Here is a 72,089-nt window from a genome sequence, read left to right on the forward strand (position 1 = left end):
AGATTTCCAATAGAAACACATAACTGTTCCCTGGAGTCTTTTCAAAACTGGTTTTGGATTTGGGACAAATTAGGTCAATCAATTCCTTATTTTATTCAACATTTTATGGGGCTTATTGGTGCCCTAAATATGTGGTTTTCCAATTAGCTGCCTTGATACAAGCACATAAAGGAGAAATGGACATTCATATGGACTTTGCAGTCTGTAGACATGATCATCATTAGAGAAAAATGCTGGCCAATAAGAGTTAGAATAAAATTACTTTCAATTAGATGAAAACAATTCATTGAAGTAATTATCAGCCAGCGCTTAGAACAGTGCTTTGCACATAGTAAGTGCCTAACAAATACCTTCATTATTATTATTATTATTATTATTATTATTATTCGCTTAATAAATGCTAAAATAATTATTATCCATATTGTACTCTGAGCTCAGCATCATTTTTTTGTTGCATTTGTTATGTGCTTCCTATGTGCTAGGCACTATACTAAGTGCCGGGGTAGATACATGCTAATCAGGTTCAACACAATTCATGTCCCACAGTGGGCTCACAATCTTAATCCCCTTTTTACAGATGAGGTAACAGAGGTACAAAGAACTGAAGTGACTTGCCCAAGGTCACACAGCAAGCTAAGGGCAGGTCAGGGATTAGAGCCCGGGTCGTTTTGACTTCCAGATCCATTCTCTTCTATCCATTAGGCCACACTGGTTCTCTAAAATGTTGATGTCTCTAATATGTTGTTGGCCACATCTGTCCACTCCTCTAAAACCTCCAATGGTTTTCCAGTCCTCTCCACATCAAGTAGGAACCCCTAATCACTGGCTTTAAAACACTCAATAAACTCTGTCCTTCCTACTTATCCATTATCTTTTCCTGCTTAACCCAACTAGCCCTGTTTGTTCCTCCCGGATGGTGCTTCATTTCTTGTCTCTTCTGCTAGGGATGGCTTTCTCATGTTTTTCTCTCTGCACGGAACTCCCCCCTCCCCCCACCTCTGAAAATCCTAAAGAACCGCTTTCCCCACTTCCTCAAACTTCCCAATTTCAAAGTGTTTCTGAAATCATATCTCCAACAAAGATCTATTCTAATTAAGTATTTCCTCTACTCAGGCAATATTTCCTTCAATTGCCATCCCAGCAATTCCATGCCATCTGAGTAGCTACAAACTCAAGCTTCCATACCACGTATGTCTATATCTTATATAATTAATTATTCAAGCATTAATTCATGTATATACCCCCTTTTGCTCTTTCCTCCTTTCTCTATATTATTTCAGTATCTGTTTCCCCTGTTAAAATGCAGGCTCCTAAAGGGCAAGGACTATGTCTACTAATTTGATTGTACTCTCCCAAGTGTTTAGTACAGTTCTCTGCATACAGCTGGTTCTCAGTAAATTGATCAATTTACAGGATCCTAATTTGTCAAAGATGAAAACAAAGTGTGACTTTCTTTTCACTTGGAGGAGTGATTAAAGACCCATCCAAACACTCATATTCTGTGCCTTCATAGATGTTGTTTTCTTCCTCTGTTCCCCGTTCCCCCAACTCCAGCAATGACTTGCTCCAGTTACAGTCTACTTGAGGTAGAACAGAAAAAAGCCTAACACAGTTAAGTGAAAGGAACTGCTGGCTACTCCATTCCAGCCACAATAATGTTTCCCAGCTTCGTTTCCTTACCCCTGCCAAAGATACAAAACCCTAAAAAGTAGAAGAACATCAGGTCTGAGATTCCATAAGTTCCCAAATGGCTTCTGGTTAATCCTAAAGTTGACCTGAGATCTCGTTTCTTGGAGTAAAGTCCGGGTTTAGAGCAGCAACATATTTTAGTCCAATTTCCTTTGGTTGCCAATCTTTCTCTGCAATATTAGATCAAGATCCTCCTCTCAGAAAATCTGGATCCTTTATGAAGGAGGATTTCTAAGTGCACTAAAAACTTGGTGACTTCTCCAGGCCAGTCAGAAAGAATATATTTTGCCAAGACTGTGACAAACATCTCTGACTCGATATGTCCATCCTTGCTCTAGGTCTGCCCTGAAGCAGATTCATTAGGTGCACTGTTTCTCCTCTCACAATTAAACTGGATTCTACAGATACTCAGGAATCTCATAACATTCTGTTCAAACAGCCTCATGGGAATATGACCAGTCTCCCCTTGTGGAAGGTTTGCCCAAGATGATGCCAAACTGAATTTTGCTATAGAAAAATGAGTGTAGATGCAGGGAAGGAATAACATATTGTCACTGCATTTTAATCCCAAAAGAGAAATCATATCTGCTTCTCTTATGACCATTGTCAAATTGCCAGTCACCAGAACCTTTCAGGCAAATGTCCCCTGGTGATTTGGAGAATATAGCTGAGAAAAATTTTCGGACAATTTTGGAGGGAAATTTTCCAGCTCATTTTTCCATGAAATTCAAGCAAAAGAGATTGCTCACTTCCTTGCCCGACTTTTCCATCTCTGACCTCACACATTTGTCAAGTGGAGACAGCATCAGTGGGCACTTAAGGTTGATAACGTTGTTAATAGACAAAATCAATCAATGACATTTATTGAGCACTTCCTCTGAACAGAGCATTGTACTAAGTGCTCGGTATAGTAAAATATATCAGAGCTGGTAGGCATATTGACTGCTCACAATGTAGAGGACAAAATAATTGAATATGACAAATAGAATGCTCCCTTAGGAAAATAGCCAGTGTTACATCTTGGCAACAGGAAGCAAAATTATCAGTTCAGAAAGCAAAAACAAAGCTGAAGAGAGCACAAGTCCTACTAAAACTAATCCATTCCAGGTTTATTTAACATTTGGTCTTATTATGTATGGTAAGTCCACTTGGTTTTACTGAATGTTCTATTTTTTTCTCAGTTTAACAGATTTCTCTTTGAATTTAGGCAAAAGTTGGGCTTGCATTACAACCTTGCCTTCCTGTTTGCCTGATTGGCAAGAGTCTTTTGGATGGACAGTTTTGTCCCGATTCACGAGTCTTATTCTTGGATGTTCTCTGTTCCATTCCCAAACCTACCTAAACCTTGGCACCCAGTGACCACATTTTGTGGGGAAGGAATATTTCACACCCACAAAGAACCGTTCTTCAAGAGTATTTCATGGACATAGCCAAAATTAATATACTAATTCTGACAGACTGCATGGGTGAAAATATTATCCACAAATGCCAGCTCATCTACACTGAAGGTCTAGGTACGTAACATCCACCTAAGAATGGGAATCAGTCGGCATTAGAAATGGTGTCCATTCAAGTGGCCTTTTAAAACACACAAGGCTCCAGCTCACTTGGAATCTTCCTGAAAACTTGATTCTCCTAATACTAATGCCAACTTTCTCACTGTACCTTCATCTCATCTATCTCGCCTTCGACCTCTCACGCACATCTCACCTCTGGCCTGGAATGTTCTTCCTCTTCATATCCAACAGGCAACTACTCTCCCCCTCTTTGAAGTCTCATTGAAATTACATCTCTTCCAAACTGCCTTCCCTGACTAAGCCCTCCTTTCCTCTTCCACTCCATTTTGTGTCACCTTGACTTGCTCTTTTATTCATCCTCCCTTCCAGTCCCACAGAACTTATATACACATCTTTAATTTCATTTTTTAATGTCCATCTCCCCCTTTAGACTGTAGGCTCATTGTACACAGGGAATGTGTCTGTAATAATGTTATATTGTATTCTCCCAAGTGCTAAGTATAGAACTCTGCACACAGTAAACACTTGACAAATACGATTTACCTACTGACTGATACCACATCCCATATGCTCCACTATGTCTTGGTGAAAAGAGGAAAGAAGCTGAAGAGTTTGTTTTTTCTTTTGTTTTTTAATGTTTTAGTTTTTAATGTTATTTGTTAGGTGCTTACTGTATGCCAGGCATTCATTCATTCATTTAATTGTATTTATTGAGTGCTTATTGTGTGTAAAGCACTATATAAAACTAAGCATGTGGGAGCGTACAATATAACAATGAACAGACACATTCCTTTCCCACAATGAGCTCACAGTCCAGAGGGGGAGACAGACATTAATATGCATAAATAAACAAATATATAGATAAATAAATCACAGTATATACAGGCACTGTAATAAATTCTGGGGTAAGTACAAGCTAATCAGGTTGGATACAGTCCATGTGACACATGGGGCTCACAAACCTAATTCCCATTTTATAAATGAGGTAACTGAGACATGGAGAAGTGACTCGCCCAAGGTCCCAAAGCAGACAACTGGCAGGGCTAGGTTTAGAACCAAAGCCCTCCCAGGTTGCTTCAGATTGCATTCTAGAACTGGGAAATCTTCCAAAGGAATCATTAACTCATTAGCAAGTTGTAAATCACCCCCTTTAACAAGATGGTGGTCAATCAGATACAGGATCCCAGACGCATCCATAATGCGGTCAAATACCTCTTAGGCAAATAGTACCACCACCCCTTACCCCCTCCTCTGTCCATCATGTACCTGCTGCTGGTCGTTTCAACACATTTCATCACTTCTCTGCTGTGATACTTTGGGCAAATCACTTCACTTCTCTGAGCCTCAGTTACCTCATCTGTAAAATGGGGATTGAGACTGTGAGCCCCACATGGGACAGGGACAGGAACCAACCCGATATGCTTATATGCATCCAAGCACTTAGTACAGTGCCTGGCACATAGTAAGCACTTAACAAATATCAAAAGTATCATTAGTACTATTTCATATATATCCTGCTGAGGATGCCGTGGAGGCCACAGCCTTTTTGGGACTTTTTGGTAGTGAGTGCAGGAACTGACAAGTATGATCTGGCACCAGGATCAGCAGGAAGGAAGAATTGGGCTCTTGAGATATTGATGGCAACATCAAACGGTAGCTACAAATAACAAGAGGGAGCATGTCCAGCAGGATCTAAAATTTGGAAAACCCATTTGTAAGCAAATTTTGAAATCAAAGTTGAAAAAGTTTGATTCTTCTCTTGCTTGAAAGAACATCTCAACTCTTCATTCTATCCCTCTCCATCTCTATAGGAGGTTTGCACTCGGTGACTTCAGAGAATTGATTGACTACTTCACAACCAACAGTCCTGGCTGCTTGCTGTACAAAGTAAGGCCTCTTGAAACACTGAAACATCAGGGAGGTGAAATGCTAAATCTGGGGCATTTTGGGGGAGCTGAGGACAGCTGCAGCAAATCACCACAGCTCTAACCCTCCCTATCTATTTCCCAGGCCAAATTGTTTCCCAAAGGGAGGTAGAGGGACTTAAAAGCATCTCAGTATCTCTAAGTCCAGGTTTAGAGGCAGGGGAGGTGTTCTTCCCTACTCCCTTATGACAGCTACTGAACATGGAGACTTGACTTCCTTGACTTGACTCTTGGATCACCCATTCACTCGAACAATCAGTCAATCAATCAAACAATGGTATCTATTGAGTGCTTACTATATGCAGGGCACTTTTCTAAGTCCTTGGGAGAGTGTAATAAAAGACTTTTATCAGGCACATTCCCAGCCCATAATGTGCTTACAGTCTAGATGGGGAGGCTGACATAAATATGAACATGAAACGTGGAAGAGAAGGGTTACATTGTGCTTGTCAACATGTATGATCTAGTTATTTCAGTGTCCAGCATCCTCTTGAACAACAGTGGGGAAATTTCTCCTCAAAAAATCTACAGAAAATCTCTTTTAACAAATTTCTCCATATACCAATAAATTAATTTGTTACTGAGGCATTTATGGATGATTACCGGTCACTTCCCTGCACTGTACCTCTTCCATGAAACTTTTCACTTCTGAGATTCTTGTAATGTAGATTTAGGGGTTTAGCATGGGGCTTATAATAGAATAAAATACTGATGTCACCTCATCGATGGGCAGGGTGGATGTAGGTCACACACACACAGAGATGAAATGTACAAAAAATAAGATATAGTGATGTGGGTAGCACAAGTAGAGAGAGCTTTGCATCTCCCCTCAGAGCTGAGAGATTTAAGGGAAGCTAAAATGACAACAGGAGAGACAAGAAGTATTGTAAAGATTAAGATTCACTGTAGTGACAACTAAAAGGCCAAACATTTGCGTGAATCCCAAGTGGGACAAGGGACTGTGTTCAATCTTATTTGCTTCTATCCATCTCAGCACTTAGTACTGTGTCTGGCACAGAGAAAGAGCTTAACAAATGCCATAATTATTATTATTATCTATCCAGGTGTTCTGTCAGTTGCCTCTCTTTCCTGGTCCAGCCTGCGGATAGAGGTTCCTCATTGCTGGGAATTTCTAGATTGAGAGGGAAGACTTGGGGGACTTCTCATTAACAGCTGTCAATCACCTGAGGTGGCCCTGCCATTCAGAATGGAGGAGATAGGAAGGCCCTCTGTTGTATGAAAAGCTCTCAAGGGAAGTGCACCAGTCAATGAAACCCTTTTGTGAACTTCCATGTTGGATGAACTGCTGGCAGGTGTTTTGTCCACAGTAGGAATTCACCCTGTTGGTGTTTTCATCCCCAAGAGTCTCTTCAGAGCCTGAAGCCCAATTAGGCTCACAAGGAAGGTGATAAATTCATTGGGAGACTGCAGAAATCCTCTTTGAATTCACAGAATAGAAAGCATGAGGGAAATTCCATTCAAATGATGCAACCTTGTACGTTATTATTGTTCAACACATATCCACAGTGTGCTCAGCCCTCTCACTGTCTCCCATAATGGGAGCTAATGTCAGTCTGCACAATAATCGGTGTCGCTTTTAAGGATGTAGTCAAGAACCTGTTACAAGACAAGACTTGTAATGAAAAGAACCAATTAGTAAAGCACACAGGCATTTTCCCAAAAAACTAGCTAAATTCATATACGGTTTAACCACTGATTTTGGCATAAATACCCTACCAGAAAGGGAGGTAAGAGATTCTACAGAGACTCAGAGCCCTAGGTATTACAATAGGTCCCCAACAGTCCTGTAGAGGCAACTTTAAATGTTATTCTGTAACACAAAGAAAAATCTGAGTAAGAGCAATGTGAGAGTGGGGCTGGAGGGAGAGCTATTAACTTCAATTCTTTCCCTTTTTTGTGGCTATAGATTTGAAAAGGGGAAGTTCAGAATGTCATCCCTGGTCTATTCATTGTCCTGTCTCCTTAATGAGCAAAGAGGTTCGGTGAACAGGATATGAATTGCTACCACTAAATGTATTTCCCTGAGAAGATTTACTAAAATGAATTACTGACTGCTGACTTTGTGGCTAGACAATCTGAATTTTCTGCTTTAAGGGCATAATTTGCCTTTAATATATGAAGGACTTTATCATGTGAAGAGGTAAGCAGAGAGATAGGATAAAGCCCCAATTCTTCAGACCTTTTCATCATCAACACATCCGACTAATGTAAGTTCTCCATCCCTCCTGATTTTTACTTTGCATACACATTCAAAAATACAAATTTTCATAATTACTCTTTAATATATTTGGTGATGTATACAAATAGATTATCTTCATATAGCTCACAAAAAGACCACAAGGCCTGGTGGAAAGAGTATGGGATTGAGAGTCAAAGGACCTAAGTTCTAACCTAACTCTGCCACTTGTCTGTTGGGTGACTTTGGGCAAGTCACTTCAGTTTTCTGGGCCTCAGTTAGCTAACCTGGAAAATGAGTGTTGAGACTGTGAGCCTCACATGGGACAGGGACTGTGTCCAACCTGATTTGCTTGTATCCACTCCAGCACTTAGTGCATTGCCTTGCACAGAATAAGTGCTTAACAAACACCACTATTACTACTACTACTACTACTGCTATTATTATTATTATTATTATTATTATTATTGTTATTAATCTTGGTGGTGTCTCTTTGCTGAGCGCACAATCTTGATAGCTTCCTAAATCCATTCTTATCTACTCACTGTGCACATTGAGACCTATCTGAGTTTCCTTGTTCCAACAGGGCTGCTGTGCATTTCCCACCAAGAATCCAGGAAGCAACATAGCCTCTTGGATAGAGCACAAGCTGAGAATCAGTAGGACTGGGGTTCTAATCCTAGCTGCAACGCTTACCTGCTGTGGAACCTTGGACAGGACATTTAACTTCTCTGTGTCTGAGTTACCTCACCTGTAAAATGCATATTAAGACTAAGAGCCTTATGTGGGACAGGGCCTGAGTCCAGCCTGATCAACTTGTATCTACCACAGCACTTAGTACAGTGCTGGCACATCAAAAGTACTTAACAAATACCTTTTAAAAAAGGAATATCAATCAATAAATCTTATTTATTGAGCCCTTATTGTGTTCAAAACACTGTACTAACCACTTGAGAGAGTACAGTTTAACAATAAGCGGACACATTTCCTGACCACAACCACTATTCAGGTCTTTTCTCAGAGCTTGATAGTTTTTGAAAGCTTGGATACCAGCTTCCAATGTTTTATTTGTACCAATACCCACGCATTAAAATCATAACAAAGACTTTAAGCTAGGTCCCACCACCAGTAGAAGTTGGAGAGGTAGCAATTATCACTCATCAATGGGAAGAGAGACTGCTAGTTTACATTACATTCTGAGTTTATTCTGTGTTTTATGTTTCTATGTGAGATTCCTGGGTTACCTACAATCTGTTTCCTTGCCAGAACGTCTTTTCTTCTTTCTCTGGAAAATAAATGACCATAGGTCCCATAAGAAGGAGGAAAAAACCTAAAGCTGACAGGAGGAGAAATAATCTCAGAAGAGCATCAGGGGAATACAAAAGCTATAGGTTTCTTGTCTGCTAAACATTTGGTTTATTATTCTCTGCCCAGTAGGATTTTAAAAGGTCCTAAACCATCAACCTAATGCATTTTTCTGCGAGGGGAAATGTGAAAGTGATTATAAGTTGGCATGAGACTGGAATAGTCAGAATTACTGAGCTTCTTGTCTATTGAAAAGGGCATGGAAATCACAGTGTACTCCAGGGATGACTGCATCGAAAAGGCTCTGACGATATTGACTATGTTCCCACCTCCACTACTGACCATTTAGGACACCTCTGGGAATGTTCATTCATTCATTCAATCATATTTATTGAGTGCTTACTGTGTACCGAGCACTGCACAAAGCACTTGGGAAAGTACAGTATAACAATAGTAAGCTTACAGTCTAGATAGGGAGACAGATATTAATAGAAATAAGTAAATAACAGAAATGTACATAAGTGCTGTGGGGCTGGGGGGTAGGGGTACGAATAAAGAGAGCAAGTCAGGATGATGCCGAAGGGAGTGGGAGAAGAGAAAAGGGGGACTTAGGGAAGGCCCCTTAAAGGAGATGTACCTTTAATAAATCTTTGAACCGGTGGAGAGTAATTGTCCTTTGAACTTGAGGAGTTAAGTTAACCTGATTTGCTTCAATTTCCCACTGTGTGAATTGAGTACAATAAATACTTTCCCATCCCACCCTGGGGTTTGGGTAAAATTGACAATATGATATGGTGCGTTGAGTTTTGTTACTTGATTGTTTCAAAGCAAAACTAAATGAGGATCATCATTCTCTATACAGAATCTGCAGCTCTCACCCGTGCCTTCATTGCCTACCCCGAGCTGATGGGTAATAAAAACAGTGTGACAGAATTCATTCTATTGGGACTTATGCCGAATCCAAGGATGCAGAAAGTCATCTTTGTTGTCTTTTTAATCATCTACCTCATCACCATGGTGGGAAATCTAATCATTGTTGAAACCATAACTGCCAGTAAGGCTCTGGACTACTCCATGTATTTCTTTCTGGCCTATTTGTCTTTTATCAATGCCTGCTATTCTTCTGTCAACACACCGAAACTGATCAGTGACTCTCTCTATGAGAAGAAAATCATCTATTTCAAAGGCTGTATGACTCAGGTCTTTGGAGAGAATTATTTTAGGAGGGCCAAAATTATTCTCCTTACAGTCATGGCCTGTGACCATTGCATGGCAATATGTAAGCCGCTGCATTACACGACCATCATGAACTGGCATGTGTATGGTGTGCTGGTGGGGGTTGTCTGGATAGGATGCCTTGTGTATGCGACCATCCAGATTCTGTTCATGGTCGATTTACCCTTCTGTGACCCCAACATCCGCGATCATTTCCTGTGTGATTTGCACCCTTTGCTGAACCTTGCCTGCACAAACACCCACACCCTTGGCCTCTTTCTAGCCACCAGCAGTGGGTTGATCTATTAAACTTTGTCATGATGATGATTTCCTACATCATGATCTTGCACTCCCTGAAAACACACAGTAAAGAAGGTAGTCACAAACACTCTTCACCTGTGTCTCCCACATCACCATCATCGTCCTGTTCTTTGTAACGTGTATATTTGTGTATATGAGGCCCGCCTCCACCTTCCCCATGGATTTTCAGCATTCTGAAAATAGCTGAAAATGCTATTCAGCATTTTACACGATTATAACCCCTATGCCAAACCCCCTCATCTACACCCTGAGGAATGACCAGTTGAAAAATGCCCTCTGGAAACTATGGAGCAGAAACGTGACTTCTGAAGATAAATAGGTATTACCCTATGAAAATGGTGATATTTGTACAAGTGAGGGAAGTGGCAAATATGGATTTCAGGTACCTTTTTCAGGAAAAATGTGTAGGGCCTTCAAAGCTCAGTGAAGCACAAGTCTCATATGTCTGTTGCATTTCCCAAGAGCTTTTTATAGTGTATTGCATTCAGTAGGTGCTCAGGAAATACCACTACATGAACTACTAAAGAGTTTCTTAGCTGAAGAGTTATTCATCTTCACTTCAGCTTATTTAGTAACCTTTACATGATAAGAGGCTGATTTTGCTCCTGCTACAGCTGCCTTAATTTATCTTTTTATCCTTCTCTCATCTCGATTAAGGAGAAATGAGAGGAGTCTGCTCACTAGCACACTGTCAGACCTATTCTAGTTTAAAGAATAAAGTAAATGTTTCTTTAGCAACAATGTTGTCTTATTCCTATTGTCTTTTTCCTAAAGCTCAATTGAATATCACATTGTACCGGACATATCATAGTCATTAGCAGTAGAATGCGGTGTTTCTTGATTTGATTCCTGCAAAGCAGGTCATAGAAGATGGGAACTCCTTTTGAATTTCAAAACAAACCACTGCTAACTCTTTTTCCAATCAATATTCGGGAGAGGGACATTATTAGGAAGAATGACTCGTGGGTAGCATGCCACATCCATATCATGATGCTTAGCTATGAAGATAGTCAAAGTGTGCGTTCATTAATTGATTCTGCACTAGTTTAAGCAAATCAGAAAACAAAAACAACCTGGAGGAGCCCAAGATCAAATCAGAGTCTGGGACTGTTTGTCAAATTATTCCAGCCAAAAGAAAGCTGCTTAACTAGATCAGTGTCCAATTTAAGGGCTTAATTTTTGCATACTGATCCCTCCCCCTCATCCCCCTCTCCATCCCCCCATCTTACCTCCTTCCCTTCCCCACAGCACCTGTATATATGAATATATGTTTGTACATATTTATTACTCTATTTATTTATTTATTTATTTATGTTACTTGTACATGTCTATTCTATTTATTTTATTTTGTTAGTATGTTTAGTTTTGTTCTCTGTCTCCCCCTTTTAGATTGTGAGCCCACTATTGGGTAGGGACTGTCTCTATATGTTGCCTACTTGTACTTCCCAAGCGCTTAGTACAGTGCTCTGCACACAGTAAGCACTCAATAAATACGATTGATGATGATGATGATAAGTCTACATCTGCTCCTGAAACTGAGAGCCGATATGGACCAGTCTGTATCCACTGTGAGAAGCAGCACGACTCCTTGGAAAGAACACAGACCTGGTAATCAGAGGACCTGGGCTCTAATCCCTCCTCCTCCACTTATCGGCTGTGTGATCTGGGTAAAGTCACATCATTTCTCTGTGCCTCAGTTCCCTCATTTGTAAAATGAGGATTAAGGCTTTGGGGCCCCATGAGGGACAGGGACTGTGTCCAACTTGATTATGTTGTATCCACTTCAGCGCTTACTACAGTGCCTGACACATAGTAAGCACTTAAAAAACACCACTTACAAATAAAGAGAGAAAAGGAAAAGGCAGAGGTGCTTATGGTAGCAAGGGAAGAGCAAGGAAAGGGACGAATTTGTCAGTTGGTTTTTACCTTTCTCTAAGTGACACAAGCTATTACCTGATAGAGAATGTATTGGTTCCAAGTGCCGTCACAGAGGAAGACCCAAGAAGTTATTAAGCATTTGATTAATCAGGCCTAGAAGCTCTTCAGAGGGACGTTGTGGCTCTATATGGAGGTGATGACCAAGGCATTGAGGCTTCAAATCATACTTCCCCGCCTTGCTCAATAATGTAGAATGCCTCTCCTGGTGCAAAGTCTCCTCCTAGACGAAAGAGTAGTCTACATAACTGAGAATTGGGTGACAATTAATTACATCATCTGACACCGTGGAACTCTGCGGAGGTGGAATGAACTAATAATGGCCCAGGCTGGTATCATCAGCCAATCTTTTTGCAGACTTGGAATGGCTCAGAAACAGCATGGCCTACTGCTTGGGCATCTTGGGCATCAGAGTATCTGGGTTCTAATCTCAGCTCTGTCATTTCCCTGCTGTGTGACCCTGGGCAAGTCACTGCTTTGAGCTTCAGTTACCTCGTTGGCTAAATGTGGATTTAGGCCGTGAGTTCCTTGAGGGACACAGACTATGTCCAGCCTGATTAGCTTGTATCTTCCCCAGCACTTAGTACAATGCCTGGTACACAGTCAGCGGTTAGCAAATACCATTAAAAAAAACCAGGAGGGTGCAAGAGGCAGATTCTTTGCCTCTAATTCCAGGGGAAACCATTACACTGGGGAGACAGTTCTGGGTCGCTTGCAGGATGGAGGTGCAATGGAACCCTGAGTTCTGCTAAGTGATCCCGGGTGTGAGGATGGATTTCTGGGGTGCCATCAAAATGGACCTCCTCTTTGGAGGAATCAACTATTGGAGAAGAGACTTCCAAACTGTAAGCTTATTGTGGGCAGGGAACGTTACTGTTTACTGTGACACTGTAGTCTCTCAAAAATTTAGTACAGTGCTCTCCACACAGTAAGCACTCAATAAATACCATTGACTATGAAAGCATTCTCCCTAGGCAGAGAGGGCTCCATCGTCTAATGTGTATCTGTTGAATTCTTTTTAGGCACGGCAGACCTGGGACCATAAGGCACTCTATCCTTCTTTCCAGGCTCTACTCAGGTTAAGAACTGACCATCTCCAGGTTTTTAAAAGTGATGGGTAGTGGTTAGAAAGACCCAGGCCCAATCAACACAAATAATGCACTAATTGCTTCAACTGAGGCTGTGACAAGAACAGAAGCACAATACTGGAAATGGATTTGCAAGACCCGTCTTGAGGAATTTTTGGATAAACTGGGCGGCAGAGGCACTTATGTGAAAGTGTTGGTCTGCTCTATCTCTAGCCCCGCCTTCAGAATAGATTAAAGTCTTCCTTCTCTCCTCTTTCTTACACCTCTCATTCCCCCAAAAACAAAATGCAGCCTCTTGAAATGAATGGTAAATGTTTGGTTTGAGTCACAAGAGTCTCATCTCCTACCCGCTTTCTCACTATTCCTACTTTTTCCACAGACCATCGCCGGGGAAAAGCACACAAGGAGGTGCTGAAACAAGAAAAGGGACAGGTAGGGGAAGAAAGGGCAAGAGACATGCTGTTTCAGACTGTAAGCTCACTGTGGGCAGGGAATGTGGCTAACAACTCTGTAATAGTCTACTCTCCCAAACGCTTAGTACAGTTCTCTCACATAGTAAGAACTCAATAAATACCACTGATTGACTGGAGGAAAGATGAGAGGGGAGGGTAGTTGGGGTCTTGGAGCTGGAGGGAAAGGAGGAAAGAGATGGAGGGAAGGGAAAAGAACTTAGGGACGAGCAACCCAAGGAGACAGAGATAGATGGGAGCAGGGGTGAAAGTGAAAAAAAAGGTTTCTTACCATAACCACCTGGCGCTTACCATTGTCACCAGCCTGAGAGATACAAACAGAAAGTGGCCACATCAGGCCTCCATATTTTTGACCTCTGGGGTCGAGAAAACCCTGCTTCCCTTTCAGATCTGGAGGGGGTCAGTAAAGTTCACGAGGCATATGCCCAGAGATGGACTCTCAGATACTCAAGCACAAGGGATTGGACAAGGAAGATTGAGCCAAAAGACCATTAAGAGCTTCAGTTCAGACAACCCACAGACAGGGTCAACTGGAGGCCTGAGAGACTTCTCAGGGCTCCCTATCTCAGCCCATAACAATAGTAGTAGCCCTGTAGAGTTGGGGCTGGTCACATGGTGCCAAAAAAGGCCCGGGCATGAGTCATTCATTCATTCAGACATATTTATTGAGCACTTACTGTGTGCAGAGGACTGTACTGAGGGCTTGTGAAGTACAGTCAGCAACATATAGAGACAGTCCCTACCCAACACAGGCTAGAAAGGGGAGACAGACAACAAAACACGTGGACAGGTGTCAAAACTGTCAGAGTAAATAGAATTATAGGTATATGAACATCTTTAATTGAATAAATAGAGTAGTAAATATGTACAAGTAAAATACATAGAGTAATAAATCTGTAGAAATATATACAAGTACTGTGGGGAGGGGAAGGATGTAGGGTGGGGGGGAAGGAATGGGGAGGGGAGGAGGAGAGGAAAAAGGGGGCCCAGTCTGGGAAGGCCCCCTGGAGGAGGTGAGCTCTCATTAGGGCTTTGAAGGGAGGAAGAGAGCTAATTTGGCAGATGTGTGGAGGGAGGGCATTCCAGGCCAGGGAAAGGACATGGGCCGGGGATCGACCGTAGGACAGGCAAGAACGAGGCACAGTGAGGAGGTTAGTGGCAGAGGAGTGGAGGGTGCGGGCTGGGCTGTGGAAGGAGAGATGGGAGGTGAGGTGGGAGGGGACGAGGTGATGGAGAGCCTTGAAACGGAGAGTGAGGAGTTTTGCTTGATTCGTAGGTTGACAGACAACCACTGGACATTTTTGAGGAGGGGAGGGACATTCCCAGAGCATTTCTATACAAAGGAAATCTGGGCAGCAAAGTGAAGTATAGACTGAAGAGGGGAGAGACAGGAGGATTGGAGATAAGAGAAGAGGCTGATGCAGTAATCCAGTAGGGATAGGATGAGAGATTGAACCAGCAAGGTAGCAGTTCATATGGAGAGGAAAGGGCAGATCTTGGCGATGTTATGGAGGTGAGACCGGCAGGTTTTGGTGACGGATTGGATGTGTGAGGTGAATGAGAGAACGGAGTCAAGGATGATACCAAGGTTGCGGGATTGTGATATGGGAAGGATGGTAGCACCGTCTACAGTGATGGGAAAGTCAAGGAGAGGACTGGAAAGTTTGGGAGGGAAGATAAGGAGCTCAGTCTTGAACATATTGAGTTTGAGATGGCGGGCAGACACCCAGATGGAGATGTCCTGAAGGCAAGAGGAGATACAAGCCTGAAGGGAGGAAGACAGAGCAGGTGTGGAGATGTACATTTGGGAGTCGTCAGCATAGAGATGGTAGGTGAAGCTGTGGGAGCGAATGAGTTCACCAAGGGAGTGAGTATAGATAGAGAACAGAAGGGGTCCAAGAACTGATCCTTGAGGAACTCCTACAGTAAAGTGATGGGACGAGGGGAGGAGCCCGCGAAAGAGACTGAGAATGAATGGCCAGAGAGATGAGGAGAACCAGGAGAGGATGGAGTCTGTGAAGCCAAGGTTGGATAGCGTGTTGAGGAGAAGGGGGTGGTCCGCAGTGTCTAAGGCAGCTGAGAGGTCGAGGAGGATTGGGATAGAGTAGGTGCCTTTGGATGTGGCAAGAAGGAGGTCATTGGTGACCAGTGAGAGGGCAGTTTTGGTGGAGTGTACGGAATGGAAGCCAGATTGGAGGCTGTCTAGGAGAGAGTTGTGGTTGAGGAATTCAAGGCAGCGAGTGTAGATGGCTCATTTAAGGAGTTTGGAAAGGAAAGGTAGGAGGGAGATAGGGCGATATCCCAAGGGGCATTGGGTTCAAGAGAGGTTTTTTTGGGGGGGATGGGGAAGACGTGGGCATGTTTGAAGGCAAAGGGGAAGGAACCAGTAGAAAGTGAGCAGTTGAAGATGAAAGTTAAGGAGGGGAGGAGGGAAGGGGCGAAAGTTTTCAGAAAATGAGATCCACAGGTGGATGGAGTAGCACTTGAGAGTAGGGAGATCTCATCTGAAGATACTGCTGGGAAGAATGGGAGAGTAGTGGAGAGGGTTGAGAGCGGGGGATGGAGAAGGGGGAAGGTTGACTTTGGGGAGCTCAGGCCTGATGGTGTTAATTTTCCTAATGAAGTAGGAGTCACTGGAATGAGTCAAGGAAGGCAGCAACATCAGGACATCTTGTTCCATCAGGTTGGTGGTGATGGTGGGAATTCTACTTCCACCTCTGTGACAAATGACTTTCAGTGTGGGGAAGGAAAGAGAGAAAAGAGACTCAAAAGAATCCTCTCCCCCAGGACACCAGAACTAGAGGCTACAATCTCCATTCTCCACCTCCTCATTTTTACAGTTTCCCAGACCCTACCACAGTTTCCGCTGTGATCACTCTTGCGCATGGACTCTTGCCTAACTGAAAGCTTCAAACTCAATAATTGCCCATAGAGTTGAACAGGGGAAGTAGGTAAGCCGTGTGCCCTCTCGTAAAGAGCATAGGCCTTGGAGTCAGAGGTCCCGAGTTTTGAATCTGACCATTGTTTGCTGTGTGATGTTGGGCAGTCACTTGACTTCTCTGTACCTCAGTTGCCTCAACTGCAAAATGTGGATTCAGTACCTCCTCTCCCTCTTACTTAGACTGTGAGCCCCATGAGAGACAGGGAATGGGTCTGACCTAATTGGCTTTTATCTACTCCAGCGCTTAGAACAATATTTGACATGAAGTAAGCCCTTAACAAATGCCATTGAAAAACGGTAGAGATGATGTCTACCGAAGTTGTCCTCTTTGGTTGGGCTGCCCTGACTCCAAACTCATCATCTTCCAAGGACACGCTCCACTAGTACTGGATGTTGGGCCCTGGCCAGGCCTAGATCAGCTTCACAGTGGCTGGTCCAGTCCAAATCATGTCGAGTTTTTAAAAAAATCTTAGGCTATAAGGTGCATCCATCCACCCTGATCAAAGCTTCTATGACATCAGTGATCAAGAGAAGGCAGGTGCGGTGGAGGCCCCAATTTTCACTTCTTAGCCTTGTGCCTGGCTCCTAGTAGGAGCCATGTGGAACATTGGCTGAAGTTATCAGGTAGGCTGGGGGGAGCTAGTTGAATGGAATGTGTGTAGAATGAGTGGTGGGCATGGAGAGATACTGACTTCCCTTTTAGGTCCTCCTCTAGCAGGTGTAGGATGAGGTCACATTTCTGGGCATGGGCTCTAGTTTGGCTGTATAGTGCATCAGACAGAGACGGGCTCAACAAATACAATTATTACTACTGCCTACAACTACTACTATTATTGTATCTGTTAAGTGGTTACTATATGTAAAACACTGTTTGACATATAGTAACTATGTAAAACAGTGTTTGACACAAAGCACTGGCATAGATACAAGTTAATCAGATCAGAAATAGTTTCTGTCCCACGTGGAGTTAACAGTCTAACTACTACTACTACTACTACTACTACTACTACTACTACTACTACTACTACTACTACTACTACTACTAATACTACTACAAGCGCAAAAGAAGTAGTAGTAGTAAAGTAGGGCAAAAAGTGTCTGAGAAGACTGTGACCAGAACAGGAAGAAAAAAATTGTCTTCTTACATGGCAGAGGTATAATGGGACAGAGAACAGAGGGAGAGTGAGGCAGCAAAGGTTTGGGTCATAGTGGTGGTTTGGGACAGTTGGATCTGAGAAGAGCTCAGCCTTGCAGACTCAGGGAGAGCTTTATGAAATGCCCGGGTGAGAGGATCAAATTTTATAGGGGAGAGGAACTGATGACAATGGAGTCACCGAAACTGAAAATATGAAGGGGGCAAGGGGAGATGGATGACTTTTTACTCCACTTGGGAAGACTGTAAACCCATTGTAGGTACGAGAGAGTTTCCATCAGTGTCATTCTATTGTGTTCTCCCAAGGGCTTAGCACAATGCTCTGTATACAGTAAGTGGTCAATAAATATGCACTTAGGACAGTGTTTTGCACACAGTAAGTGCTCAATAAATACAATTGAATGAATGAATACCATTGACTGATTGATTGAAAGCAGGGAGAACTGTAACCAACAGCCCAATCCTTGCACCCAGAAATTCCCCCAGCCCTCTGTATCACTGTTTCACTCAGGGTACTAATAATAATGACAATAATAATAATAATAATAATAATAATAATAACAAATAATGTATTTTGTAACCACTTACTAGGTGGCAGGCACTGTACTAAGTGTTGGGGGGAATACAAGCAAATTGGGTTGGACACTGTCCCTGACCCACATGGAGCTCACAGACTTAATCCCCATTTTACAGATGAAGTAACCAAGGTCCAGAGAAGTGAGGTGACTTGCCCAACGCCCACAGCAAACAAGTAGCACAGCCAGGATTAGAACCTATGACCTTTGGACTTCCATGCCTATACTCTACCCACCACGCCATTTTGCTTCTCCAAGGTTCAGGGGTTGTTACCTGTCTAGTTCAGATGCATGGCACACAGGCATGTGTGTGCCTTTTGGCACACCCATATGCCTCTTCCATGAACACACATCTAGAATACAACTCACCATCACTGGCCCCAAGGCTGCTCCTAAATTAAAGGAGTTGAATAGGCAGAGACACAGATAATCTCCCAAATAGCCCAGGGCATAACTGCTTTGGCACATGCTTCAAGGAAAAAAAAAGTAATTCCTCTGAGAGAAAGAGAGAGAATCCTAAGCATTATAATAGAGCTGTGAACTTGTATGGGATGCCCTTTAAATGTCTGTCTGCAACTTAAAGAGAAACCTGTGAAGTTGTAGACAGGAAGGAGGGATGGAGAGGCATTAATAAAAGGGTCTCGTCCTAGTGGTCTTTCCTATTTTCTGCAGCTACAGGTCTGCAAAGAGGAAGGTCAGTGAGCTGTCCTCCAGGCATTAAGTTTTCAGTCCTCTTCCAGAGCACACGGTCACACGGTCTTTGTGAACTGAACGTGGTAGGCCAGCTGCCAGCTGAGCTTGATTACCCTGAGAAGTTTTACCTAAATGATTCACTTGTTTTGTGGCCACATATCCAACCTGTCTACCGCAAGAGTACACAATGTCCTTTATCTCTAAAGCAACTTTATCATGTGAAGATCTAAGACCTGGGATGATAAAACCCTAAATTTACCAAAGAGCATCGAGATCCACAACGGCAACTCAAGGTAAGGATTCCCACCTAACTGGTTTTTACAGTTTATTTCTAAATTTCTGTTTTTATTTCATCTGAAGCCATTTAACTAAAAATAATACTTTTTACTATTTTCACTGATATTTTGGCAATGTCCCTGATTCTCAAAAATATGCTTACCAATTCTACAGATAATGCCATGACTCTGCACAAATTTTATAGTCTCATTGTAAAGACCATATAAGTATGGGGCATCACAAAAAAACTGATTGTGGAGAGATAGTCACTAGGTCACCTAAATTTTGTTTGATTGTTTTTATGATATTTGTTAAGTGCTTAGAATGCACCTATGCACTGTTCTAAAGGCTGGGGTAGATGTTCACCATGTTTCACACGGAGCTCACAATCCCCACTTTTCAGATGGGGTAACTGAGGCCCAGAGAAGTTAAGTGACTTGTCCGTGGTCACAACAGTGGAGAAGTGGCAGAGCTCAAATTAAAACTCAAGTCCTTCTGACTCTCAGGCTGTGCTTTATCCAGGAGTAAACACTGTTTCACAGAATTTCAAAGATATCTTATGGCATCTCCTTGAGCTGTGAGAATAATAGTTTGGCTGGAAATCCTGTGGTGAGAGATGTACATTTGTGTTCACTGATACACACTGATAAAGAGAGAATATTTGGAAACCAATATTGAGTACAGGACTGAAGTGATGTAAGCATCAGTCCAGTATGCTAAAATGATCCATTAACCAAGATGTGATATAGAAAGCTGGGTGAAAGTAAATAAGTGAAAACAAAGAGATAGAATTCATTCTACTTGTTGAAATCTCACACCACCCAAACTCTGATTGTGAGAGTTAGTCATGTTAGGCTATCAAGATCTGACATTCATTTAAATGAGAAGCATCATGGCTCAGTGGAAAGAGAACAAGTTTTGGAGTCAGAGGTCATGGGTTCAAATTCCGACCCCACCAATTGTCAGCTGTGTGACTTTGGGCACATCACTTCATTTCTCTGTGCATCAGTTCCCTCATCTGTAAAATGGGGATTAAGACTGTGAGCCCAACGTGGGACAACCTGATCTCCTTGTATCCCCCAGCGCTTAGAACAGTGCTTTTCACATAGTAAGCACTTAACAAATACCATTATTATAATAATAATAATTATTATTATTATTTACATCGAAACTTTCCTACTTGAGTTATGTTTCACTGATGGTCTGGCTGCCGACTAGTGACACAAACTCCCCTTCCCTCAAATAAAGTCATATTGAAGGCACATCTCCAAGAGGCCCTGCCCAACTAAGCTCTCATTTCCTAATACTAATGGGAGGAAGAGGAGGAGGAGGGGAGGAAGAGGGGAGGAGGATAAAGGGGAGAAGGAGGAGTAGTAGTAATATTTATTGAGTACCCACTTGGAATAAAGGATTGTATTTAGCACCTGGAAAACAGAAAATAAAGACATGATACTTCTGTACATATCTTTAAATGGTATATTATAAATTATTTATTTATACTGATTTATTTATACTAATGTCTGTCTCTCCTTCTAGACTGTAATCTCATTGTGGACAGGGAACATGTCTGCCAACTGTTGAATTGTACTCTCCCAAGCGCTAAGTGCAATGCTCTGCACATAGTAAGCGCTCAATAAATGCCATTGATGATTATGGTGATTGAGGGGCCAGTGGCATATCCAAGTGGAGATGTCTTGGAGGCAAGGAGGATTTGGGATTGCAGGTTAAATATGAGGGGTAGGGCTAGGTAAATAGATTTGTGAGTTCATTCATTCATTCACTTGCATTTATTGAGCGCTTACTGTGTGCAAAGCACTGTACTAATCACTTGGGAGAGTACAATATAACAACAAACATATTACCTGCACACAGTGAGCTCACAGTCTAAAGGGCAAGACAGGCATTAATATATATATATATATATATATATATATATATATATATATATATATATATGGGTGTATGTCTCTGTGTGTGTGTGTGTGTGTGCTGTGGAGAGTTTTCCATATGGAGGTGGTTGGTAGCTGTAACTATGAAGGTGGGTAAGTACCAAGACACTTTGTGTGTAGAAGCAGAAGGGACTCATAACAGAGTTTTATAAAGCACGCATAGCTGAGAGAGGAGAGGTGAAAGAGTCTGACATAGAATACCAGAAATTGGACCGACTCTGGCTAGGAGAGGTGTTAAGAATTTCTTGTCTGATGAATTTTCCTCATGATGGTGAAATCGATTAGCCTCAGAAAGTAAATCTATGAACCCGAAGCTAAAGGTAGATTATTGACAACATAACAAATTTTGTTGAGCTTTTAGCTTTATTGGTCTTAAAATCTTCAAAGGCTTTGTAAAACATACTGCATTTAATTATACTGTTTTCTCTGTTCTTTCTGAACGTCTGTCCATGTCTTTGAATTCTGGTACTTTACGGCTCTGTGGTTTTGACCCCATCTCTGCTCATCCGAGATTCTGTTTTTGCCTTCTGAATCCCTCTGTTTCTCCATTTATGACTCTCTCTCCCTTTGCTTCCCTGTTTGTGTGTGTTTTAAGTGGCTGTGTGAGGCTCTTGGGAGGTTTCCTCTCACTTCCTTAGTAATCCTAAATCCATCAACCCCTTATTTCTGCCCAGGGCTGTCCCGGTGTAGTAGATAGAACATGGACGTGGGACCCAGAAGGCACCACCACTTGTCTGCTGTGCCACTTTGGACAAGCCACTTAGCTTCTCTGTGCCTCAGTCACCTCATCTGATCTTAATGTTTAGGGACTTTGTAAAATTCCTTTCTTTTCCCTATTATAACCATAACTTTCCCTCTAGTGCAACCAATTATGAATGACCTGTTCACTAACTAGTTCAAATCCTTCGTAAAGCTCCCAACACTCCATGTCTGCACAACTTCCTTTGTTCACCAGGTGCTCACCAACTGCTGCATGAAGAAGCATTTCCTTTCAGTTATTTTGAACACAGCACCTTCATGCTTTTATGGTTCTCCCCACATCCTGGGGTTGGGGGATTTAGTGAACCCCAAGGAGAAGAGCAATGAGAAGCAATGTGACCTAATGGAAAGAGAGTGGGAGTCAGGAGATGTGTTTTAATTCTGACTTTCTCCTATTTTCTTATGGTATTTATTAAACGCTTACTCTGTGTCAGGCACTGTACTGAGTGTTGGAGTATTTGCAAGCTAATCGGGCTGGACACAGTTCTTGTCCCACCTGGGCCTCACAGTCTTAATCCCCATTTTACAGATGAGGTAACTGAGGCACAGAGCAGTGCAGTGTCATTCAACCCGAGGTCATTCATCAGACAAGCGGCAAAACAGGGATTAGAACTCAGGTCCTTTTGACTCCAAGGCCCATGTTGTATCCACTAAGTCACAATGCTTCTCATGTCTGCTGTTCTTCCTTCCCCTTAGGCTGTGAGACCCATCTGGAATAGAGACTGTGTCCCGTATAATTATCCTATATTTACTCCAGGGCTCAGCACAGTGTGAGGCACATAGCTATTATAATTATTATTATTATCATTATCATTATTTTTAAGTCATGCAGGTTTCCCGTTTGGTTGGTGTTAGATTTACACCTCAAGGTAAATCTTCACAAGTCTTTCTAAAGGTCTGGGAAATATTAGTCATAGAGTCCATTTATGGAGTCGTAAACGCATTAATCAACTAGCTGTTAAGAGAACAGACAATTGAGAAGTTTGTTATCTATTGAAAGGATGCTGATGTGAAGGCTACTGTATATTGTGCAGTTGACTGTATTTCACAGTTCGTCCAGTAAGGTCCTGATTTTGGATGCTTCTTAGCTGCCCCCTTTAGTTGTTGAAGGGTATCAACAAATCCTAGAAGTAACTGCAAGTCTTCAAGGTTGAGTGGGTTATTTTCCAACAGCATTCAGATCCAAACTGCACGTTTCTGGGAGAAAGAGACCCAGGAGTTCCTTCCCTACTGCCTTGATTCAGAGAGGAAGGCAGAATAAAAATGGATGTTCTCCAACTCTAAATCCCGTGATTCTGGGAGGGACTGGCATAAGGCCACACTTTGTTGAAGTCACAGTTCCTGAGACTTTGAAAAGAAACTAAATTCAAGGGCGTGAGCATTGAGCTGGGTTCTAGTGAGTTGAAGTTAATCCCCACTTTCAGTAGTGGCCCACTGGACAGTGGCAAAAGAACCCTGAGCAGAGAAACAATTATCTCAATATTCCTATGTGAAAATGACACTAGCCCTAACAACAGTACGTGGCATATAGGGAACCCTTAATAAATACCATAATTGACAAGCTGGGAATAGTAAAACCACTCTTGAGGAGAGTTTATGGAAAACTGAGCTGCAGTGGTTGAAATAAAAACTCCTCACAACTGGCCTCAAAGCTCTGCATTACCTTGCCTCCTCTTACCTCACCTCCCTTCTCTCCTTCTACATCCCAGCCCTCACACTCTGCTCCTCTGTTGCTAACGTTCTCACTGTGATTCCATCTCACCTGTCCCTCCATCGACACCTTGTCCTGGTCCTACCTCTGGCCTGGAGCACCCTCCCTCCTCAAATCCACCAATCACTCTTCCTCCCTTCAAAGCCCTACTGAAGACTCACCTCCTCCAAGCGGCCTTTACAGACTAAGCCCCCTTTTTCCTCAGTGCCCACTCATTTCTACATCACCTTGACTTGCTCCCTTTGCCCTTCCCCCCTCCCCACCCTGCAGCACTTATGTACATATGTATATATTTGTACATCTATAATTCTATTTATTTAAATTGAAGCATGCTTTATTCTTTTGATATGTATATAGCTATAATTCTATTTATTCATAATTGATGTCTGTTCACTTGTTTTGACGTCTGCCTCCCCCCTTCTAGACTGTAAGCCTGATGTGGGCAGGGACCTGTCTACTTGTTTTGTCACCTGTCTACTTGTTTTGTCACCTGTCTACTTGTTTTGCTTTGTTGTCTCTCTCCCTCTTCTAGACTGTGAGCCCGTTGTTGGGTAGGGACCATCACTATATGTTGCCGACTTGTACTTCCAAGCACTTTGTACAGTGCTCTGCACAGAGTAAGCGCTTAATAAATACGATTGAATGAATGGATGAATTGTCTCATTACTGCTGAATTGTACTCTCCATGAGTTTAGTACAGTGCTCTGCACACAGTAAGAGCTCAAGAAATTTGATTGACTGAAAGAAAGAATGTGTTTTGAGCTCATTTATGAAGCATTATTTAATCATCTCAAGACAAACCTAAAAAGGGTCATCGTTCTCTTTACCGAATCTGCAGCTCTCACATGTGTACTTATTGCCTACCTTACACTGATGGAGAATGAAAGCAGTGTGACAGAATTCATTCTGTTGGGACTTACACAGGATCCAAGGATGCAGACAATCCTCTCTGTTGTGTTTTTATTCCTCTACATCATCACCGTGGTGGGAAATCTGATCATTGTGGTAACCGTAGCTTCCAGTCAGACTCTGGATTCCTCCATGTATTTCCTTCTGGCTCACTTGTCGTTTATCGAAGTCTGCTATTCCTCAGTCAACACACCTAAATTAATTGTCGACTCCCTCTCTGATAAGAAAATCATCTACTTCAAAGGCTGTATGGCCCAGGTCTTTGGAGAGCATTTTCTTGGCGGGGCTGAGATCATTCTCCTCATGGTGATGGCCTATGACCGCTACGTGGCGATATGCAAGCCGCTGCACTACACAGCCATCGTGAGTAGACATCTCTGTAGCTCACTGGTGGCCGTGGCCTGGGCTGGAGGTTTCCTTCATGCCACAGTACAGATTCTCTTCATGGCACACTTACCATTCTGTGGCCCCAATGTCATCGACCACTTCATGTGCGATTTATACCCCTTGCTGAAACTGGTCTGCTCGGATAATCACACCTTGCACCTGCTGGTTGCTGTTAACAGTGGTGGCATGTGCGTGTTAATCTTTGTCCTGTTGATGATTTCCTATGCCTTCATCTTGCACTCCCTGAAGACCCACAGTGCTGTGGGTAGGCTCAAAGCTCTCTCCACCTGTGCATCCCACCTCACCGTTGTCATCTTCTTCTTTATTCCATGCATCTTTGAATATGTGCAGCACACAACAACCTCATCCATTGATAAGGCTGTTGCAGCATTTTATACTATGATAACCCCCATGCTAAATCCCTCCATCTACACATTGAGAAATGCAGAGATGATAAATGCCATTAGAAAGTCAGTGAGCAAAACAGTGACTTTTGCCCTTGAATAAGTGGAAACTTACGATAAGGGTTATTAATTTAAATGAGGAAATCAGCTGCAGAATGTTCTTGCTCCCTACTTTGGAGACCACACACTGTATTGATCCAGGGAAAATTGGTCGATGGTTTTCATAGATTTTAGGTCAGAGGTCAAATGAACATCATTTCTCCATTAATTTGGAAATCTTCCAGTTTTAGAAGCTGTTTTACCACCATCCTCTGGCTACTTGTCATTCATTCATAGCCATTCCTAATGCAAGTAGAAAGAATAAAGGAGAGGGGTGTCATTAAAGAATGAGGAGGAGCATAGTCTAATGGAAAGAGCATAGGCCTGGGACTCAGATGAAGTGGATTCTAATCCCAGCTCTGCCAGTGGCCTGTTGTGTGACCTTGGGCAAGTCACAAGTCTCTGTTGCCTCATCTGTAAATTGGGGGTGAAATATCCGTTCTCCCTCCAAATTAGGTTGTGAACCCCATGTGATGCAGGGACCGTGTTCTAGCTGATTAGCTTGTGCCTACCCCAGCACTTAGTACAATAGCTGACTCAGAGTAAGCACTTTAATAATAATAATAATAATAATAATAATAATAATGGACATTGTGTGAACAATGTGAAAATAATGACAAAGTATTTATTGAGCACCTACTGAGTGCACTCCACTAAACGCAGTTCCCTTTACTAAGTTTTTGGGATAGGAAAATGTAAAGAAGCCATGTCTTCCCTGGTAGCATACATTCTAATTCAATGAGAGATGCTTATTAATTTGGGGTTGGTTTTGCCCTGTTGTCTTGTCTTATGCTGTTGAGTTGTCTCCACCCTACAGAGACTCTATGGACACCTCTCTCCCAGATTGCCCCTTCTCCATCTGCAATCGTTCTGGCAATATATCCATAGAGTTTTCTTGATAAAAATTTGGAAGTGGTCTGCCATTGCCTTCTTCCTCACAGTAAATGAGTCTCTGCTCTCGACTCTCGCCCATGAGCCACTGCTGTCCCGCACAGGTGAGTTTTGACCTGCAGCAGGTTGCTTTCCACTGGCTAGCCACTGCTCAAGCTAGGAATAGAATGGGTATGTCTCTATTTGATTCTCCCTCCCAAAGCCGAGATTAGTAGAGTACTGGAAATTCTCCAGGTGCAATCCTGAGAGGATGCTTTAACCTACAGCCCTACTGAATAATGGGTCAGAGAAGGTTCTGAGATAAATCAATAGTATTTACTGAATGCTTACTGTGTGCAGAACACTGAATTAAGAACATAGAAAAGAACAATACAACAGAATCAGTATACATGATCCCTGCCCACAAGGACCTCATATTCTATGAGGGGAGACAGACATTACATTTATAGATGAGGTCACTGAGACCTAGAGAAGTTAAGTGACTTGCCCAGGGTCACACAGGAGACAATGACAGAGCCAAGATTATAACTCAGATCCTCTGATTTTCAGGCTTGAGCTATTACTGGGGACCACTTTTCTAGGAACCACTTGTCAGAAAAGTGCTGTGGACTAGCAATTCATTTGAAAATCAAGGTTATTTACCACTCTATACACAACCAAGAATCTCCAACAGTGACACAGACCTAAATACTGACACTCATTTCCTCACATGCTTATACGATGCAAAAATAGAAAAAGAAATAGAAAACAGTATCAAGACCATTAATGCTTCCTTTTAGAGAGTGAGAGCCTACATGACACAGATCCAAATCAATCTGAAAGTGGATGAAGAAATTAAAATGGAGCAATTATATTACACAAAAGAGAGAAACCGCATGGTCTATTGGAAAGAAACCATAGGTCTGGCAGTCAGGGGATCTGGATTCTAATCCCGGCTTTGCCTCTTGCCTGCTGTGTGACCTTGGTCAAAGCACTTAATTTTTCTGTGCCTCAGTTCCCTCAAGTTTTATTTGGGATTCAATGCCTGTTTTCCCACGTACTTTGACTGTGAACCCCATTTAGGACAGAGACTGTGTAATCTGATAAAGGTCTACACCAGTGCTTAGAACAGCATAAGACACATAATACATGCTTAACAAATACTGTAACAAACAGATGTCACATCTGACCTCTAGAGAAATTACAACTACCCTGCCTATAAACAATACTTAGTATCCAGTGACTGGAGAGGACCAAAACCAACATGGTCCTGGGAAACAGGTAATCCTTCAGCATCAAAGTATCACCCCCCCCCCAAAGCTTCCTACATTGCTTCTTATGTAAACACTCGATAAATACCACTGAGTGAGTGAGTGACTTGGGTAAGTCACTTGACTCCTCTGTGCCTCAGTTACCTCTCCTGTAAAATGGGGATTAATGCTGTGGGCCCCATGTAGAACATGGACTGTGTCCAACCTGACCACCTTGTATCTACCCCAGTGCTTAGAACAGTGCCTGACTCATAGTAAGCACTTTACAAATATCCAAAAAGGGAGATAGGAAGCATCTTTATATGCCAACAGTGTGGAAGGAATTGTTAGTCACATTTATGTAGCCCAATAAAAAATCTCAATATTGGCATCCTTAAATACAAAAGACAAGTAGATATAAATTCTTTATGTCTTCACCCATTCTGCAGCATATCCTTGAACTTCTTGCTTTTTTTCTTGACATTCTATCTCTACTAAATGTCCCCTTCTTCACCCAATTCACCTCCAAATTAATTCGAAATGTAGCTATGACTTGCTTCCAGAAAGAAACCTCTGGTCGTGATTGATCCTATTGCCAAACATGGTGTTAATTTCCTAAAGCGAAATGGAACTCTCTCCTAAATGTTTAGCTTTGACAAATAGTCATTTTTTATTATTTTGCCCCTTTTTCTGATAAATCTATACCTAGGAATTATCCTAGACAGGCAGTGATACATTGGAAATTTAAATCCAATTCATTTTTAGTACAATGCTATAACAATGATAATGGTCTACTAAAATAGTCTTAATTCTAGCTCCTACGTAATCCTACTCAGCATTTCATGTTTAGGAAATTGGAATTTTAATAACTAAAGCATACATTTCCCTTGTATTAAAAGAGATTTCTTACCACTTTTAACCAGGGTCTCCATATTTCCTAATCCGCAGTCATTGTTGATATTTTGGATACATTTCACAAATAATAATTACGACAATGGTATTTGTTAAGAGCTTACTATGATCCAGGCACTGTACTATGTGCTGGGGTAGATACAAGCAAACCATGTTGGATGCAATCCCTGTCCCACAAAGGACTCACATTCTCAATCCTCATTTTACAATTGAGGTAACAGGCACAGAGAAGTTAACAGAGTTGCCCAAGGTCACACAGCAAACAAGCATTGGAGCTGGGATTAGAACCCATGATCTTCTGACTCCGGGGCCTTGCTTTATCCACTATGCCAGTCTGCTAGAAAATATCATATACCTATATCTGAAAATTTAACATTTGTAATTGTGGAGTGATGTTACAGTTTCAAACAATCATTATTACTAATTTTTGACCAATTGTAAATAAGAGGAGCTCAGTTTTCATTTGAGCTTGGTTATTGTCTCAACTTTAGGTTCGGTTGTATTGTACTCTCCCAAGGTCTTAGTACAGTGCTCTGCAAATAGTAAGTGCTCAGTAAATACTATTGACTGATTTAGGTTCTTATGCTCCTAATACCTTTCTGCACCACATGATTACATGGACATTGTTGTACTGTGTCTTCGCATTTGGCCAAGAATCAATATTTTGGTTTCTCTCATAGTATACTGTAGTGGCAATGCTCTTTTACTCAATACCTTTTGACTCTTGTGGCATTTACCCTCTTTGAAAGGTCTTAAATGTCTTGCTTCTTGTGTCAGATAGGAAATGTACTTGCCAGAAAAGCCAAATATTTAATCATTACCTGTTAGTCTTACTTCTCTTCTGTGAAACTTGCTCACCTATATTCCATTTTGATTAATTTTAATACCAAAACTCAGCAGATTGAAGTTCCCTTTGAGCTAAAATACATTTATTTTTATTCAGTTTTGCATCTATATGATGAGTTTTAATCAGTGCTTTTCAGAATTCAATTCTGGGGACATGGAGGTCTCTAAAGAAATATAAAGCTTTTGGACCAACATGAAAAACAAACTTTTGACATTGTCCTTAGGTAATCCTGCCAAGTGACTCATTTTTCAATAAATCCCCAACTGTTACACGAACAATATTAAATATCTCTGTCTGCTGAGGGAGCTGAGTTATTTCAAAAAATCTCTTGACAAGCAATATTTGAAGAACAGACAGAATTAGTCATTTAGGGGTTTTATCACTCATTGAAGAATATGCTTTATATGAATGCCTGTTTCTCTGGAGACAGGAGGAAAGGTTCTTGTTGTTTTCTTGAATTCACCATCCTCCATGGCAGGTAAAGATCTTCTGAGGCTCAGACTTGGAGCATCTAGCTGAAGGTTGAATTTCAGTCATGAACGCCAAGAGTGCCACAGCTAGTGCCTAACAGGAATATGACTGAATGATTGAACTCCAGAACAATGACCTCTGTCTCCTAGGCCATAATTTTGAGGAGAAAATTCATAAGAATCTGTTCATACAATAATAGTTCTACACGATTCTACTGTCTCCCCCTCTAGAACATAAGCTTGTCATGAACGGGAAATGTGTCTACCATCTCTGTGATATTGTACTCTTCTAAGTTATTTGTACAGGGCTGTGCACATACTAAGTGCTCAATAAATATGATTCATTGATTCTTTGTCTTATCTCTTTTCATATTCATTCTCTAGGGACATTAGAGATATAGGCGTTGCCCTGTTCAGGTGTCAACAAAAAAAAAGGAAGGGACAAAATGGAATCATTTTTCAATGGTTCTGGCTAAGTACTTACTATGGGTCAAGCACTGTTCTAAACACTGATATAGATACAAATCAATCAAGTCTGCTCCTGTCTCACATGAGGACCACGGTCTAACAAGGAGGGAGAACAGGTATTGAATCCCCATTTTACAATTGAGCTACCTGAGGTGCAGAGAAGTGAAATGACTTTTCCAAGGTCAACAAGCAGACAAGTTGCGAGGTATGATTACAACTCAGGTCCTCTGACTCCCAGATCTGTGCTCTTTCCACTATGCCATCCTGCCTCCTGTTATATTATCACAGGATGCCATTTCTAGTTACAAGTGAGTAAGGACTGAGTCTAGCTAAGAAACGAGTTGATTATTCAATAATATTTATTCAAAACCTTAAATGATATCATGCAGACCAATCCTTCTAGGCTGTAAACTCACTATGGGCAGGTAACATGTCCATTATAATAATAATAGTGGAATTTTTAAGTGCTTACTTTGTGCCAAGCAGTGTTCTGTCTGTACTCCTCCAAGCATTTAGTTCAGTGCTTTCACACAGTAATCGCTCAAAAACTACCACTGATTGATTGACTGACCAAGCTTTTTTTCTGTTGGGAAGGGATGAAGAGGGATTCAGTGGATGTCAGCATCATATATGCAGGTTTCATCGACCGGTGTATACAGTAAGAGCATGGAGACACAGAGAGATGACTTTTATGCATTCAGACTTGGTGTGTCTATTCCAGGAAAACATTTTGTAATACCACAGGCACAATAAGCAGATTTAGGAGTTCAGAAGACCAATCCGTGTAAGCATTTAGAATGCTACATTCAATTTAACTGCTGAATCCAAACAAGATGATTTGGATGAAACAGAGGGAATACTTCCCAAACGCTTCCTTTTTCTAAGCTGATCTCACCTTTCCTTGCCTTTCCTTGGATTTACGGTTCAATATTGTTCTACCATTGATGAGACTGCATCCATGAGTGTGTTATTAAAAGAGACTCTCTCATACACTTTGTCCATGAAAATAGTGTCTCTTTTCTACTCAAGTGCCATTCAGCTGAGTCTTCCTCAGGCATCACTGAGGTGTGTAAGCTCCTTGTGGGAAGGGAATATGTATACCAACTCTGTTGTAATAATTATTATAATGGTGGTAATTGTTAAGTGCTTAGTAAGTGTTGATCACTGTACTAAGTGCTAATGTAGATATAAGAAAAGAATGATACTTCTGGTATATGCTAAGCACTTACTGTGTGCTAGTCACTGTACTAAGCACTGACCAGGTCCCACATGGGCCTCACAGTCTAAATATGAGGGAGAACAGGTAGTGAATCCCCATTTTGCAGATGAGGAAAAGAATTTAAGTGACATGCCCAAGGTCACACAGCAGGCAAGTGACAGAGATGGAATTAGAAGACAGGTCCTCTGACACCCAGGCCCGTGGTCCTTCCACTAGGCCATGCTGCTTCTCTCACTTATACTTACCCAATTACTTAGTCCAGCTCTCTGCACACAGTAAACAATGAATATCATTGATTGATTGCTAAAAAGGGGATAGTCTGGTCTACCACCAGCAGGCCTTGCTCCTACAGGTATAAGCTCCTTGTGAGCAGACATCACATCTACCTTCTCTATTGTATTGTACTTTCTCAATCAGTGCAGTGCTCCACACCCAGTAAGTGCTCAAAAAACCTTTTTGATTAAATGATGCTCCTCAGTGGTTGATCAATCGACACTCTTTGGCCCACTCCACCTCTCCCGATTCATTGACCCCTATTATGTGACAGTAGGTAGCACACAGAGCCATATGATCTTCCTTTGGGAGAAAATAGGCCTAGTTAGAGTTCTGGAAGCATCAGAAAAGTCCAAAAGGGGCATTCACCTGGGAGCTTGGGACTGAGTTTAACTGGTGAGAATCAGGTAGGAGTTGAACACTGATGAGTTCACCCCAGTTTTCTATCATTCTTGTTCGTATGTTTTTCCTCTCCTTGCAGTTATTGTCATCTCAAAGATTCCCTCAGTGGGAGAGAATGTGCAGAGAAACAGAGGAATTCAGCAATGCTCTCAGTAGTTGTTCCTCTGGGAATTTGGGTTCAGTTTTGCAAATAGAATGATTGACCCTCAAAATGCTAACAGCCTGAACTGCTCTTTTTTAGACCTCTGCATCCTCTACAAGTCCCACCTGGACTTGGTGAACAGCAGAAAACTCCATTTGAAATTATCCTGAGGTAAGGTGGCTTAGTGGAAGAAGCAAGTGCTTGGGAGTCAGAGAATATGGGTTTTAATGCTGGCTCTGCCACTTCTCTGCTGTGTGACTTAGGCAAGTCACTCAACTTCTCAGTGCCTCACTTACCTTATCTGTCAAATGGGGATTAAGAATGTGAGACCCATGTGGGGCAATCCGATTACCTTGTATCTACCTCAGCGCTTAGAACAGTGCTTCGCACACAGTAAGAGCTCAACCAATACCATAAACAAAAAAGGCATGAACATCTTCTCTGTGCACCATCTGTGGCATTAAATGATTATATTAACCATCTGGTCAGAGATACCCTTTACTTATTATAGCCAGACAGAAATGGTCTAATAGAAAACTAGGACAAAAACACTATTAATAATGCTACTGTTTGGGGGTCTTTAGGTGGGAGTTTTTGGGGAGGTAAATTAGAGTAGATAGTAGTGCTCATCCAGGAAATGGACCCCAAACTCTAGCAGCAGGTGGGTTGAGAAGCAGCATAACATAGTGGATTGAGCACAGGCCTGGGTGTCAGAAGGTAGTTGGTTCTAATCCCAGCTCTGCCACTTGTCTGCTGTGTGACCCTGGGCAAGTCACTTCACTTTTGTATGCCTCAGTTTCCTCATCTGTAAAATGGGAATTAAGACTGTGAGCCCCATGTGGGACAAAGACTGTGTCCTACCGAATTTGCTTGCAAACACCCCAGTACTTAGTATAGTTCCTGGCACACAGTAAGCAATTAACAAATACCAGAATTTGTATTATTATTCTCTGTAGAAAGCTAAGAACACGCACTTCACATGGCTGGAAGAAGATGGGAAAGAAGCACTTACAATCTGGAGAGGTTTCTATATAAGGAAAGGGAATACACAATTAAAGTTTCTGACCATGAACCCTAATGGCCACATTTCTCTTGATCAATTTTCTCTTAGAAAGTCAGCTGCTTCTGTCATTTGTGTGAACATGAGTTTGATTTAGGACCATTTATCTTGTGACTTGACACTTTTCTTCTCCAAAGTTTCCTCATGGTATTCTTCACCTCTGTATTTCTTAGAGTGTAGATTAGGGGATTTAGCATGGCATGAAAGACTTTATAGTGGTATAAAATATAGACACAGTTTTATCTACAAGCAAAGTTGTTATGGGTCACATATACACAAATGTACAGGTAGAAAAGCATAAGACAACAGCAGTGATGTGGGAGATGCAGGTGGAGAGGGCTCTGCATCTACCTTCCAAGTGGGGAGTTTTCAGGGAGTGTTAGATGATGACATAGGAAAGCATCAAAAGGATGAAATTGAACAGGCAGATCACCCCACTGTTGGCAGCTATGAAGAGACCGAGGGTTTGGGTGTCACTGTAGGCGAGTTTCAGCAAACGGTACAGATCACACTTGAAGTGATCAATCACACTAGAGCCACACAATGGTAACCTCATCGTGAAGAGAAGCTGGATCTTTGCGTGAAGAATCCCCCCATCCAGACGACCCACACCAGCAGCCTGCATAACTGCCTGTTCATGATGGTTAGGTAGTGCAGAGCTTATGGATGGCTATGTAGTGATCCTAGACCATCACTGAGAGAAGGATCATCTCAGCACCTGCCAAGATGTGTTCCGCATAGACATGGGTCATGCACCCTTCAAAGGATATTTTTTTTTCTCCCGGACAGAGAGGGGCTAAGGAAGAAGAATAAATCACATCTATGAAAGACAGATGAGTAAGAAAAAAGTACATGAGAAAGCCGAGAGTCTTGCTGCTGGTTATGGTTGTCACGATGAGCACTTTGCCAGTTATAGTAACACCGTAGAGAACTAAGAACACGATAAGTATTATTTTCGGCATCCCTGGATTATGTGTAAGTCCCAAAAGAACGAATTGTGTCACACTCTTTTGCATTCTCCATTCAGTATAGGGGGACGGTGAGCACACAGATGAGAGTCACTATTCCTGCCAAGAAATCACAGAGATAATGAACATCCTCACTACTGACATCTCAAATTTATAAGATCTTCTTATCCATGAAGCATTAGATCAGTCTGTCCTGCTGTATACTAGCTCAAATGCTCCATTGATGACTAATCAAGGGAGTCAAAATTACCTCTGACCCTTGGTGCGCACTACTTTCATCAAAAAGCAATAATGATAATTGTTTAATATGTGTCAAGAAAAGTTCTAAACTCTGGGGAAAATACAAGATAACCAGGACAGTCTTATGCTGTTGGGTCATCTCCAACCCATAGAGACGCCATGGACACATCTCTTCCACAACACCCCACCTCCATCTGCAATCGTTCTGGTAGTGTATCCATAGGATTTTCTTGGTAAAAATATGGAAGTGGTTTACCATTGCCTCCTCCCACTCAGTAAACCTGTGTCTCCACCCTTGACTCCCTCTCATGCCACTGCTGCCCAGAAAATTTGAGTTTTGACATGGAGCAGATTGTCTTTTACTTTCTAGCCACTGCCCAAGCTAGGTATGGAATAGGTATGCCTCTGCTTGACTCTCCCTCCCATAGCCAAGACTGACGGAGTACTGGAAACTCTCCAGGTGCAACCCTAGGAGGGCAATCATGTCAGATAAAGTCCTTTATCCCACACAGCATTCACAAACTAAGTCAGAGTACAGGTATTTAATCTCCATTTTACAAATGAGGTAACTGAAGCACAGAAAAGGTAAGTGACTTGCCCAAGGTCACACAGCAGGCACATGGCTGAGCTGGAATTAGAATTTAGGTCCTCTGACTCCCGGGTCAGTGCTCTTCCAGCACTTAGAACCGTGCCTGCCACATAGCAAGTGCTTAACAAATACCATAATTATTATTATTATTTTTCCACTAGGCCACATTGCACCTCAATATATGCTAATTTTGCTTGATGAGCCCCATGTGGGACAAGGACTGTGTCCAACACTATTACCTTGAATATACCCCAGCTCTTAGAACAGTGCTTGACACATAGTAGGCACTTTACAAAAACCATTATTGTTATTATTATTGATATTATTATTATCCATGCACCAAATGCAGGAAACAAAACTGCAGTTTGATCAAGGCTCAACCAAAATCTCTTCAACTGAAGGTAAGGTACTCGTGGTCTGAGAACAAGTCTACTAACTCTGTTATTGAGAAGCACCGTGCCACAGTGGAAAGATCATGGGTTTAAAAGTCAGTGGTCATGGGTTCTAATCCCAGCTCAGCCACTTGTCTGCTGTGTGACCTTGGGGAAGTCACTTAACTTCTCTGTGCCTCGCTTCCTTCATCTGTAAAATGGGGGTTAAAACTTTGAGCCCCATGTGGGACAACTTGATTACCTTGTATCTCCCCCAGCACTTAAAACAATGCCTGAGACATAGTAAGTGCTTAATTACCATAAAAAAGTAGTAGGATGGCCTAGTGGAAAGAGCCCAGGCCTGGGAGTCAGAGGACCTGGGTTTTAATACTGGCTCCACCACTTGTCTGCTGTGGAATCTTGGGCAGATCTCTTCCCTGGGCCTCAGTACCCTCAACTACAAAATGGGGATTCATTACCTGTTCTCCCTCCTACTATGACTGTGAGGCCCACATGGGACTTGATTATCTCTATCTACCCCAGAGCTTGGCATATAACAAGTGCATAACAAATACAATTAACAGCATTACTATTATTACAAAAAACACTTCCACATTTTCCTGTGAAAGCTTGCAAGCTATGCCGCCATGAAAGGCTGCAACCCAGATCCAATTCAAAAGAGAAGAAAGGCCAGAGACCATCAGCTCACTGGAGCCCCGCTGTAAGAAGTGAGCAATTGGGCATTTGACTGGAGTCTGGAAGGTTGTGACATTCCTTAAGGTACTTCACACGGGGATGTTGCTTGAGTTAATCGTCAGCTTGTCAAAATAAGTTCCACAGTCTCTGCCACCCAGGAACAAGAAATGTGGAAGAGAATCTTTTCAGCTCTAAATAATTCAACCCACTTCACGATCTATACATATTTTATTACAGACCTGGGTTAATTTGAAAAGATTACTTTTATCAAGTAACTTTATTACTTTAACCGTTTGTAAATGCAGTCCCTGTGAAATTGCAGGTTTATTCTGTCATGATTTCTTCATGAGGCTTTATTTAGGAATCAAAGAAGAAATTTCCACTGTCATACTTAAACATTAGGAAAAACTACTGAAATCCTGCTGTTGAAGGAAAAATAACCCAAGTCTTATTGTTACTTTTGACATACTGCCAGGCCTTGTATATTGAAATATGAATGATTAAAAGATATTAGGCCAGACTGAAGACAATTAAAACAGCATTTTTATTACACACATCCATCTTACTCAAAGGTAAACAGCCCACTAGAGAAAAAGAAAAACCTGAAGGGAAAGAACTGATGTATTTTCACCCCTGAGCATCAAGTACTTGCTCACTCTGCTTAATAGAATCTGTAGTTGGTACTGCAGTTTCCTGTACACAAAAAGTGAGGCATTCAAGCAGGACAAAACAGAAGTAGGCATTATTATCTTCTAAGCTTGCTACTTTTCTAAGCTTCTACCTGCTCCACAACGTCAAGACCCTGGAGAACAATCTTTTTTTTTTAATGGTCTTTGTTAACACTATGTTCCCGGCACTGTATGATGCACTGGGTTAGATACTGTGAGCTCATTCTGGGAAGGGAATGTATCTGTTTCTTGTATTATATTCTCCCAAGCACTTAGCTCAGTGCTTTGCACACAGTAAGTGTCAATAAAATGACCGACTGAATGAATACAAGATGATCTTGTTGAACAAGTCCAACCCACGTGGGGCTCACGGTCTTAATCGCCATTTAACAGGTGAGGTGACTGAGGCACGGAGAAGTTAAGCAACTTCCCCAAGGTCACAGAGCAGACAAGTGTCAACGCCGAGATTAGAACCCATGTCCTGACTCCCAGGCCCATGCTGTTTTCGTGAAGCCACACTGCTTCTCTGTATTTTAATCATTATAATAAGTGTGGTATTTAAGTGCAAACTAAATGCCAAGCACTGTGCTAAGTGCTGGAGTAGATGCAAGATAATCATACTATCCATACCATCTACGAGCTGCCATCTCGTCCTGCTTTTCAGCACCGAGGTGGGAAAAGAGAAAATTACATGAGGCCACCACAAAACTTCAGGAAGATTGGGGGGATGGCAGAGTGGTTGCTGTAGCTATGTGTGTGTCTTGCACTCTGAGCCATGAGAAGCCTGAAATTCTTCTCCTCTAACCATAGCTCCTTACTGTTTTTTGGTTTGATTTTATGCATTTGTCTTCGTCTTTAATATTGTTTCAGTCTTTTATTGTTTCATCACTCCTTACATGTCTACATACTTTCGGACTGTGAACCCCTTGTGGGTCGAGGACCATATCTAGTTCTCACCCGTGAATTATTTCGCAGAGCTTATTACAGTACTCTGCACACAGTAAGTGCTTAATAAATGAAAGCCCTTTGGTTACTAGATACAGATAGAGTCCCTTCCCCATTTGGGTCTCACAGTCTAAATAGAGGGGAGAGAGAACAAGTATTTCATCCCCATTTTACAGAAGAGGAAATGGTTACAAAAAAGGTAAGTGACTTTCCCAAAGTGACACAGCATCCAAGTGGCAGAGCCAGGTTTAGAACCCAGGTCTGCTGACTGTACTGTACTCTTTCCACTAGGGCACATTGCTTCTGCTCCAGTAAAACAGCTAGCTGCCAAAGCAATGAAGTCACCAATGTCCAAATGAGCTACTCTGCATTATCCACTGAATACTCTTGTGTGCAGCAGGTTTCTATAACTCATTAAAATATTTCCACCTGGTACTGGGCACTTGACCGGAGTTCAGTTCATTCCCATCTTTGGGTCCACAGAGAAAGATTCCCTGTCTGTCCCCCAACTAGCAGGTATGGAAATATCCTGAACTCAGCTTCACAGTCCTATTAGACTGTGAGCCCATTGTGGGCAGGGATTGTCTTTCTTGCTGAATTGTACTTCCTAAGCGCTAAGTACAGTGCTCTGCATTCAGTAAGTGCTCAATAAATAAGGTTAAATGAATACTAGACACAAATTCAGTGCTGACCCCGTCAATTAGAGACTACCATCTTTCCCAACAAAGTGGATGGGCAAATAGGTCAGGTTAAAGGCCTCCCTGCCCTCCTTGCCCTGTCAAGAAACAATTTATGCAGGCTTCAAGAAATAATTAAGAGCATATTTGTCCTCGGCTCATCTGACCCCGTACCAAGACACCAATAACAGCATCTGAGAATGGAATTTAATAAATGCACAGCTAAGTACACTTTTGTTTGGGAAATTATTTCTGAACACCACAAATATTAATTCTTTATAAAGGGAGAGTGGATGGTACACCTCACCACCGTAATTCATAAAAAAGGGCTTGGACTAGTAGGGATTTGTACAGTGACACTGAGATCTGATATTTTCCATATTAACTACCTGCCATCATTGATCCTATGAGGCCTCAAACCAAATATGGAGCGGTCTTCTATACCCACAGGTCATTTTGTCTACTGCAATTTTTCCCTGGCTACACGAGATCCCAAGAGTCATCCCGGATAAATAAAACTCAAACAACAAAGCCTAATATTTAGTATATATTTGTCGTGCAGACACTACAAATCTAGCCCACTGCAATTCCTGGAAAGGAAGGGGAGCATTATCTATACCCAGAAATTACAGAAGCCTAGTAAAGAATTCAGCTAGACCCAAGGTCAGACAGACACAGAAATTTCCATAAGCCACGGAATCAGAGTTAATAAAATTGAATTGTCAGGTGACTATTCATATTCTTTCAATTCATTCAATTGCATTTATTGAGCGCTTGAGTGCTTACTGTGTGCAAAGCACTGTGCTAAGGGCTTAGCACTGTATTCATGTGCACAAGTGCTGAAGATTGGCATAAATAAGTAATCCATCAATAGTATTTTTTGACCCCCTACTCTGTGAAGAGCAATGTACTAAGCATTTGAGAGACTACAATAGAGTTAGTGGACACGATCCCTATCTTTCAGGAGTTTATAATCTACCAGAGAAGACTGGCACTAAAATAAATTACAGGTAGGGGAAGCTACAGTTCAGAGCTAGGTATATAAATGTTAAATAGATCCAGACATGCAAGGCGTGGCTGAAAGGTTGTGAAGGTTAGGGACATTGGAAATTAGTTGGGGAAAGTTTGTTGGAGGATGTGGGATTTTAGTAACTTGCCCCCTCTCTAACACCCCTTGGTGTGTCCAGGTTTGTAGCCTAAACCAGCACTTGACACTTTCTCAGATGCGAATGTCAGGGCCTGTAATGGCAGGCTTTTGGCTGGGGTTATCGTAGTCCTCCTGCCTGACATGGTGGGAACGAAGTCCTACCACAATAGAAGAGGAGGGCAGGCTGATGCCCATGTAAAAGCAAGTTTGTGTGCACATTGGGTGTGAAGAAAGAGATGGACAAGTAGCAGAACATAGTTCTTTTTATTGTTGCAGACTTGGGTGGGCAAAGTAAATTTCATATTTGGTCTTCTCTTGTGGATAGGCTGTGTGAGCTGAATGGGTTAAGGTGTTCACCTTCCTCCTCCCAATAGAACATTTACTCGAGACTCGCCCTAGCTCCCTCCTACCCTTCCTTTCCAAACTCCTAGAATGAGTTGTCTACACCCGCTGCCTCCAATTCCTCAATGCCAACTATCTCCTAGACCCCCTCCAATCTGGCTTCTGTCCCCTACACTCCACAGAAACTGCCCTCATTGGAGGTCACCAATGAAATCCTTGCTAAATCCAACGGCTCCTAATCTATCCTAATCCTCCTCGACCTCTCAGCTGCCTTCGACACTGTGGATCACACCCTTCCCCTCAACACGCTATCCAACCTTGGCTTCACTGACGCCATCCTCTCCTGGTTCTCCTCTTATCTCTCTGGCCATTCATTGTCAGTCTCCTTTGCGTGCTCCTCCTCCCTCTCCCTCTTTCTGTAGGGGTTCCTCAAGGGTCAGTTCTTGGTCCCCTTCTGTTCTCTATTTACACTCACTCCCTTGGTGAACTCAATCGCTCCCACGGCTTTAACTATCATCTCTATGCTGATGACACCTAAATCTACATCTTTGCCCCTGCTCTCTCTCCCTCCCTCCAGGCTCGTATCTCCTCCTGCCTTCAGGACATCTCCATCTGGATGTCTGCCCGACATCTAAAACTCAATATGTCCAAGACTGAATTCCTTGTCTTCCCTCCCAAATCCTGCCCTCTCCATTACTTTCCCATCACTGTAGATGGCACTACCATCCTTCCTGTCTCACAAGCCTGCAACCTTGGTGTCATCCTCGACTCTGCTCTCTCGTTCATCCCACCCATCCAATCCGTCACCAACACCTGCCGGTCTCACCTCCACAACATCACCAAGATCTGCCCTTCCACCTCCACCCAAACTGCTACCTTGCTGGTTCAATCTCTCATCCTATCCCGACTGGATTACTGCATCAGGCTCCTCTCTGATCTCCCATCCTCCTGTCTCTCCCCACTTCAGCCTATACTTCACTCTGCTGCCCGGATCATCTTTGTGCAGAAACTCTCTGGGCATGTTACTCCCCTCCTCAAAAATCTCCAGTGGCTGCCTGTCAACCTACGAATCAAGCAAAAACTCCTAACTCTCGGCTTCAACGCTCTTCATCAACTTGCCCCCTCCTACCTCAGCTCCCTTCTCTTCTTCTACAGCCCAGCCCACACCCTCTACTATTCTGCTGCTAACCTCCTCACTGTGCCTCGTTCTAGCCTGTACCGTCGTCGATCCCCAGCCCTGGAATGCCCTTCCTCCTCACATCCACCAAGCCAGCTCGCTTACTCTCTTCAAAGCCCTACTGAGAGCTCTCTTCCTCCAGATGGCCTTTCCGGACTGAGCCCCCTTTTTGCTCTCCTCCTCCCCATTCCCCTGCCTCCTTCCTCTCCCCATAGCACTTCTATATATATTTGTACAGATTTATTACTCTATTTATTTTCTTTGTACATATTTACTATTCGATTTATTTTGTTAATGATGTGTATATAGCTTTAATTCTATTTGTTCTGATTATTTTGACACCTATCTACATGTTTTCTTTTGTTGTCTGTCTCTCCTTTCTCGACTGTGAGCCTGTTGTTGGGTAGCGACTGTCCCTATATGTTGCCGACTTGTACTTCCCAAGTGCTTAGTACAGTGCTCTGCATACAGTAAGTGCTCAATAAATACGATTGAATGAGTGAATGAGACTGTAAGCTCGCTGTGGGCAGGGAATGTGTCTACCAACTCTGTTAAATCATACTCTCCCAAGCACTTAGTACAGGGCTCTGCTCGCAGTATGTGCTCCATAAATGCAATTGATACCATTCAGCAGAAATTCTGTACATTTGTTGCTATTGTTTCCCAACCTTGCCCTGAAGAATACTTTCCAGTGACTGACAATCTTCATCTGTGAATTCAGATGAAAGTCATTTTCCCATTTGCAAATTAGGTAAATATTGATATAGTATCGTGATGTAGGCAGATGACCTAGTGCTTTTCAAGAGCTGCATAAGTGTGTCTATTGACTCAACAATTCTCCTTGACCTTGTTTATGGGAGAGTCTAAAGTGCCAACGGTTTTGCTCATTGCAAATTTAGCTAAATGTAATTACGATTACCTCATGCATTCTAGGTCAGCATGTTTGTCATTGGCCACTAGTTTATATCCAGCCATGAGCAGCAAGTAGCTAATAATAATAGTATGTTAAGACTGTACTGTGTGTCAGGCATTGTACTAAGAGCTGGAGTTTATACAAGCAAGTCCAGTTAGACACAGTCTCCATCCTACTTGGGGCTCACAGTCTTTATCCCCATTTTACAGGTGAGGCACAGAGAAGTCAAGTGACTTGCCCAGGATCACACAGCAGACAACTGATGGAGCCGTGATTAAAACCTTGGTCCTTCTGATTCCCAGACCTGTGCTCTATCCATTAGGCCTCGCTGACCTGAAGAAATAATGATTAATCTTTGTCTTTTTGGTTGCCTTTCCTTTAGTGTCTGTTGTCCATGCTTATTCTGCCCTTTATCTTAGATGTGAATCCTTTGGGGCCAGGGGCCAGGGGCCATGTCCATACTATATACATGTATTTCTCTTTCAGTGCTTAGCATAGTGCTAAGCACCTAGTAAATTCCTAATAAACACTGTTACTACTAGTACTACTGGAAAATTGAAGCACTTACTGTACATGGTCATGTTCCATACCACGGATTAGTGCTACATTTAGTTCATTGCAATATTTTGAGATGTGGCTTACATTGTTGATACATGGATAGCCCGCGGGTTGATTGCAGTAATTCTGCATGTGGATTCCATCGAAGATAAATGGATATCCCATCCATTAGCCTTCTCAGTGCTCTTCTCTATTCTCTCCCCTCTCTAATCCATAATTCTCTGCTATCCGGATCATTTTCTGAAACATCATTCTGTGTACTTCTCCCCAGTCCTCAAAAACCTCCAATGATTGCCCATCCCTTGCTACATTAAGGAAAAACCATCAGCTGCATTGTCCATCAGCTGTCCCCACTACTTATTGTCTCCTCTCTCATTACACTCCAGTTCCCCTTCTTTGTTTCTCTCAAGCCAACTTACTTATTGTACCTCGTTCTCATCCGTTCCATTGGCAACCTATTTCTGAAATGTGCTCCCCCCTGCCAGGCATTCATGCTCTCCCCCATCTCATCTGGCAGATCACTTTGTTTCCAATCTTCTGAAATCACATTTCCAGGATGTCTTCTTAGATTAATCTCCCAAGCTCTCACTCTGTATCCCTCCATACGCCAAGTGTCACATAGGCACTTGAATAGTCCCATTCCCCATAACAATTTATGTCAATCAGTCAGTCAGTCGAATTTTATGAGCACTTACTGCATGCATAACACTGTACTAAGCACTTGGGGGATTATAACAGACACACTTCCTGACCACAACGAGTTTAGCTTACAGTCTTATTCATTCAGTCGTATTTATTGAGTGCTTCCTGTGTGCAGAACACTGTACTAAGCGCTTGAGAAGTACAAGTCAGCAACATATAGAGATCATCCTTACCCACCAATGGGCTTATATTTTAGAAGATGGGCTCACATATTCAGTTATTATCACTTCTCTGTGATTTATTTTAGTATCTGACTTCTCTGCCAAATTGCAGGTTCCTTGTGGGCAGTCAACATGTCTACTAACTCCGTTGTACTCATCCAAGTACTTAATAAAGTGTTTTGCACACTGTCAGTAAGCACTCATTGAATAAGATGGATGAATTTTTTAATGACATTTGTTGAATTCTTACGATGTGGCAGGCACTGTACTAAGTGCTGGGGTAGATTCAAGTTATTGAGGATGGACACTATCCATGTCCCATGTGGGACTCAGAATCTTAATCAGAGAAGCAGCATGGGCTTTGAGTCAGAGGTTGTGTGTTCTAATCCTGGTTCCACCACTTGTCAGCTATATGACTTCGGGTGATTCACTTGACTTCTCTGTGCCTCAGTTACCTCATCTGCATAATGGGGATTAAGACTGTGGGCTCCACGTGGGGTAACCTGATTACCTTATGTCTACACTAGCGCTTTGAACAGTGCTTGGGACATAGTAAGTGCTTAACAGATACTATTATTATTATTATTTATTATTATTATTGTTATTATTATTATTATTATTATCCCCCATTTTACAGATGAGGGAACTGAGGCACAGTTACTACTAATACTATTACTATTACTACTACTACTACTGTTACTACTACTACTGTTAATAGCAATGGTATTGGTTAAGCGCTTTTTGTGTGTCAGGCCCGGAAGTGAAAGGATGCACCCAAGGTCACACAACAGACAAGTGGTGGAACCAGGATTAAAGCCTTCTGATTCCCAGACTTGGGCTCTTCCCAGTAGGCCACATTGGTTCTCATATGTTATTCAATTGATTAACAGATATGCTAGTATGTTTGACTTACAAACCTCTAGCTTCTCCCTCACCCTCTACAGTGTTTAACCTGATCCCAAAGGTTGCTTAAGGCACTGTTAAATTTATATCATTTTCTTAAATGCGAAAATCACAAAATTGTTGCTAGTTTCATCATTTCCTCCTAGTAGTAGATGTGAAGGCAACTATATTTGATTTGGAATCCAACCTGCTAGTTGTGCAGGAACACAGGGAAACCAGCAACCTTTGGTTTCCTTCATTCATGTTTATGAAAGTTCTACACCAGAACTTCCCAGGATCTCAGTTTAGCAGGACCCATCCTGTCGAAGAACTCCTCATTTGTGGCTTCCGAATGAAAACCAAAGCCTAACCAGGCTGATAGCTTTATCTGGGGAGAAATAGGTTATCCACAGCATTATTCACAAGGGCCACCCAGAATATAACCAGGCCTTGTTATCCATGCCCTGTATAGAATTTCCTCTCCTGCCCTTTCTCCCTTGCCAACAGGGTTGCCCCTGAGTAGCTCAGTGGAAAGAGCACGGGCTTTGGAGTCAGAGGTCATGGGTTCTAATCCTGGTTCCGCCACTTATCAGCTGTGTGACTTTGGGCAAGTCACAACTTCTCTGGGCCTCAGTTCCCTCATCTGTAAAATGGGAATTAAGACTGTGAGCCCCACGTGGGACAATCTTGATTACCTTGTATCCACCCAGTGCTTAAAACGGTGCTTGGCACACAGTAAATGCTTATGAAATACCAACATTATTATTATTACTATTTAAAAACAAATGGAAGCTTCCTCTTCTCCAACCAGTCTGCACATTTCACTGATGAAGACCACGTGTGGCAGAATGGTAAAAACTGTTCTTATCTTTCCTTCATTTGGGGTGCAGGGCCCTCCTCACTGCCCAATCCATCCAGGCAAAGAGAAACACCAGTTAGATGCTCAGCTTTGAGGTGCAGCATGGTGTAAATGAATGAACCACTATTTTAAAGCTTCCAGTTCCATTCTCTGTGTGAGCAGAAACTGCACAAATATAATAAGGGTCTACAATGAGCCAACATGGGAGACAAAATTGCCTACTATGTTTTCAGTGGCTGGGGATTAGAACGTTCCATTTGAAGATGATAAATTAAATCCAGGCAATAAGGTTACTGATTAGAAAGAGAATGGCAGAGCACCACGGGGCAAGCACCATTCCAGAGTCTGCCAGTCAATGAGAGGGCCCTTTTTCCTGTCCCTCGGGGTTCAGAGTTGTCTTCAAGGGTGGTTCATGAGAGATGTAAGAGATCACAGTCACTGCATCTCTTATGGAAAGGTCGCAGACAACACCCCAATAGCCCCTTTTCCACCAGGCTCTGGAGACCTTATTTTGGATCAGACTCCTCAACTAGAAAATAGGGTCTCCTCTATTATGCTGTGCCCATGTAATAGAACTTTGAGAGTACAGATACTCACCGTCTCTGCATCTCCCTTTGGGAGCAATGGTGAAAAGCAGCCAACTACAGTGGCAGCACGCAGCAGAGGTCTCCATGGGGGACAGGGACTGGATCTGAGCTCTGATGGTCTCGTATCTAACCCAGCACTTAGCACAGTTCTTGGCATATAGTAGTTGTACAGAGAAGCAGTGTTGTCTAGTGGATAGAGCACGGACCTGGGAATCAGGAGAAATCAGAAGGACAAGTTATGTGACTTCCCTTGTCTTCCCTCCCAAACCTTGCCCTCTCCCTGACTTTCCCATCTCTGTTGACGGCACTACCATCCTTCCCGTCTCACAAGCCCACAAACTTGGTGTCATCCTCGACTCCACTCTCTCATTCACCCCTCACATCCAAGCTGTCACCAAAACCTGCCGGTCTCAGCTCCACAACATTGCCAAGATCCACCCTTTCCTCTCCATCCCAACTGCTACCCTGCTCATTCAAGCTCTCATCCTATCCTGTCTGGACTACTGCATCAGCCTTCTCTCTGATCTCTTATCCTCGTGTCTCTCTCCACTTCAATCCATACTTCATGCTGCTGCCCGGATTATCTTTGTCCAGAAACGCTCTGGGCATATCACTCCCCTCCTCAAAAATCTCCAGTGGCTACCAATCAATCTGCGCATCAGGCAGAAACTCCTCACCCTGGGCTTCAAAGCTGTCCATCACCTCGCCCCCTCCTACCTCACCTCCCTTCTCTCCTTCTACAGCCCAGTCCGCACCCTCCGCTCCTCCACCGCTGATCTCCTCACCGTACCTCGCTCTCGCCTGTCCCGCCATCGACCCCCGGCCCACGTCATCCCCCGGGCCTGGAATGCCCTCCCTCTGCCTATCCGCCAAGCTAGCTCTCTTCCTCCCTTCAAGGCCCTACTGAGAGCTCACCTCCTCCAGGAGGCCTTCCCAGACTGAGCCCCTTCCTTCCTCTCCCCCTCGTCCCCCTCTCCATCCCCCCATCTTCCCTTCTTCCCTTCCCCACAGCACCTGTATATATGTATATATGTTTGTACATATTTTTTACTCTATTTATTTATTTATTTTATTTGTACATATCTATTCTATTTATTTTATTTTGTTAGTATGTTTGGTTTTGTTCTCTGTCTCCCCCTTTTAGACTGTGAGCCCACTGTTGGGTAGGGACTGTCTCTATATGTTGCCAATTTGTACTTCCCAAGCGCTTAGTACAGTGCTCTGCACATAGTAAGCTCTCAATAAATACGATTGATGATGATGATGATGATGTGACCCATTGAGCCCACCTATGCTTCTCGTCATAAAACCTACAGAACATATTGATAAACAATTTGAGTAAAGCCTTGGGCAAAAGACGGGATGTGCTTTTCCTTTACTAGTTGTCTTGTTCAATTGTTATCTCCAAGAGTACAATGTGTGGCACAGAGTAGACTCTCAAAAACAGCCTTTGGTTTGTTTAATCGAAATGGAAATTTCACAAGGAAAAGAAAGGGTTGAAAGGGATGAGCAAAGCCAAGTAGTGGAGGGAGAGGGAAAGGAGGAAGAGGGCTTAGAACAGTGTTTGACACATCTAAGTGCTTAACAAATGCCATTATTACTATTACTATTATAATTATAATTCTTAGGAGGACACAGGATTGAAGGGAAGGAGTTACTCTCATCATCTTCAGAGACGAGATTAAAAGGTTTGGAAGACTGTGGTCTAGTAGAAAGGGTGGGGTACTCTGAATTTGGGAGAACTGCATTCAAGTTAGTTTTTGAAAGTTATGGTATATATAAAGTTCTAGTGTGCACCAAGCACTATGATACCAGCTGGGGTATATGCAAATATCACACAGTCCCTGCCCCATATGGTGTTCACCATATAGGTAGGAGTAGACAGATTAAAAACAATGCTAACAATGGATTGCAAACAACAATAGTAAACCAATCCAGGCAACAACATAAAGACAAGTAAATGAAGAGTTCTTGCTCCGAGCAAAACAGTTCTTAGTTATAAAGCATGGCAGTCTCCCAGAATATATTTTGGAAGGGGAAAGAGAACACTCTAGAGCCCAGGGGTATTAGCAGGGTACCAAAACCTGTCTCAGTCCCTGCCCAGTCCCTGACCACTCCCTGCCTCCTCAAAAATCTCCAGTGGCTACCAATCAATCTGTGCATCAGGCAGAAACGCCTCACCCTGGGCTTCAAGGCTCTCCATCACCTCGACCCCTTCTACCTCACCTCCCTTCTCTCTTTCTACTGCCCACCCTGCACCCTCCGCTCCTCTGTTGCTAATCTCCTCACCGTACCTCGTTCTCGCCTGTCCTGCCATCGACTCCCGGCCCACGTCATCCCCCGGGCCTGGAATGCCCTCCCTCTGCCCATCTGCCAAGCTAGCTCTCTTCCTCCCTTCAAGGCCCTACTGAAAGCTCACCTCCTCCAGGAGGCCTTCCCAGACTGAGCCCCTTCCTTTCTCTCCCCCTCGTCCCCCTCTCCATCCCCCCATCTTACCTCCTTCCCTTCCCCACAGCACCTGTATATATGTTTGTACATATTTATTACTCTATTTATTTTACTTGTACATATCTATTCTATTTATTTTATTTTCTTAGTATGTTTGGTTTTGTTCTCTGTCTCCCCCTTTTAGACTGTGAGCCCACTGTTGGGTAGGGACTGTCTCTATAATAATAATAATAATAATGATAATGGCATTTGTTAAGCACTTACTCTGTGCAAAGCACTGTTCTAATCGCTGGGGAGGATACAAGGTGATCAGGTTGTCCCACTTGAGGCTCACAGTCTTAATCTCCATTTTACAGATGAGGTAACTGAGGCCCAGAGAAGTGAAGTGACTTGCCCAAAGCCACACAGCTGACAATTGGTGGAGCCGGGATTTGAACCCATGACCTCTGACTCCAAAGCCTGTGCTTTTTCCAGTGAGCCACGCTGCTTCTCTATATGTTGCCTATTTGTACTTCCCAAGCTCTTAGTACAGTGCTCTGCACACAGTAAGCGCTCAATAAATATGATTGATGATGATGATGAATGGTATGGGGATTGTGGCATACAGTGGTCTGTGGTGGCAGGGTAGGGTGTTCGAGGTGTATAAGGCAGAGGGCTTCAACTTCCCTGATCTGCCACTGGCCTACTGGGGCATCTCGGACAAGCCCCTGAACCTCTTTAGTCCTCAGGTTCTGCATCTGTAAAATGGGGAAAATACCACCTGTTCCTCCTTCATTCCATCATATTTATTGAACACTTACTGTCTATAAAGCACTGTACTAAGCACTTAAGGGTATTTGCTAAGTTCTTATGATGTACCTGCACTGTACTAAGAGCTGGGGTAGATACTAGAAAATCAGGTTGGACACGGTCCCTGTCCCGTGTGGGGCTCACAGTCTCAGTCCCCATTTTATAGATGAGGAAACTGAGGCATAGATAAGTAAAGTGATTTGCCTAAGGTTACTCAGTAGAAAAGTGGCAGAGCTAGGATTAGAACCCATGACCTTCCAACTCCCAGACCCATGTTTTATCCACTATGCCATGCTCTTGTTCCTCCCTGTCTCCTAAGTTGTCCTGAGGGCAAAGTGGAGTAAATTGCATGATGACTAGTAAGAATGAAGGTATTATAAAATCTCAAGATGTTATTCATCCATAAAACCAGGTTTCTGCCCCCTCATATAGGTGATTCCCCTACGTTGCTGCCTTTCGTGTTTTCAAATAACACAAAGGAAACATCAATCAGTGGTATTTATTGAGCACTTACTGTATAAAGAGCACTGTAGTTTGTGCTAGAGGTAGTACAGCAGGCTTGGTAGACATCTTCCCAGCCTACATGAATCGCACTAAACCTTCATTTTTCAGGCTTTGTCTCTTCACACTTGCATGATTTTGGGAACGTTTCCACTAACTCTGTTGTACTCCCCCAAGCACGTTTTGTTTTGTTTTTTTAATGGAACTGTCAAGCATCATCATCATCATCATCATCAATCGTATTTATTGAGAGCTTACTATGTGCAGAGCACTGTACTAAGCGCTTGGGAAGTACGAATTGGCAACATATACAGACAGTCCCTACCCAACAGTGGGCTCACAGTCTAAAAGGGGGAGACAGAGAACAAAACCAAACATACTAACAAAATAAAATAAATAGAATAGATATGTACAAATAAAATGAATAAATAAATAGAGTAATAAATATGTACAAACGTATATACATATATACAGGTGCTGTGGGGAAGGGAAGGAGGTAAGATGGGGGGGATGGAGAGGGGGACAAGGGGTAGAGGAAGGAAGTGGCTCAGTCTGGGAAGGCCTCCTGGAGGAGGTGAGCTCTCAGTAGGGCCTTGAAGGGAGGAAGAGAGCTAGCTTGGCGGATGGGCAGAGGGAGGGCATTCCAGGCCCGGGGGATGACGTGGGCCGGGGGTCGATGGCGGGACAGGCAAGAGCGAGGTACGGTGAGGAGATTAGCGGTGGAGAAGTGGAGGGTGCGGGCTAGGCTGTAGAAGGAGAGAAGGGAGGTGAGGTAGGAGGGGGCGAGGTGATGGACAGCCTTGAAGCCCAGGGTGAGGAGTTTCTGCCTGTTTCGCAGATTGATTGGTAGCCACTGGAGATTTTTGAGGAGGGGAGTGATATGCCCAGAGCGTTTCTGGACAAAGATAATCCGGGCAGCAGCATGAAGTATGAATTGAAGTGGAGAGAGACACGAGAAAGGGATATCAGAGAGAAGGCTGATGACACTTCTCTGACACCGTTTCTCCCATATCAACTCTTCCCAGTTATAAAGTGACAGATTACAACTGGATTGAAGTGGAGAGAGACACGAGGATGGGAGATCAGAAAGAAGGCTGATGCAGTAGTCCAGACGGGCTAGGATGAGAGCTTGAATGAGCAGGGTAGTGGTTGGGATGGAGAGGAAAGGGCGGATCTTGGCAATGTTGTGGAGCTGAGACCGGCAGGTTTTGGTGACGGCTTGGATGTGAGGGGTGAATGAGAGAGCGGAGTCGAGGATGACACCAAGGTTGCGGGCTTGTGAGATGGGAAAGATGGTAGTGCCGTCAACAGAGATGGGAAAGTCAGGGAGAGGGCAGGGTTTGGGAGGGAAGACAAGGAGCTCAGTCTTCGACATGTTGAGCTTTAGGTGGCGGGCAGACATCCAAATGGAGATGTCCTGAAGGCAGGAGGAGATGCGAGCCTGGAGAGAGGGGGAGAGAGCGGGGGCAGAGATGTAGATCTGGGTGTCATCAGCGTAGACATGATAGTTGAAGCCGTGGGAGCGAATGAGGTCACCAAGGGAGTGTGTGTAGATCGAGAACAGAAGGGGACCAAGCACTGAACCTTGGGGAACCCCTACAGTAAGAGGATGGGAGGGGGAGGAGGAGCCTGCAAAAGAGACTGAGAAAGAACGACCGGAGAGGTAAGAGGAGAACCAGGAGAGGACGGAGTCTGTGAAGCCAAGGTCAGATAGCGTGTTGAGAAGAAGGGGGTGGTCCACAGTGTCAAAGGCAGCTGAGAGGTCGAGGAGGATTAGGACAGAGTATGAGCCGTTGGATTTGGCAAGCAGGAGGTCATTGGTGACCTTTGAGAGGGCAGTTTCCGTGGAATGTAGGGGACGGAAGCCAGACTGGAGGGGGTCGAGGAGAGAGTTGTTGTTGAGGAATTCTAGGCAGCGAGTGTAGACAACTCGTTCAAGGAGTTTGGAAAGGAATGGTAGGAGGTATATGGGGCGATAACTAGAAGGTGAGGTGGGGTCAAGAGAGGGTTTTTTTAGGATAGGAGAGACATGGGCATGTTTGAAGGCTGAGGGGAAGGAACCAGTGGAGAGTGAGCGGTTGAAGATGGAAGTTACTTACTATATGCCCAGCACTGTACTAAGCTCTCGGGTAGATATAATTTAATCAGGTTGGGTACAATCCCTGTCCCACATAGGGTACACAGTCTTAATCCCCATTTTACTGATGAGGTCACAGAGGCACAGAGACGTTAAGTGACTTGTCCAAGGTCACACAGCAGACAGGTGGCAGAGCCTAGATCAGAACCCATAAATATCATTGATTGACTGACTGATATTCCAACCAAACCAAAGGAAATCTCATCTTCCTAAGATCCGAACCAAGACTTCTTTCCCATATCCAGCATTCTCAGTCTCCTGGCCCACTTAGAAAATGCTTCCTACAAATTCAGATTTCATCCCTGAATTATTCTCCCAGCATTAAGACGCTGAGATAAACAACAATACTTTTTCATTCCCTGTGAGATCATTTCAGGCTGATTTGCTTTTTAATATCCTGATTTTTCTAAACTACTCACATTTTTATAGTAAAATCCTCTATTCACTACCTTTCCTTTAAAATCTATCACCAAATAAAAGCCTGCAGATCCCTAAACCAAAGACTGAGTGGCTTGGTTTTCCTCAGAGAGGCAGCTTTGAGTTCTTTGAGAAATGAAGATTAAAATTGAAAGATAAAATATGGGGGATGAAGTGGAAGAAGAGAAGGGGGAGTGCGACACAAGCATAGAAATAGGAAGGGGACAGTGTTCATCTTGCAGGCAACTGTGCACATGTCATGATTTGGGTATTACCAAAATCCCTCTTGGGCCAAAGTGGCACCAGGCTAAAGGTTTTGTTCTTGTTGTTGTTATTGGTGGTGGTGCTGTGTGTGTGTGTGTGTGTGTGTGTGTGTGTGTGTGTGTGTGTACATTTTTTAAAAATGGTATTTGCTTCACGCTATATGCCAGACACCTACTATGCCCCGGAGTAGATACAAGGTAATAAGGTTGGACTCATTCCCTGTCCCACATGGGACTAATAGTCTTAATCCCCATTTTTCCAGATGAGGTACCTGAGGCACAGAAAAGAGAAAAGAGTTGCCCAAGGTCACACAGCACACAAGTGGCAAAGTCAGAATTAGAACTCAGGTCCTTCTGACTCTCAAGCCTCTGCTCTACCCATGAAACCCTGCAATGTCTCTTGAAGCAGCGGTTCTCTTGAAGACCTGCTTCTCTTGAAGCAGTGGTTTCTATCACTGAGCCCTTTCGACAGGTTTGTACTCTTTGCTAGAATAAATGACTGGGTTCAAAGCAAACGTAGGATCATGGTGGGATCCAAATGCTCTTCATTTTCTCTTTCTTAAATACAATGATAATAATGATAATAATGATATTTGTTAAGTGCTAACTATGTGCCAAGCACTTTTCTAAGCACTGGGATAGATACAAGGTGATCAGATTGTCCCACGCAGGGCTTACACTCTTAATCCCCATTTTACAGATGAAGTACCTGAGGCATAGCGTAGATAAGTGACATACCCAAAGCCACAAAGCAGATAAATAGTGGGCAGGATTAGAACCCACAACTGCTGATTCCCAAGCCTGTGCTCTTTTCATTAAGACACGCTGCTTCTCAGTACAAGTTGAAAGTCTCCAAACTGACCTGCTCTTTCACTGCTTCACCTCATTTCTGAGAAAGTCCATGGTCAAATTCTTAGGAAAATATCATTACCATTACCTGTAGACTAAGCTCCTTGTGGGCAGGGATCTTGCCTACCAACTCTGTAGTTTTATACTTTCCCAAGCACTTAATACAATGCCCTGCACACAGAAAGAGTTCAATAAAAACCATAGATTGATTACCAGTTAATGTTTTCTCTAGCTTTTCCAGAATTTAAAGGACCAAAAACAATAATAGTAGATTGTGAGCCCCTTGGAGGACAGGGGCTTTGTTTAATTCCCTGCAGTGTATTCTTCCCCAGTGCTTAGTACTCTGCACACAGTGAACATTTAATGAATACTATTACGAGTACTGCTAGACTAGAGGGAAGAAAGCATCTTCTTGACAGAACAGCAGAGATAGAGAAACAGCATAGCCTAGTTGATGAACAAGGATGTGGAAGTCAGAGGACCTGGGTTCAAACCCCACTCTGTCACTTGTCTAGTGGGTGACTTTGGGCAAGTAGCTTAACTTTTCTGGGCACCAGTTGCCTCATCTGCAAAATGTGGCTTAAATCAATAATTCGCATTTATTGAGTGCTTGATGTGTGCAGGCCACTGTACTAACACTTGGGAGAGTACAATATAAGAGAGTTGGTAGACATGTTCCTTCCCACATGTCCCTACTCCCTCCTATTTTTACTATGAGCCTTGTGTGGGGCAGAGACTGTGACCAACCTGCTTGTCTTTCATCTACCCTAGGGCTTAGTACAGTGCTTGGCACAAATAAGGACTTAACAAGTACGATTAAAACAAAAGGACAGAAAGTCCCTTTGCTGTGTGTAGGGTGGGGTTGATGCCAAAGGCAGAAAACACATCTGATCCATAAGGAAATCCCTCCGACAAGAGATCCTTTGATTTATGGACCAATCCAATCGAGATTATTACATACTCACATCGGTCAATCCATCAATTTTATTTATTGAGCACCTACTGAGTACCGATCACTGTAATAAGCACTAGGAAGAGTACAATATAACAGAGTTGGTAGACACGTTCCCTCCCCACAAGGAGCTGACGTGATATGGTGAACCTAATACCGTGGTACTTCCTAATTTTTGAGACATTCTCATCAAGGCCCCCAGAAAACTCGACACTGCAAAGAGCATTAAGTAAAAGATACACACCAAAGTGAATTTTTTTTCAAGCCAGCTACAATTCATTTGCATTTTAATTGACTGCTATAAAAGAATGCAAATTTACTCCCCTTTGTACAGCTTTCTTACATGTCGAAATCACTCATTTTCACTAGACTATATTAAAACATTTTCCAGGAAGCATTTTTAATAAAGCTTTCTCATTAATGTACAATTGGAGATCTTGAAGTTGACTCATAAACAGTATTTTTATCCTTTAGCTATTAATGTTAATTTGCACATATAACAAATTTGCAAAATATTTATACTGTTATAATATATACTATGAGCCAAGCACTCTGCTGAGCACCAGACGAGATATGAGATGATGAGGTCAGACACTGTTCCTGTCCCGCAGAGGCTTTACAGTCCAAAGGGATGGCGAAAAGGTATTTCTACCCCCGATTTTATAGATGAGGAGATTGAGGCCCAGATGTTACGTGACCTGCCCGCGATTACATAGCAGTTAAGTGGTAGGGCCAAGATTTGCAGCGATGATGCCAATGTCCATACTCTTTCCACTACCCATAATGCTACACCCTGGAAGATGAAAAACATTTTAGAAGGCTGTATGAGGCCCAGGTAAACGCTAAGGACTTCATTCTCATGAAAAGATGCATTAATTCTGAAAATATCACTTGGCCAAAGGATTTCATTATCCTGTCCTGGGTTGCTTATATTACTTTCTCCTTTCCCTATGACATAGTACATCAAGTTCAATCAAATCCTTCCATTCCTTCTCATTTGTTTACATTTTTGTTCTTTCAAGTTGCTCTTCCTTCCCATCCATCCTACCTCCTCCACCTGGTTCTTCTGATCAATCAATCAATCGTATTTATTGAGCGCTTACTGTGTGCAGAGCACAGTACTAAACGTTTGGGAAGTACAAGTTGGCAACATGTAGAGACAGTCCTTACCCAACAGTGGGCTCACAGTCTAGAAGGGGGAGACAGAGAACAAAACCAAACAAATTAACAAAATAAAATAAATAGAATAGACATGTACAAGTAAAATAAATAAATAATTAAATAAATAAATAGAGTAATAAATATGTACAAAAATATATACATATATGCAGGTGCTGTGGGGAAGGGAAGGAGGTAAGACAGGGGGATGGAGAGGGGTATGAGGGGGAGAGGAAGGAGAGGGCTCAGTCTGGGAAGGCCTCCTGGAGGAGGTGAGCTCTCAGTAGGGCCTTGAAGGGAGGAAGAGAGCTAGCTTGGCGGATGGCCAGAGGGAGGGCATTCCAGGCCCGGGGGATGACGTGGGCCAGGGGTCGATGGCGGGACAGGCGAGAACGAGGCACAGTGAGGAGATTAGGAGCAGAGGAGTGGAGGGTGAGGGCTGGGCTCTAGAAGGAGAGAAGGGAGGTGAGGTAGGAGGGGGTGAGGTGATGGAGAGCCTTGAACCGAGGGTGAGGAGTTTCTGCCTGATACGCAGATTGATTGGTAGCCACTGGAGATTTTTGAGAAGGGGAGTAACATGCTCAGAGCGTTGCTGGACAAAGACAATTCAGGCAGCAGCATCCCCTTGCCTTCTCAACTGGCTCTCTAAATTTAGCTACCTTTTCTTCCCTCACTCATCAAAATAAATGTAACTTCTTTTAAAATGAGGAAGAGAAAAACTGAACCAGAAAATGAAAAAATGCCCATGTACACACGGTTTTTCTATGATGTGGGGATTACATTCTTGCAAAGGTCTGCGCTGAGGAAAGCTCACATTGCAGTGATCCCCGTGCCTGAACCTGCCTGCAGGCAACACACACATGCACAGAACATTTCTTCAGACACTGTATCATGACACTGAGCCACGGTGGTTCCTCACTGTGGGCAGGGAACATGTCTAACAACTCTGTTATTCTGCACTCTCCCAAGCACTCAGTACAGTATTCTGTGCATACTAAATGCTCAATAAATACCATGGATTAGATCCAAAGAGGGAATTAATCTTGGAAGACCATTCCCTTTAATAATTCCTTAACAACATTCTGGTCCACATGTGTAGTGAAAGCATGCATTATGGTAAACCTGAATGGATAGTCGGTTTTTTTTTTGATGGGATCAATTGAAAACTGAAAGAAACATGTTTTTGAACTAGTTTAAATTAAGCCTGTTTAGATACTGTACATCCTTAATACTAGTTGCTAGATCTTAGGATGAGAAGCTGCATGGCCTAGTGGAATGAGGGTAGGCCTGGAAGTCAGAGCACCTGGGTTTTAATCCCCGTTCCACCTTTGGCCAGCTGTATGACTTCGGGCAAGTCACGTAACTTCTCTATGCCACCGTTTCGTCATCTGCAACATGGTGATTCAATTATTTTTCCTACTTAGATTTTGAACCCCATGTGGGTTTCAAAGCCCTATTGAGAGCTCACCTCCTCCAGGATACCTTCCCAGATTGTGACCCCTCCTTCCTCTTCCCCTCCTCCCCCTCCTTATCTCCCCAGCCCTACCCCCTACACTCCCCACAGCACCTGTATATATGTATATATGTTTGTATGCATGTATTGCTCTATTTATTTATTTATATTATTTGTACATATTTATTCTATTTATTTTATTTTGTTAATAAGTTTGGTTTTCTTCCCTGTCTCCCCCTTCTAGACTGTGAGCCCACTGTTGGGTAGGGACCATATCTATATGTTGCCAACATGTACTTCCCAAGCGCTTAGTACAGTGCTCTGCACACAGTAAACACTCAATAAATACGATTGAATGAATGAATGAATGATGGGGAAAAGCTGCGAACTTGATTTCGGGGGTGGGGGGGAATTCTCATTATCAGGAGACAAGTTATAAATCCCAAATTTCTGGTTATAGGTCTTGTTACTGCTCTAAAAGAGGCAATTTTGAATAAGGTGGTATAAACAATAAAATTTAAAATGGGAAATATGGGTTCTAATTCTTACCTTGTCAGTACCAGTAATCTTTGGAAAGTCATCTAACCGTAATGTGCCTGTTAGAAGGGTGTAATAGTACCTCCTTCCTATCCAGTTGGCAAAACTGTAAATTAAAATTATGTTAATTGAATTGCTCCTAAAGCTTTGGTAGTCTATGACATTATTTACATAATTGTAGGTGGGGAGGTTCTTATCAATCAGCTTCTCCACACAAGTCCCTCTCCCCACCCTCTTCGATTCCTTCCCGCAATCCTAATGGAAACACAAAGATGCTATGAGGCCAAATCAAATGGCAATGGTTGACACACTCAATCAATAAATCAATGATATTTATTGTGCTCTGACTTTCACTTAAGCACCTGCAGTTTAGAATGCCCAAAAGGGTTTTCCTGGCATAGCAATTAAGCATGGGCACTGTTTAACGTATGACCTCTTCCCAAAAGACTGGGAAAGGCTATACAAGCTGCAAACTACGACATTCATTTGTGCACTTGAGTACATGATAACTGGTATTTGTTAAGCACTTACGATTTGCCAAGCACTATATTAAGCACTGTGGTAGAGACAAGATAAGCTCATTTCTGTACTGTAAACTCCTCTCTGGATCATAAGCTCCTTGTCATCAGGGAACGTGTATACCAATTCTGTTCTGTTGTACTTTCCCAAGAGCTTAATAGAATTCTCTCCACACAATAAGAGCTCAATAAATATGGTTTATTGATTGAAGGTCAGGCACAATCCCTGTCCCACATGGGGTTCACAATCTAAGTAGGAAAAATAATTGAATCCCCATTTTGCAGATGAGGCAACTGTGGCACAGAGAAGTTACGTGACTTGACCAAAGTCATACAGCAGGCCAAAGGTGGAACGGGGATTAGAACCCAGGTGCTCTGACTTCCAGCCTAACCCTCGTTCCACTAGGCCATGCAGTTTCTCATCCTAAACTCTAGAAACTAGTAGTAAGGATGTACAGTGTCTAAACAGGCTTAATTTGAACACGTTTTTAAATATTATATTTGGATTATTTCAGTTTTCAATTGCTACCTACTTAAAAGTTTTGAAAATATGGGTGGAGGGGAGGAGCAAGGAGGGAGGATATACAGGGGAAAAAGCAAGTTTTGATAAAATGAGTCATGTGACACAGCAAAGGACAATTTGAAGACAGGTCTTGACTTCCCCTTTTGAAAAAAGTAATACTCAACTTTCCTTCCTTTTGTTGATGCATATAAGTTCTGTAAGTTTCTAGAACGTAGAATAAAATTCCTCTCCAACCAGAAAAATAAGAATAGGCCACTGCCTACAGTTACACGAATAATATCAAGAATAAATATTTGTTGTGATAACACACTACCAGTACAAACAAAATAGTTGTGCTCATTTGAGACTTTTTTTGTTAATAGGGGAGGCTGACAAGGCACTGATATTATGGTTTCACCAGAATAGAAAATCCAAATCATAAATGACAAGAAGTTGGAGGATGTTATATTTTTAAAAAATTTCAGCTACCTCACACTTCACTAAAATCTGTTGACAATGACCTTTGGCCAAAGGAAAGTATTTACTTTTGAAAGACCATACTGCATTCAATTCTATTATATTTCAACTTGAACAGAAATTTACCAAAACACCATATTAACCATCATACTGATCCTGTTAGAACATTTGGCCCAGAAAATGATATATCTTTCCAATACAAGAGGATATGAAGATGAAAGGACATCCTATAGGACAGCAGCCCAGATTAGATCATTTTCGATGAATAGCCTCACCCCCAAACTGTTTTATCTGGGGTGTCATCAGCACCATAAGCAAATAAGCTTCTTGTATTTCCTTCCCCTCTTCGTTTTTCAAAAGTCCATTGTATCTCTCCTGATTCAGCTGAGGGAAAAATTGCTCTCTGAGGTTCTACAAAATGGGTGGTTTCAGCTAAGGGTTTGCTTCTGATTTCTTTTTGCCATCCCTGGTACATCATAACTGCACATTTTCAGTGTTCTGCCCTTACCAAAAGCCAATTTCTGCTCTAGTCACGATCTATGAAGACAACAATTCGATTCTTCCAAAAAATGCCCAAGACACAAAAGCAAAAACTCAGACAGAAAATATAGAACAGACTGTAAAATGATAGCACATCGTGGGCAAGGATTGCATTTACCAACTTTAATATACTGTATTCTCCTGAGCACTTAATACAGTGCTCAGCACACAGTAAGTGCTCATTAAATGCCATTGATGGTTTGTTCAACTGTGTTCACCTAAAAATGCACTACTTTGAAGGTCAACACAAGTGAAACACTGTGCAAAATCGAGTAGGAGCAACTGGCAGTTCACTGTGTGGATTGAGCATCTGCCATGAATAAAGGACTGAACAAGTGCTGGGGAAGAGCTATGAAGACAGTGAAGGTTGTCTTTCAAAACAAAAAAAATGGCATTTGCTAAGTGCTTACTATATGTCAAGCACTGTTCTAAGCTCTGGAGTAGATATAAGTTAATAAGGTTTGACAGGGTCCCCGTGCCACATGGGGCTCAGAGTCTAAGCAGGAGGGAGAACTCCCCATTTTACAGATGAAGAATTTGAAGGTAAGAGACGTTAACTGATTTGCCCCAGGTTAAACATCAGACTACTGGCAGTGGCAGGATTAGAAGCCAGATCCTTTGACTCCTGACTCCATTTTCTTTTCACTTAGTCCACACTGCTTCTGACCCTTTCCAGTTCTACATCCTTGAGAGCAGGGATCATCCCTTACAGAGAACCATCATTACCTAATGGATAGCACACGGGCCTGGACGTCAGAAGGATCTGGGTTCCAATCCCAGCTCTGCCATTTGTCTGTTGTGTGAAGTTGGGCAAGTCACCTCACTTCTCTGGGCTTCAATTATCCAATCTGTAAAATGGGGATTAAGACTGTGAGCCCTCTATGGGACAGGGACTGTATCCAACCCGATTATTTTGTACTTACCCCAGTCCTTAGTACAGTGACTGGCACATAATAAGTGCTTAACAAGTACCATTATTATTATTATTATTATTATTATCATTATTCTCTGGGTCTTACTTACCTCATCTGTAAAAGGGGGATGAAGACTGTGAGCAACATGAGGGACATGAACTGTGTCCAACCTGATTAGCTTGTATCTACCCGAGTGCTTAGTAAAGTGCCTGGAGCATATTAAGAGCTTAAGTCAGTCAGTCGATCATATTTATTGAGTGCTTACTATATGCAGAGCACTGTACTAAGTGCTAGGGAGGGTACAATAAAACAGATACATTCCCTGCCCACAGTGAGCTTATAGTCTGTTGTGCTGGGGGAGAGACATACATTATTATAAATTACATAAAAGCTGTGTGGCCGGGTGGGTGGCTGAATAAAGGGAGCAAGGCCGGGTGACAGAGAAGAGAGCAGGAGAAGAGGAAAGGAGGACTTAGTTAGGGAAAGCTTCTTGGAGGAGATGTCTTCGATAAGGTTTTGAAGAGGGAGAGAGTAACCGCCTTTCAGATATGAGGAGGGAGGGTGTTCCAGGACAGAGGCAGGACATGGGTGAGACATCAGCAGCGAGATAGGCGAGATCAAGATATAGTGAGAAAGTTAGCATTAGAGGAGCAAAGTGTGCTGGCTGGGTTGTAGTAGGAGAGCAATGAGGTGAGGTAGGAGGGGGCAAGGTGATTGAGGTCTGCAAAGTCAATGGTGAGGAATTTCTGTTTGATGTGGAGGTGGATGGGCAACCCCTGGAATTTCTTGAGGAGTGGGGAAACATGGACTGAACTTTTTTTATAGAAAAATTATCCAGGCATCAGATTGATTAGTATGGGGAGCTACAGGAGGGTAAAAGATCAGCAAGGAGGGTGATACAGTAATCAAAGCAGGGAGTGTTCTGTCATGACTCCTGTAGGACTTTACAAGTTCACCTTATAAGTGTGGAAAATCATTTACTTGATTTAGAAGTAAAAATAATTTAAAATGTCTAAAAGCTTGAAATTATTTCCATCTCAGGTTCATTTCACAATTAACCCCAGTGAAAATGGTACAGAGCACTTAGTACAGTGTTCTGCACACAGTAAGCACTCAATAGATATGATTGAATGAATGAATGAGAAATGGTTCTCAAATGTGAATATTCAAATTCCAACTGGCAAATTTCCACTGACATTGCACTTTACACTCTGAAGAATTTATTTTTGATAGGGTTTGATATTTTGGATCTAGACAAAGGAAGGATGGTGGTGCCGACTGCAGTGATAGAAGGGTCAGGGGCAGGACAGGATTTGGGTGGGAAGATAGGGAGTTCTGTTTTTGACATCTTAAGTTGGAGAGGACAGCAGAACATCCAAGTAGAGATGTCCTGAAAGCTGAAGGATTTTGGAGACTGCAGAGAGGGAGCGAGATCATGGCAGAGATGTAAATTTGGATATCTACGACATGGAGGTGGTAGTTGAAGCCATGGGAGTGAATGAATTCCCCAAGGTTATGGGTGTAAATGGAGAATAGAAAAGGGCCCAGAACTGAACCTTGAGGGATAACCACAGATAGGGGGTCTGAGGTAGAAGAAGATCACATGAAAGAGATTGAGAATGAGTGGCCAGAGAGATAGAAAGAGAACGAGGAGAGAACAGTGTCAGTGAAGCCGAGGTTGGATGTCGTTTCCAGGAGAAGGGGGTGACTGAAAGCAACTGAGAGGTCAAGGAGGATTAAGATGGAGCAGAGACTATTGAATCTGGCATGAAGAAGATAATTGGTGACCTTTGAGAGGGCAGTTTCTGTGGAGTAAAGGGGTTAGAAGCCAGATTGGAGGGGGTCAAGGAGGGAATTGGAGAGAGAAACTTGAAACAATGGATGTAGATTAATTCGCTCAAGGATTTTAGAGAGGAATAGTAGGATGAAGATGGGGCAATAACTGGAGGAATCCATGGGAGTCATGGGAGGGGTTTTTTAGGATAGAAGAGACATGGGCATGTTTGAAAGCAGTGGGGAGGAAACCACATACCATTTAAAGCAAAACCCGCTATTGTACTGTACTTTCCTAAGCACTTAGTACAGTGCTCTTCACACAGTAAATTCTCACTGAATACCATTGATGGATACATTTTTATAAAAGAGGGAGGGTGTCAAGGAGAGGGGCCAGAAAGTTGCAATTCTCCACTGCCTCTTCTCACTTGAGCTGACCAGGAAGGTAAAAAGGTCAGGAAGGTTTCACAGGAAGCACATTGTCAGCCCCTGTGGGAATTCCACAGCCCTCCTACAAGTTTTTGATAGTGCCCCGGCTTCAGAAACCTTGACTTTGGAGGTGGATGATCATTTTCCAGGGAGTAAAAGTCACCCAAAGTCAAAGGATAACAAAGGTTGGCTGTCAAGACACATTTATGTTGAGAACATTCTGCCACAACTGGCAGGTTTAGGCTCAGAAGAAAGATAGGAGCCTTGGGTAAAGTAAACAGAATGGGAAAAAAAACCTATCATAAATTAGGGGAAAAAAATCTCTTCCTGTAGATCAATTTCTGATCATTACACGAACTCCAAATAACCAGCTCATGGTTTCGCAAAGCAACAAGAATGGTAAGCATCTTGAGTGACACTAAAAAATCTTAATTCCCTTTTGAGTGACATGCTGGGGAAGCAGCGTGGCTCAGTGGAAAGAATCTTTGGAGTCAGAGTTCATGGGTTCAAATCCCGGCTCCGCCAATTGTCAGCTGTGGGACTTTGGGCAAGTCACTTAACCTCTCTGTGCCTGTTACCTCATCTGTAAAATGGGGATTAAGATTGTGAGCCCCTCGTGGGACAACCTGATCACCTTGTAACCTCCCCAGCGCTTAGAACAATGTAAGCGCTTAATAAATCCTTTATTATTGTTATTATTATTTACCTGCCTTACAAAATGTCATAGAAGAAGTAGCTAAAAAATGCACTCTGATGTCACTGAGAGATCAATCAATCAATCGTATTTATTGAGCGGTTACTGTGTGCAGAGTACTGTACTAAGCGCTTGGAAAGTACAAGTTGGCAACAAATAGAGACTGTCCCTACCCAACAGTGGGCTCACAGTCTAGAAGGATATTGATATAGCAAAATAACAAAGGGCAAGAAACAGTGATAATCTTATTCAAGTTCTTGGGCATTACCAGCATTTGCCAAGTACCAAACAAGAAACAAATATTCTGAAACTAAAAAGTTGAACTTTGCAAGAAAGATATTTTCTAGTGAAGTTACTCATATTCTTCCTAAAATCTGCCTCCCAATTAGGTTTTAAATAAGTTGATTTTTCTGGGAAGGGAGAATTTCTTTGCCCTTGAAAAAAAACACACCATTTCTCATTACAATTTTATTCATTCATTCATGTAATCGTATTTATTGAATGCTTACTGAGTGCAGACCACTGTACTAAGCGCTTGGGAAGTACAGGTTGGCAACATATAGAGACGGTCCCTGCCCAACAATGGACTCACAGTCTAGAAGGGGGTGATAGCCAACAAAATAAAACATGTGGACAGGTGTCAAGTCATCAGAATAAATAGAAATAAAGCTAGATGCACATCACTAACAAAATAAATAGAATAGTAAATATGTACAAGTAAAATAGAGTATTAAATCAGTTCAAACGTATATACAGGTGCAGTGGGGAGGGGAAGGAGGTAGGGTGGGCAGATGGGGAGGGAGAGAGGAAAAAGGGGGCTCAGTCTGGGAAGGCCTCTTGGAGGAGGTGAGCTCTCAGCAGGCCTTTGAAGGGAGGAAGAGAGCTAGCTTGGAGGATGTGCAGAGGGAGGGCATTCCAGGCGAGGGGGAGGACGTGGGCCAGGGGTCGACGGTGGGACAGGCGAGAATGAGGCACAGTGAGGAGCTGAGCAGCAGAGAATCACAGGGTGTGGGCTGGACTGTAGAAGAAGAGAAGGGAGGTGAGGTAGGAGGGGGCGAGGTGATGGAGAGCCTTGAAGCCGAAAGTGAGGAGTTTTTGCTTGATGTGTAGGTTGACTGGTAGCCACTGGAGTTTTTTGAGGAGGGGAGTAACATACCCAGAGCGTTTCTGCACAGAGATGATCCGGGAAGCAGCGTTCAGTATACACTGAAGTGGGGAGAGACAGGAAGATGGGAGATCAGAGAGGAAGCTGATGCAGTAATCCAGTTGGAAAAAGATGAGAGATTGAACCAGCAAGTTAGCAATTTGGATGGAGAGGAAAGGGCAGATCTTGGCGATGTTGCAGAGGTGAGAACGGCAGGTTTTGGTGACAGATTGGATGTGAGGGGTAAACGAGAAAGCAGAGTCAAGGATGACACCAAGGTTGCGGGCTTGTGTGACGGGAAGGATGGTAGTGCTGTCTACATTGACAGGAAAGTCAGGGAGAGGGCAGGGTTTGGGAGGGAAGATAAGGAGTACAGTCTTGGACATATTGAGTTTTAGATGGCGGACAGACATCCAGATGGAGAGGTCCTGAAGGCAGGAAGAGACCCGAGCCTGAAGAGAGGGAGAGAGAGCAGGGGCAGAGATGTAGATTTGGGTGTCATCAGCATAGAAATGATAGTTGTAGCTGTGGGAGCGAATGAGTTCACCATGGGAGTGAGTGTAGATATAGAACAGAAGGGTACCAAAAACTGACTCTTGAGGAACCCCTATGGTAAGGGGATGGGAGAGGGTCGAGGAGCACACATAGGTGATTGAGAAGGAATGGCCAGAGAGATATGAGGAGAACCAGGAGAGGACAGAGTTTGTGAAGCCAAGGTTGGATAGCGTGTTGAGGAGAAGGGGTTGGTCCACGGATACTAATGCCCCTTATCACTCACCCACCTACATACCAGCGTTCTTAAAACGCTGCAGTGCTTAGTACTGCATTGCGTGGTTTCACTTTTGTGCATAGAATTCGTGAATATAACCTCGGTGGAAAAAGTCCAAAAATAAACAGAACACTAAAGGACACCAAGCTTATTTTCAGACTACACTTAATAGAGTTTACATGTTCAAATTAGTATTAGTTTCATCAGCAGTGCCTAATGTATTCATAGGCAGGCAATATGTTCACCAGTAGGTACGGTACACTCCTAAGTGCATAGTACAGTGCTCTGCACACAGTAAGTAAACCGGACCTAGCTTCAGCTCCAGAAACACATTTCAGCTTCAGCTGTAGTTTCCGTTTAGAAACAAATCAAGGCAATCTTCAAGTCTAGCTGTTGAAAAATAGTCGACAATATAACAACCTTGGCCAAACATGACAGTTTGTGGTTCATGAAACTGATCGAGAAGTTATACATTTTGCACATTGTGCTACAGCCAACCAGTTAGAACAATGTAAATGGTGAGGAAAATCGAGCAGCTTTAGTGTTTCAAGCTGAGGGATTCTGATCCTATGCTAAAGGGAGTAGAAATATATTTGTACAGCTCAGTTACTTGCAAGCACACAGAGGTCAACATCCAAGGTGCTCCAGAAGATGTAGGAATTCTGGGTCAATTTTGTACATATCTCCACAATGCATTGTGTACAATCAATCAATCATTATTTCTTGTGTGCTTACTATGTGGCAGAAATCTCTCTCTCTCTCTCTCTCTCTCTCTCTCTCTCTCTCACACACACACATATTTATAAAGATAAAAAATATAACTTGTAATATGATGATCACTTCAGTGCCAAGGTGATAACTGCTGAAATAATTCCACCTGATCACAAAAACAGAATGCCCATGTTGTTTGGCTTTTCAAAGATTAGTAGTCAAAATGACAACATTAATATGCATTATCAGAAACACAATAACTCAGTTTTTCCAAGTTAAAAAAAATTCTACCGAGTCTGCACTGAGGTCCCGAATTTCAGCCTAATTTCAGATGTGGAAAACCTGAGTTCTCGGTATTTGTTTCTATCTCGTTATGGGCAGGGAATTAGTCTCCTAATTCTGTTGCATTTGTACTCTCCCAAGAGCTTAATACAACGCTTTGCAAATAGTAAACACTTAATAAATATGACTGGTTAATGATCTGCTAACACCCACCTGCGAAGTGATATTAAAGTATCCAAAAAACAATGAATGCACATATAGGTCTTAGACACTTCAGGGATCTAACAATCTATTACAACACCACATACATTTTAAAGCCAAGTAGAGACCTGCTGTGGTATCAAATCTGCAGCATGACCCAAATTGCTGGAGTAAACTTGTGGTTCCTCAAGCATTAATCTCTTTCCTTTTATGATGCAAGGCTATGTGTATGTGACAGACATACGTGGCTTTTAACAGGAGACAACACCACCTCTGCAGAAAAACCTTTACATATCCTTATAAGACCAACATATCCCAGAACTTCAGTCTCAACATAGTACTGATTCCCTATTTAAAACACTTCTTTGGCATACCTGAACACCTACATAATTAGGGCAAATCATTAGATCAAGAGGAGGAAATCTTGACTTGAAGAAAAAATAACATTCTTCTTTTTCTACCTACAGAGATGACCCACATTAACAACCATATTTTATGAAGCAGTAGTTGAAATACGTTTTGAATATTCTGGCAAGGCAGAAAGTAGCCTTAATTTAAGGATACAGCTCACAATGACCTGGAGTCCTATTTCTGAAAATAACGAACTATTTTCTTCGTTAACAAATTAATTTACCAGAAAGACAATTTTCTTAATATAATCCAAAAATGATCCAATCACTTGAAATCAAACCTCTGTATGTACAATACACTGGGAGCTATCATTGTGTTAACGGGGACAGTGAATGAACAACACATTTTGGGGTTGCCAATCAATCAATCAATCAATCGTATTTATTGTGTGCTTACTGTGTGCAGAGCACTGTACTAAGCGCTTGGGAAGTACAAATTGGCAACATATAGAGACAGTCCCTACCCAACAGTGGTCTCACAATCTAGAAAGGGGAGACAGAGAACAAAACCAAACATACTAACAAAATAAAGTAAATAGAATAGATATGTACAAGTAAAATAAATAAATAGAGTAATAAAAATGTACAAACATATATACATATATACAGGTGCTGTGGGGAAGGGAAAGATGGGGGGATGGAGAGGGGGAGGAGGGGGAGAGGAAGGAAGGGGCTCAGTCTGGGAAGGCCTCCTGGAGGAGGTGAGCTCTCAGTAGGGACTTGAAGGGAGGAAGAGAGCTAGCTTGGCGGATGGGCAGAGGGAGGGCATTCCAGGCCAGGGGGATGACGTGGGCCGGGGGTCGATGGCGGGACAGGCGAGAACGAGGCACGGTGAGGAGATTAGCGGCAGAGGAGCGGAGGGTGAGGGCTGGGCTGTAGAAGGAGGGAAGGGAGGTGAGGTAGGAGGAGGCGAGGTGATGGAGAGCCTTGAAGCCGAGGGTGAGGAGTTTCTGCCTGATGCGCAGATTGATTGGTAGCCACTGGAGATTTTTGAGTAGGGGAGTAACATGCCCAGAGCATTTCTGGACAAAGACAATCCGGGCAGCAGCATGAAGTATGGATTGAAGTGGGGAGAGACACGAGGATGGGAGATCAGAGAGAAGGCTGATGCAGCAGTCCAGACGGGATAGGATGAGAGCTTGAACGAGCAGGGTAGTGGTTTGGATGGAGAGGAAAGGGTGGATGTTGGCAATGTTGCGGAGCTGAGACCGGCAGGTTTTGGTGACGGCTTGGATGTGAGGGGTGAATGAGAGAGTGGAGTCGAGGATGACACCAAGTTTGCGGGCTTGTGAGACGGGAAGGATAGTAGTGCCGTCAACAGAGATGGGAAAGTCAGGGAGAGAGCAGGGTTTGGGAGGGAAGACAAGGAGTTCAGTCTTGGACATGTTGAGTTTTAGGTGGCGGGCAGACATCCAGATGGAGATGTCATGAAGGCAGGAGGAGATGCGAGCCTGGAGAGAGGGGGAGAGAGCAGGGGCCAAGATGTAGATCTGGGTGTCATCAGCGTAGAGATGATAGTTGAAGCCGTGGGAGCGAATGAGGTCACCAAGGGAGTGAGTGTAGATCGAGAACAGAAGGGGACCCAGCGCTGAACCTTGGGGAACCCCCACAGTAAAGGGATGGGAGGGGGAGGAGGAACCTGAAGAAGAGACTGAGAATGATAATTAACAGGCAATTACAGGTGGTGCAAACACTAGACTATGGTGGGAGCCAGAAACCACCCTGATCTGGACTCTCTCAGCCCTGGTCTTAGAATCCGGCTCAAATATGCAAGTTTACAATTTTGGACTTTTTTGGTGGGAGGAAAAAAACAACACACCCACGCAAATATCTGCAAATTTTTTAAGTGCATAAACAAGTCGGTTTAGGATTTAAGTCCTAGAATTATCCAGCCTTAGTCTCTAGACCCAGAAGTATTAAAAAAAATTTTTGCCATGTAGATAAAATATATATTCTTTCATAGAATTACAGATTTACGGTGAAAATGATTTTTTAAAAGGAGACACCCCTGAAACCGGTAGTAATAATAATAATAATTATATAGTGAACAAGAAACAATGTGATGGAAAAGATTTGATTAAGGGACCGGTTCTAGCTACTGATGGAGCTAAATATTTGTATTGATAACAGAAAGGAAGAGTATTGTGAGTCCTTCTGAAAATTTTCTACAATATTCAGAGTTACCAATGGCAGCAAATATTTCCTAAATAAACTGATCAATTGGAGGCCTAGTCCCCACAAATCCTATTTGGTTTTTTAACTAGTCTGAAGCTGGCCAAAAAACTGTCACGTGGGACAACACTCATTCCTCTTTATTGCCTGTCAGGAAAACAGAGGCTCCCTCAAGTACACCTGTTTGCACCTGAAACCTAGCTTTTTCTTCCTTCCTCAAAAATGAGACCTTCCTCAGCCAGATCCTGGAGAACTACAGGTAAGCAAGAATTAGAAATCAGCAAGCCAAGGCAGTATAGCACATCACAATGCAATGCACTACAGGACTTCTTGGGTATTCATGGGAATACAACTCTAGAATAGGGTAACACCAAAGGAAAGCTCAACTCGCCTTTGTAACAGACACAGGAGGAAGAGTAATGGACAAAGAATATCATCTCTGAACTAGGCCCCTTAATACCATCCCATCCTGCAAACCTATCCTGTTTTGCAACACAACATTGACACTGGGCAGCCTGCGCTGTCTGCTGAAGCTCTAATGGTCACTATGCATTCACTACTTTGAGCCACGAAGAGGCCATACCTATAGCCATAGTATTCGACTGCTTTTGTTTTGTTCTGTTTGTTTTCACTTTGTGTGCATTTTTCCTTGGTTTAGTTTTTTTGCTGTTCTTGCATTGTTTTAGTGTTTTTATAATAGTTTCAGGATCAATCCAAGAAGTGAAAAATAGTCTACTCTAAATTGAGTAGTGACATAGGTATTCAAAATAATTGACAAAATAAAACTGAGGGGATGCCGCCCAGAAATATAGAATGAGGAGTCACTGCTTCAGGTTTGTGAGATTGCAACATGGGGTTAAAGTTGAAGGGAATGTACATGTTGTAGTTGATGATACTTTAAAAACTTCCGACATCCAATACATCTTGAATAATTGAGCATTCACTAGATATTGTGCCCTCTATTAATATTATTTGGTTATAAATCTACTTTTGTATTTTTTAAATGATATTTGTTAAGCACTTCCTGTTTTTCAGGTAACTGTACTAAGTGCTGGGAAAATACAAGACAGTGAGGTTAGAAAAAATCTAAGCTTCATGTCCTGTCAATGTCACTCTTTTTCCAAACAATCATTTACCTGGTCACCAGCAAAGTCTGTTTTCAACTTCCTGAGCAACTAGCTTGTAGCTTCTTTCTTACATTCAAGCTCTCTGAATCTTTGGTCTCCAGTCTCACTTTGGTGCCCTTCCCTTTAGTCCTACTTTTTAATATTCTGCTAATTGTCCAATTGTAGTATTAAGTTCCACTATGCATAAGTTGCTTTTGATGTTTCACATTTTTAGTAATTAGTTTTAATTCGAGTGGATGGTAAAGATCAATTAAAATCTTTTCAGCCTGGAATACCAGGCTTCAGGGCTACCTTGTAACTTGTGGATTCTTTTTAGTAAATCCTTAGTACGTCCAACTCTGAGAAGCCTCAAACTGGCACAATCACCTAATATCTTCCAGGACAGAAAACCGTCCAATGATGATGAGTTCTCTCCAATAAGAGGCCACAAACTGGTGCAGTCCATCAACCATCACCCCGGAAAGAGACCAGCTTGAGGACAGTGAATCTTTCTGCCGAACAGCCACATTTCAATCTACTATTTGAGAACCGCATCCAAAACATGATAGGCACAACCAGATCTAATAAACTGATTTGAAAACAATGTGACCTAGTGGATAGCCCACGGGCTTGGGAGTCAGAAGGATCCGGGTACTAAAACCAGTTCTGTGAATTTTCTGCCATGTGAACTTGGGCAAGTCACTTTCGTTTCTCTGTGCTTCATTTATCACATCTGTGAAATGGGGTTTAAGACTGTTATTCTCAAGTGGAACATGGACTGTGGCCAAATTGAATAGCTTGTATGTGCCTCGGTGCTTGGTATGGTGCCTAGCTCATAATAAACACTTAAAAATGCCATTTAAAAATGACTGATAAAACGAACTGAATAAACAGTTGATTTCTAGGTGTTTCTACTTAAAGGAATTGATTTTTTTTATTTTGGAACGAGTCGAGTACCTACTTTGAACTTGGCTGAGTGCTGAAAATTATTAGATGTCACTTCACTTATGGCTTTGCTTCAATAATCAGGCCTGCTAATTGGATTTTAAGACATGCCAGCATCTGTTTAAATACAAATGAAGGTAGAGGTGCAAGTAGCAGGAGTAGATCAAAAGGAGAGGAACATGTCTAATGGATGAATAAGCAACCCAATCTTCAGATCCCAGGAATTTCTAAAACATACTTTTCTGATCCTTTCGACAAACTTTTTGAATAAATCAATAGAAATTTGAGACATTTAATTAAGTTTTAAATGCTACAAAATTTTGGCCTCATGTTCTTTACCCCTTAAGCCCTCAATTAATGCCATTAATTGATTTGAGAAAATGTCCAATTTTACGGGTGTCCTGGTCTTAGCTTTTCATCTCTTGCTAGCCTTCCACTTTCTGAGTTTGTACAGGTGTTGGCCACCCTAACTCTGAAAACTGATTTACATGGTCTTTCAAGCCCTCATCAAATAATAAAGATGCTAATAGGCTAGGTGACAGTGAATAAGCGAAGCGACTGACTTCTTGATATCTTAACAAAAAAAAGTCACCTGCCAAAATCAGAGCTTCCCAGATCTTGGGAAAATATCTTTTTTACCCAGAATTCTCTTCGGGCCATCTTTCACTTCTTGATTCTTAAAACAGTAGATCAGGGGATTTAGAAGGGGAGTGAAGACTGTATAGGAGAGAGAAAGCAGCTTCTTACTCTCAGAAGAGTACAAGGATTTCACTCAGAAATAGGTTAAATTGGCAGCCCTGAAGAACAGTGAGACCACAATGAGGTGGGACGAGCAGGTGGAGAAGGCTTTGCGACGGCCTTTGGCAGAGGATATCTTCAGGATGGTGACGAGGATGTGAATGCATAATACACTGATCTCTCCAAAGGGGAACATCAGAAAAGTCACAGTCGCCGTGACACCATACACCTCAAACACGAAGGTGTCTGTGCACACTAGTTCTGAGAGGGAAGGGTTCTCACAGAAGAAATGGTCAGTTAGATTAGGCCCAAAGGAGGGCAATGCAAACATTGGCGTAGTCTGTATT

At 42.6% G+C, this 72,089-nt stretch overlaps 2 protein-coding genes across 2 annotated transcripts; both read left to right on the top strand.

The window, feature by feature from the left end:
* Window positions 1-9,470: 9,470 nt before the first annotated feature.
* Window positions 9,471-10,157, top strand: LOC119922123 (olfactory receptor 4C13-like). The gene has a single exon (XM_038742139.1). The coding sequence runs from the start codon at window positions 9,471-9,473 to the stop codon at window positions 10,155-10,157; it is 687 nt and encodes a 228-aa protein (XP_038598067.1).
* A 14,312-nt stretch (window positions 10,158-24,469) lies between these two features.
* On the top strand, window positions 24,470-29,916 carry LOC119922124 (olfactory receptor 4C13-like). Its single transcript, XM_038742140.1, has 3 exons — window positions 24,470-25,276; window positions 27,189-27,309; window positions 29,876-29,916. The coding sequence occupies exons 1-3, from the start codon at window positions 24,470-24,472 to the stop codon at window positions 29,914-29,916; spliced, it is 969 nt and encodes a 322-aa protein (XP_038598068.1).
* Window positions 29,917-72,089: the final 42,173 nt, after the last annotated feature.

This window comes from Tachyglossus aculeatus, unplaced genomic scaffold (genome assembly GCF_015852505.1).
Source record: "Tachyglossus aculeatus isolate mTacAcu1 unplaced genomic scaffold, mTacAcu1.pri SUPER_6_unloc_5, whole genome shotgun sequence".
NCBI lineage: Eukaryota > Metazoa > Chordata > Mammalia > Monotremata > Tachyglossidae > Tachyglossus > Tachyglossus aculeatus.

Excerpts from the sequence above, each read along its gene's own strand:
- LOC119922123 (XM_038742139.1), top strand. The coding sequence starts at position 9,471 with ATGAGGATCATCATTCTCTATACAGAATCTGCAGCTCTCACCCGTGCC.
- LOC119922124 (XM_038742140.1), top strand. The coding sequence starts at position 24,470 with ATGTGTTTTGAGCTCATTTATGAAGCATTATTTAATCATCTCAAGACA. Across the intron at positions 25,277-27,188 it reads CCCTGAAGACCCACAGTGCT|AGAGTGAGAGCCTACATGAC; the intron begins GTGGGTAGGCTC and ends GCTTCCTTTTAG. Across the intron at positions 27,310-29,875 it reads CTATTGGAAAGAAACCATAG|GTAAAGATCTTCTGAGGCTC; the intron begins GTCTGGCAGTCA and ends CCTCCATGGCAG.